This window comes from Aotus nancymaae, unplaced genomic scaffold (genome assembly GCF_030222135.1).
Source record: "Aotus nancymaae isolate 86718 unplaced genomic scaffold, 86718_ANA_hifiasm-v0.15.2.pri h1tg000022l_1, whole genome shotgun sequence".
Lineage (NCBI taxonomy): Eukaryota > Metazoa > Chordata > Mammalia > Primates > Aotidae > Aotus > Aotus nancymaae.
In genome coordinates this window covers 14,665,341-14,737,429 of record NW_026988435.1, presented here as the reverse complement: position 1 = coordinate 14,737,429, position 72,089 = coordinate 14,665,341, and positions in this window count along the sequence as shown.

The window sequence follows — 72,089 nt, the reverse complement described above, 5'->3', positions numbered from 1 at the left end:
ATTGGACATTTATATATCTTCTTTTGAGAATTGTGTATTCATGTCCTTAGCCCACTTTTTTATGGGATTGTTTGATTTTTTTCTTACTGATTTGTTTGAGTTTGTTGTAGTTTCTATATATTAGTCCTTTGTCAGATGCATAGATTGTGAAGATTTTCTCCCACTCTGTGGGTTCTCTGTTTACTCTCCTAGCTGTTACTTTTGCCAAGCTATAGCTCTTCAGTTTGATTAGGTCCCAGCTATTTATCTTTGTTTTTACTACATTTACTTTTGAATTCTTGGTAATGAAATCCTTGCCTAAGCCAATGTCTGGAAGGGATTTTTCTTCCCTTGCATTATCCTCTAGAATTTTTAAAATTACAGGGTTTAAGTTTAAGTCTTTAATCCATCTTTAGTTGATTTTTGGATAAGGTGAGAGATGAGGATCCAGTTTAATTTTCCTACATGTGGCTAGTCAATTATACCAGCACCATTTGTTGAAAAGGATGTCCTTTCCCCCACTTTATGGGTTTGCGTGTGTGTGTGTGTGTGTGCGCGCGCGCGCACGCATGCACGCGCTGTGTTGAAGATCAGTTGGCTATAAGTATTTAGGTTTATTTCTGGGCTCTCTATTGTGTTCAATTGGTCTATGTGCCTATTTTTATACCAATACCACACTGTTTTGGTGACTATGGACTTATGATATAGTTTGAAATCAGGTAGTGTGATGCCTCCAGATTTGTTCTTTCTGATTTGTCTTGCTTTGGTCCCATATGAACTTTTTGGTTCCATATGAATTTTAGGATTGATTTTACTAATTCTGTAAAGAATGATGGTGGTATTTTGATGGGGACTGTCTTGAATTTGTAGATTACTTTTGGCAGTATGGTCATTGTCACAATATTGGTTCTACCCATCAATGAGCATGGGATGTGTTTCCATTTGTTTGTATCATCTACAATTTCTTTCATCAGTGTTTTGCAGCTTTCCTAGTAGAGATCCTTTGATTCCTTGATTAGGTATATTCCTAAGTATATTTTCTTCTTTTTTTTTTTTTTTTTTTTTTTTTGCAGCTATTGTAAAATCGATTGAGTTCTTGATTTGATTCTCTGCATGGTCACTGTTGGTGTATAGAAGAGCTACTGATTTGTATATATTAATCATGTATCCAGAAACTTTGCTGAATTCTTTTATCAGTTCTAGGAGCTTTCTGGAGGAATCCTTAGGGTTTTCAATGTAAATGATTATATTGTCAGCAAACAGTGACAGTTTGACTTCCTCTGTACTCTGGTGGATGCCCTTTATTTCTTTCTCTTGTCTGATTGTTCTGGCTAGGATTCCAATACTATGTTGAAGAGGAATGGTGAGAGTGAGCATCGTTGTCTTGTTCCAGTTACCAGAAGGAATGCTTTCAACTTTTTCCCATTCAGTATTATGTTGGCTGTGGGTCTAACATAGACAGCTTTTATCACATTAAGGTATGTCCATTGTACGCCTATTTTGCTGAGAGTTTTAAACATAAAGCAATGCTAGATTTTGTTGAATTCTCTTTCTGCATCTATTGAGATGATCACATGATTTTTGTTTTAAATTCTGTTCATGTGGTGTATCACATTTATTGACTTATGTATGATAAACCATTCCTGCATCCCTGGTATGAAACCCACTTGATCAAGGTGGATTACCTTCTTGATATATTGTTGGATTCAGTTAGCTTGTATTTTGTTAAAGATTTTAGAATCTATGTTCATCAAGGATATTGATCTGTACTTTTCTTTTTTGATTATGTCCTTTCCTGGTTTTGGGATTAGGATGATTCTGGCCTCATAGAATCAGGGAGGGTTTCTTCTTTCTGGATCTTGTGGAATAATGTCAAAAGGATTGATACCAATTTTTCTTTGAATATCTGGTAGAATTCTGCTGTGAATCCATTATGGACTGTTTTTTATTTATTTATTTTTTTGGTAATTTTTAAATTACCATTTCAATCTTGCTGCTTGTTATTGGTCTGTTCAGGGCATCTCTTCTTCCTGATTTAAGCTAGGAGGGTTGCATTTTTTTCCAGGAATATATCCATCTCTCGTACATTTTCTTGAACAGGGGCTGGGTAAAATAAGGGTGAGATCTATTGGGATGCACTCCCAGTACGTGCATAAAGGTTTACATAGTAGCCTTGAATAATCTTTTGTATTTCAGTGGTGTCCGTTGTAATATCTTCTGTTTTATTTCTTAGTGAGGTTATTTGTATTTTAGCTCTTCTTTTCTTTGGTTAATCTTTCTAATGGTCTATCAATTTTATTCATCTTTTCAAAGAACCAGCTCATTATAACCAATTTATTTCCATGGAAGGCTTTATAAAAGAGTCTCAAGAATAATCTATGGCTAAACATACTACATTTCTATTTCTTACAATACAGGGTTAGGAATGTTTGGCTTTCACTATTAGATATGAATAAGATTTCAGTTAAAGTTCTTTTATTAATAAGCCTACAATGTCTTCTAAAGGTTCAAGTGATCTCATTTTAAATTGAAAAGCTAGAAATGATTAAGCCTAGTGAGGAAGGCACATCCAAAGCTGAGACAGGTCAATAACTAGACCTCTTGTACCATTAGTCAACTTGTGAATACAAAAGAAAACAAAGGAAAAGTTCTTCAACAAAACTAAAAATGCTACTCAAGTGAACACAAAAATGGTTAAGATAGTGAAACAGCCCTGTTGCTGACATAGAGAAACCTTTTGTGGTCTGGACAGAATATCAAACCAGCAACAACATTTTCTTAAGCAAAAGCATAATCCAGAGCAAAATCCTAAATAACTCTCTTCAGTTCTATAAGGACTGAGAAAGGGAAGAAGCTGCAAAAACAATGTGAAAGCTGGCAGTGGTTGGTTCATAAAGTTCAAGAAAAGAAGCTGCCTCCATAGCATAAAAGTGCAAGTTGAAGCAACACGTACTGATGCAGAAGATGCAGCTAGTTAGAAGATGTAGCTAAGATCATTGATGAAGTTGTCAGAGGCGTTTGAACCAGAGCAACTCTATCTTGAATAGGGGCTGGGTAAAATAAGGGTGAGATCTACTGGGCTGCATTCCCAGTCAGTGGATCTAAGTCACAAGATGAGACAGGAGGTTGGCACAAGATACAAGTCATAAAGGCCTTGCTGATAAAACAGGTTGCAGAAAGAATTCAGCTAAAACACATCAAGATGGCATTGAGAGTGACCTCTAGTCTTCCTCACTGCTATAGTCCCACTAGCACCATGATAGTTCACAAATGTCATGGTAACATCATGAAGTTACCCTGTATGGTCTAAAAAGGGGAAGGAATTTTCAGTTCCAGAAATTGCCCACTCCTTTCCTAGAAAACTCATGAATAACTTACCCATTTTTAGCACATAATCAATAAATAACCATAAAAATGGGCAACCAGCAGCTCTCAGGGCCACACAGCCTGTGTACTAGCCATATTTTTATTCCTTTACTTTCCAAATGAATTTGCTTTCACTTTATTCTATGGACTCCCCCTGAATACTTTCTTGCAGAAAATCCAAGAACCCTCTCTTGGGTCTGGATTGGGACCCCTTTTCTGTAACAAAAGTGGCTACATTAAACAACAGATTTTCATTGTAGATGAAGTAGCTCTCTATTGTACTTGTCAAAAGTTAGATCTACATTAGCCCCTAACAGAAAGTCAGCATGTCCTTTGAAGTTTTGAAGTCAGGAATTGACTTCTCCTCTCCAGCCATAAAATTCCTACATGAATTTTACCTATAGTGAATAAAAAAAAAAATGGTTTCTTGAGATGAATTCTACTTCTTCTGAAGATGCTGTGAGCATTGTTGAAATGAAAAAATATATATATTAGAATATTACATAAACTTAGCTAATAATGCAGTAATAGAATTTGAGAGGATTGACTTCAATTTTGAAAACAGATTTGTGGGTAAAACGAGAATGTAGATCTGACTTTAAGTTGAAGCTAATGCTCATTTATTATTCTGAAAATTCTAGGGCTCTAAAGAATTATGCTAAAGCTACACAGATCAGCCTGTGTTCTATAAATGGAACAACAAAGCTTGAATGAAAGCACATATGTTCACAGCATTGTTTTCTGAATATTTTAGCCCACTATTAAGATCTACTACTCAGGATAAAAAAATATTCATTTGAAAATATTACTGCACATGGACAACACACCTCATTAACTAAGAGCTCTGATATAGATATACAAGGAGATTAATTGTGTTTTCATGTCTGCTAACAAAACATCCATTCTTCAGTCCATGAGAGAATAAGTAATTTTGATTTTAAAATCTTATTATTTAAGAATGCATTTTATAAGATTACTGCAGCCACAGATACTGATTCTTCTGATGGATTTTGGCAAAGTCAATTGAAAACCTTCTGGAAAAAAACTGAGGACACTCATGATTCATGGGAGAAAGTCAAAATATCAACATTAACAAAGGTTTGAGAACCCCATGCCACAGAAAAATCTTTTATAATAAGGAGAGTCAACTAATGAGGCAAACTTTCTGGCCTCTTTCTTTCTTATTATAAAAAATTGCCATAGCCACCCAAATGTTTCACAACCACCAGTCTGATTAGTCCAATATAGTATTCTTAAGGAAGACATTTATATTATTTTCGAAACAACACTGAGTACACTTTGTAGACTGCAGTGTAGTGTTAACATAACTTTATATGCCCTGGGAAACCAAAAAACTGTGTGATTTGCTTTATTGCAGTATTCACTTTATTGGCATGATCTGGAGCCAATCCTGCAAGCTCTCCAAGATATGACTCTGCCGAGGTCAGAGAGAAGGGTTATTGCTGGAGCAATAACAGCAGGAACAGAAGATAAGAAGAAGGAGTAAGTCTCCTTTCACTATTCCAGCCTCCCAATCTTACTCTCTGCACTCTACTGGCAGATATTACAAGGTAGCCAGGTGACAAAGAAGAAATTTCATTTGCAGACTCCAATGCCAGAATGATAATGTAAAGTATATAAAGATGAATTTGGAGCTGGAAAACCAGACATCAATAATTCACATAAAATTGTAATTATACAATTATGCCTGGAGTGCTCAATTGATGTGAGCCTGATGGTAACTGGGATTGATAAAGGCAGTGAAAACGTGGAGAAATAAATTTAGAATATAAAAATATGAGTATATAATGATAGAGTATAAATTTTAAATCACCCAGGAATAATGTATCAATTTTCAATCTTATATAGTCTTTTATTTTTCTTAACGCTCCAACTCCATTGAAGATTTAATCTTAGATTTTAATTATACTTGTGAATTACAAAATCGTATCATACTAGTAGAGAGTAATGCTTACACAAATGAAAGTGACTGTAATTTATGTCTATAAACCTATAAAAATAATTCACTGCATCTTAAGACACATACCACACATGTGTTTGAGGTCATTGTATTAGTCTGTTCTACCCTGCTAATAAAGACATACCTGAGACTGGGTAATTTATAAAGAAAAATAGGTTTGATAGCCAGTCTCTTTGGTAAGGCATAACAACAGTTACCTTTATTCCAGTTTCCAACAAGTTCCTCATCTCCATCTGAGACCACTTCATCGTCCATCTCACTATCAGCATTCTAGTCAAAGCCATTCAAGAAGTCTTTAGAAAGTTTCAAACTTTCCCACATTTTCCTGTCTTCTGAGCTCTCCGAGTCTCTAGGAAGTTCTAAACTTTTCCACATTTTCTGGTCTTTTTTAGAACCCTCCAAACTTTTGCAACCTCTGATTGTTACCCAGTTCCAAAGTTGTTCCCATATTTTTGGGTATCCTTATAGTAGTATCCCACTCTCTGAGGTACCAATTTACTATATTAGTTCATTATCAGGCTGCTAATAAAGACATACCCAAGACTAGGTAACTTATATAGGAAATATAGTTTTTAATTGACTCACAGTTCAGCATGGCTGGGGAGACCTCAGGAAACTTAGTCATGCCTAAAGGGGAAGCAGGCACATCTTTCTTCACATGGCAGCAGGAAAGAGAAGTGCCAAACAAAGGGGGCAGAGCCCCTTATAAAACCATTAAATTTTATGAGAACTCACTGACTATCATGAGAACACCACGGCGGGTAAGTGCCTCCATGATTAAATTACCTCCAATGGAGTCCCTCCAGCCAGATGTTGGGATTAGAGGAACTACAATACAATTCAAGGTGACACCTGGATGGGGACACAGCCAAGCCATATCATATGGTCAAAGTAAGCTCTAGTATTGGGGACAATTTTTGACTTTGAGGACTGCTAATACAATTACAGGGAAGGGTTGAGTGGATAATTGGAAGCATAAAAGAGATAATTTTATTTCTATTTCAACCTCATAAAGTATGTGATACCAGTTAGTATATTATGTCCTTGATGGCAGTTTCAGTATTAGAAGTTTAAGTGGCAGTAGTGACTGAATACATAAAGACTCTTCAATTTCCAAGTTTGTAAGTAGATACATAGGCATTAAAAACCTGGCCAGGACTCAAATACCTCATCAGAGGCAGAGATGTACTTAAAAAAAAAAAAAAAGGAAAGTTGACATCACCTACTATCTGTTCCAAAATAGCTACCAAGAACACGATATAGTCAACAGAAGTACAAATCTTAAAACTGCGGTCCCGAGCCATTTCTCTTTGACTTCGAAAGCAAGTGTGATAAAGTAATACCAACTTAATCTTTTATATGCATTGAGATTACAGCATGTGTCTTATTCATCTTCTGATGTTAAAAATTTAGTATGTAGAAAGCAATCAATGAATATTTGGGGGAAAAAGGAATGAAAGGGAGAAGAAAAAATGGGCAAATTACAATTTCAGCACCATCAATTCAGGATCAGTTGGCAAATCAAAATAGGTCAATAATTGAGAATTGGATCCTGAGTTTACATGTAGGTAGAAGCTCTATGTTTAATACTCACGTACATCCAATTTCACTTAGCTACTTATATTACCTGTATTTAACATTCAGTGTCTGAAGAAATAGTACCAAAGGCCTATATCAGAAAAGGGCAAGTGAATGCACTTAAATAAGTACAAATTCAAATTTTCTGTACATAAACTTTTAAATACCAATAAATAAAAATAAACAGAAAAGTTACAAATTGATAAAAAAAAACTATTTGCAAGAAACATAACAGATAACATGATAAAAACTTTTAAAAAGAACTTTTGCAATGCAATTAGGTGCAAAGGAAACAAAAAGGGAAGACTATATATTGTCATTAAATCTTTAGAATTTCTAAAGCTGTCTATAATATTAAGCACAAAAATATATCATTAAGCAATATAAAAAGATATTATTAAGCAATATGCACAGCATCATATACAATAATCTTCTTGCAATAATCTTTGGAAAGTTTGTCATCATTAGGTAAGTAAATATAAGCCCTGCTTTATGGAATTACTATTATCAATTTTTCTTCTTTACTCTGTCTCTTAGCAAGTAGTATTTTATGAAAAATAAATAAATAAATAAAATAAAAATTTAGGGAAGAAAAATAACTAGATAATAAAGTAGTTCTAGAATGTGGCCACTTATTAGTATTGAATCAATACTTATAACTCCACTAGACAAAATAAGGCAAAGAATGAGAGCTATATTTAGAGAGGTATTGAGCTGTAATTGGAAAAAACAATAGCTATAGTGTCAATTAATGCTGGATTCAAAACGTATTTTCTTTCTGCCTAATTGTATGGTTATTAGAACATCATCTGCAGTCCCTGTTTGCTAAATATCATCTAGCCTCTAAGTTTCAGCATTTGTCTGGCATCAGTGTGGGTATAGGCAGAGATGGCCAAGTATATCTAATGTTTTGTTTTTGTTGTTCTTGTTCTTATTCTTTGCAGTTATTTTGCTTTCTTAAAGTTGTGTGTGTGTGTGTGTGTTTGCATGTTTGTGTGTGTGAGTCTACTTTCATACTGCTATAAAGAACTGCCTTAGGCTGAGTAATTTATAAAAGAAAGAAATTTAATTGACTCACACTTTAGCATGGCTGGGGAGGCCTCAAGAAATACAATCATGGTGGAAGGGAAAGCAAACATGTCCTTGTTCATATGGAGGCATGAAAGAGAGGTGCCGAGTGATGCCGGAAGAGCCCCTTATAAAATCATTATATCTCCTGATAACTCACTCACTATTACAAGAACAGCATTTGAGAAACTGCCCTTATGATTCAATTACCTCCATCTAGTCTCTTCTTTGACACATGGGAATTATGGGTATTATCATTCAAGATGAGATTTGGTGAGGACACAAAGCCTAACCATATCTGTGTGTGTGTGTGTCTGTGTGTGTGTGGCTGTGTATGTGTGTATCTATGTGTGTCTGTGTGTGTGTGTGTCTGTGTGTGTGTATGTGTTTAAACTATGTTTTGTTTGGTCACTGTAGTCTATAAGATTTTCCTTTTCTGGCAGCAAATGCTACATATATTTACCCTAATAATTTAATCATTCTTAATCTTGTATTTAAGTATTATTATTGTTTTAAAAGTCCTTGCCTGATGAAAGATAGAAAAATTGTTGCAAAGCATTGTCTGTTTTATTTTTTATTTATTTGTTTTTTTACATTTTCCTGTTACAAATGAAATATATTTTTCTCCATGATACTTCTTCTCTAATATGAAATTATTTCCCAGCAGTAACATTGGAATAATCTTAGTGATATCAAATGTCACTTAAAAAGGAAAAGTAAAGCATGTCTTTTTTAGGGTTATACATTTAGGTAAGATAATGTATGTAGAGTACAAATCCAAGTCCTGGTATATAATACAGCTCAGACAATTGCACTTGAATATGAGCGGCTTTGATAATTTTATATTAATTAATTAATTATCGCTACTAATTGAGAAGATGTGCTAAATTTGATGTGTACCTTTTGGGGGTAACATAGAAGACTTATTCTCTACTTATAAGACTATGTTTAAGTTCTTTAAAGATAATTAGGCATCAGTTGTCTCTTACTAAATGAACTCTAAGGTTCCTTTGAGCTTCAGAAGCTACAATTTTATTATTGGAACCACTAAGATTTTGACACATTATGAGATGTATTAGTGAGTTTATGCTAGTCAAAATATGCTGTCTATATTTTGCCAGTTGATATGACTAATGATAAGCATTTATAAGTGGCCAGAATAATATCAGAGGTACATTAATGCACTCTCTAATAAACACCCATGAAATAACTCTTTCCAATGATATTTTTGTTCACATTAAAGTAAAATAAGTGGCCAGGTGTGGTAGCATATGCCTGTAATCCCAGAACTTTGGGAGGCCAATGCAAGGGGATCAGGAGATCAAGATATCGAGACCATCCTGTCAACATGATGAAGCCTCGTCTCTACTAAAACTACAAAAATTAGTTGGGCATGGTGGCACGTGCCTGTAATCCCAAATACTCAGGAGGCTGAGATGATATAATCACTTGAACTCGGGAGGCAGAGGTTGCAGTGAGCTGAGATTGCACCACTGCACTCCAACCTGGAGACAGAGCAAGACTCTATCACAAAAAGAAAGAAAAAGAAAAAGCAGCAAAATCTTAATAAATGGGTTTAACTTTCTTTTCTGGACATATATATATATATATATATATATATATATATATATACACACACACATATATAAAACATAGAGTATGATAAACACTTTAAACTACATTTTATTAAATATATATTTCACCTGATTTCACTTAACAGAATTAATGCTATACTTTCTAACTTGAAATAAAAGTTTTTGAGATTCCCTGTTTAGGTATAGAAAAGACAGCCAGAAATTCTTTGTCACTGTGTCCATGGAGGAAAGTAATCTTCTTTCGCTCCTTTGAATTTGGGCAACATGTAACTGTTTTGTTCAACAATGTATTGAAACTGAAACCACGTTAATTCTAGCTAGTCCTTGAGGTGACTGTCAGCTTTTGCACTGGTATCTTAGATCCCTGATATATAATGTAACAGACAATATGGAGAGAACTTGAAATGACCATGAAAAGAGAGCATTCCAGCTGAGTCTAGCATTCTAGCTATAACCACCAAAGCCTAGATATGTAAGAAAACGTTGTGGAAATGGCACTCAAATTTATGACACATAAATTAGAGGAAAGCCATTCAGCTAAGCCTTCTCCAAATTTTTGACCCCAAAAAATTAAGAGAGAAAATAAATTGACTGTTTAAACCCTCAAGTTTTGGGAGTAGTTCTTATAGGGCAAGACATAACCAATTTGTTTAAAATAGCATTTTCCCCAAAAGTTACCAATAAATACCAATATTTCATGACAGTGTTATTAGAACTGACATTCCTGAAACCAAATTTCTAAAAGGTGCATGATTTTGAGGTAGTTTATTCTTTTAAAAACATACAGATTAAAATTTGGAAATAAATAAGTGAAAACATGGTTTTTGCTATAAAAGAATTTTTCAAGTGTTTGAAATGTTTTTAATTCAAAGCCTGGAACATATAGAATACCATGAACAACCAGGATGATTTACTCTTACAATAATTCAGTGCAAATATTTAGATATTTGAAACTAAATATAGCTAGTTTATCTAGTATAATTGGATACCTACTCTTACACAAGTAGTAAGCAGAAGCAAACATAAAAATTAATACAAATAAATCTCTAAAACATATACCAATCCAAGTAATTTAATACTATAATGTCCAAACTGTGTATGAACTATAACTTCAGAAACTCCATTTTGACTAATTTAGTCAATTTATAACATTAAATTATTGTTGTTGTGTAACACTTTTCCAGTATGCAGAATTTAAACTTTTATAATGCTAATTATAAAAACTGAAATGGACCCAGGCAGTGAACTATGCATATTAGACAAAATAGCCTATCAAAGGATTTCTTTTTTTTTCCTTCCAGTCATTGATAAGGTAGCTCTAATTGCTGAAAGCAGATGTTTATCAACATTTAAAATGCATACAATTTGACTGTCAAAAAGAAGCGCTAAAGAATTTGGTGCATAGATAAGCCCCTCTACTTAGGTGTAGAAGTAAATAGAGACTGATAAACATCTGATCACTCTGACAAGAACTGAGTGGGCTGGATGGCGGAGAAGCAATAAAAGAAAAATAGTAGGATAAACTTAAAGGCTGTCTCTATTATGGGAAGTGAATCGATATTTCTGTGTAGTTAAATTTCACATGAGTATTAACATCAAATAAGCATCACATTTTTAGAGCACTGCAAAATCAAAATCTAGAAATTGTGCCTAAAACATAACAATTATTTTATTTAATTAAAATGAACTCTCCTAAAAAGTAATGAAGTAGAATTGTTTTCATCTTTTTTTTTCATTTTTAAGTACTTTAAAGTTCATAATATAATTTTAACTATATTTTCAATGTGACTAAGGGTCATAATCACACAATTTCTCAATGTGTATAGGTACTTGATTAACTACTTTCCAATATGACATGATAAAAGTAAGGTAAATAGACTAAAATATTTTAATTACCTTGTATGCCCTCATTTGTTTTCATCACATGAGATTCCAATAGAAAGTGATGTAAATTATCAGTGAGTCTCCTAAATATGAACATTATTTTTAAAAAATAAATTATATTCGGTTTAATTAGCAAAATAAATAAATAAATAAATAAATAAATAAATAAATTATATTCAAAGTACTGTAGAATAAGTATTTCTCCCTTTGGGTGTCTTGGTAACAGCTAACAAAACACATTTAACCACAAATTATTTCTGGGAGCATTATATATCTATGCATATGATAAAGCAAGCTGCAGCAAAGAGATACATATTCTAATAAGGTGTTTAGATTATATTCCCATTGCATACATGCAAGTGTTTGCCAAAGTAAATTAAGCTGGAAAGCTATCATTTTCTTGTTACTGATAGAGTTCATCTATATTCAGTAGCATTTCCTTTTTAATATACATTTTACTATCAAATTTCTTCAATCTCTTTTCCTCCTTTAGAATAATCTTCCTTTACTTTTTCTCATTATAATGGTCGCAGAGTGTAAAGCATATCTTATGAGCTCTTACAAGAGCACTGAGCAAGATAGTAAATTTCTATTTTTTGCTCTCAAATGTTAATAGCTAATTTTAATAAACGTAAGCCAAACGTTTTGTATTTTCTTTAAATTATCTAACATGTTTTAGTCTTCTAGATGTCTAATTAACATCTAACATTAAAGGCTCTTCATTTTTAAATTCTAATAAAGCTCTATAAGCATTAAGGGAAAAAGAACTATGTGAAGTGCTTTTTATATAATTAAAACAATTAGCACATCACTTTCAAATTATTCATTAGTGTGTTTCACATCTCTATAACCTGTGACCTCTCCAATGACAAGATCGTGTCATCACAATTTATATCACCACAGCAAACCTCAATGTCTGTTATATAGAGAATTCTCCAAAAAGTTTGACTAAATAAATGGGTGGGTGAGTAGGTGGGTGTAAAGACTGATGGATGAATAGAATAATACATTGACTTTCTGAAGAGGAAAAATTATGATGGAAAGCTAGATAGCAGACATATAAATGCTTTATATCACTATATATTGTCAGAGAAAAATAGCGTCATGATACTTAGCATAAATTTGGCCCACTTTTGTTCAGCATAAGCAGAGCTAATTATATATAGGAAGGCATCTGAAAGAATTCTAAAAGACAATCTAAAATAAAATCTTTAAATTCATTGATGTCATCTCTCAAAAAGCAGTGCTTAGACATGCATGTAATTATGCAAGTCAATCATTTGCATAAGAAGCATAAAAGCATCCTACAGAGGCAGAAAATTAATAAGAATAACAATTTATTCAAACATCTGAAATATCAAAATATAAGTTATCATGCTACACAATACCATTTGTAAACTAGAGAAATGGCACCAAGGAAAAGAAATTATTATTCTCTCTATTCAAAGGTATTGAAAGCAAAAGTAGAAATCACAGAGTTAAATATAGTTTTAAAGCATGTCGCCATATCAGTGCAGCTTGGCTGAGTGGTCAGACCGCCTTCCTTATGCCATGTTGTGTAGTGGTCTTGTTCACTTCCATTTGTATTTTCTTGCTGCTCACAGTCTAATCCTCAGCAATCACACTGCAATTAACTCCAAGTATGACTTCTCCAAATTTACCAGCAAAGCAACCATTAATGTGCCCACCTTATCAAATTGTTTAACTTAGACTCAAGAAGAATGCCTAATCCTATTTTTATATCGAATTAAGCACCAAGTTATTGTCATTTGCCTGTGTATCTCAAAGATTACAATTAGCTCTTGCTCCCAAAAAAGAAAAAAAATAAAGATTTATTCATTTTCTCCAGGTAGCTTCCCTCCCTCTAAAGATTATATGCTAGTTCTATGAGGCTTGGCTAGAAAACTAATTATTACTGAGAAAATTTGTGGGACCCTTTATCCCTACAACTGACAGTTGGGTACTCATGGACAAAATAACTTGCTGATCCTCTTTCAGCTGTACAATTCTTTTCCTTTAATTAAAAAGAAATATCTAAATTGACATATGAATTTTATGCACTTATTGTGTACAACATTATTTTTAAAGTATATACACATTTTGTAATGGTTAAATTTAAATGGTTACTATGTGTATTATCTCATATAATTATTTTTGTGGTGAGAACAATTAACGTCCACTCTCAGCATTTTTCAGGAATGCAATATAATATCCTTAAATACAGCCACCATACTTATTCCCTGTTTTTAAAAAATAATTTCAACTTTTATTTTAGATTCAAGGGGTACACATGCAGTTTTGTTACATGGGTATATTGCATGGCATTGAGGTTTGGGTGTGAATGGTCCTGTCACCCAGGTAATGAGCATAATACTCATTAGGTAGCTTTTTAGCCCTTGTTCCCCAGTAGACCCAGGTTTCAATTGTTGCCATGTTTATATTCATATATTTCCATTGTTAAGCTTCTGCTTCTAAGTGAGAACATGCAGTATTTGGGTTTCTGTTCCTGTATTAATTCACTCAGGATAATGGCCTCCAGCTGCATCCATGTTGGTGCAAAAGATGTGATATTGTTCTTTTTATGGTTGCCTAATATTTTAAGGTGAATATGCAATTTTTTTTTTTTATCCAACCCACCGTTGATGGGCATCTATGTTAATTCCATGTGTTTGCTATTGTGCATAGTGCTGCAATGAACATATAATTGCAAGTGTCTTTTTGGTAGAATAATTTATTTTTCTTTGGGAATATAGGCAGTAACAGGATTGCTGGGTTGAAGTTCCTTGAGAAATTTTCAAACTGTTTTCTACAGTGGCTGAACTAATTTAAATCCCCACCAACACTGTATAGGTGTTGTCTTTTCTCCACAGTCTTGCTAGCATCTAGAATTTTTGACCTTTTAATAACAGCCATTCTGACTAGAGTGAGATGGTATCTCGCTGTAGTTTTCATTTGCATTTCTCTGATGATTAGTGATGCTGAACTTTTTTTTCGTATGTCAGTTGGCATCTTGAAGGTCTTCTTTTGAGAAGTGTCTTTTCATGTATTTTGCTCACTTTTTAATGGGGCTGTTTGTGTTTTGCTTGTAGAGTTGTTAAATTCCTTATCGATTGTGGATATTAGACCTTTGTCAGATGCATAATTTGTGAATATTTCCTCCAATTCTGTAGGGTGTCTTTTTAGTCTGTTGATAGTTTCTTTTGCTGTGCAGAAGCTCTTTAGTTTTTGCTGCAATTGCTTTTGAGGATTTAGTCATAAAGTATTTTCCAAAGTTGATGTCCACAATGGTATTTCCTAGGTTTCCTTGTAGGACTTTTTTTATAGTTTAAGGTCTTACATTTAAATATTTATTCCATGTTGAGTTAATTTCTGTATATGATTAAAGGTAGGGGTCCAGGTTCATTCTTCTGCATATTGATGCCAGTTATCCCAGTATCATCCATTGAATAGGGAGAAGATTTGGCCCTGGAATGAGTCATGGGGTAGGTAGTATAATATTAGGCATTGCATAAGTTTCAACAAGTCAACACAAACTTAATGGCTTAAAACAATGAAAACGTCTTACCTTAGAATGTTGAAGCTTACAAATCTAAAATGGATCAGAGGAAGCTGAAGAAAAGAATCCATTTACTTGCCTGTGCAGCTTCCAGAAGCTTCCCCCATCCCTTGGCTCTTGACTCTGCATCTCCCTACAACTGATTACGTCATCACATCGCCTTCCCCAACTCTGACTCTTCTGCCTCCTTCTTTCTCTTATAAGGTTCTTTGTGATTATGTTAGGCTTAGCTGGATAAACCAGGATAATCTCCTCATTTCAAGATCCTTAATAACATATGCAAAGTCATTTTCCTGCCACATAACGTATTAACAGGCTCCAGGAATTAAAACGTGGACATCTTTGGGGGGCCATTATTCTGCCAACCATAGGCAAGAAGTAGAACCTGGGTTCAATTGCACAGACTGTGACTTCAGAGCCTACATACCAGAGTCTTTCTGGATATCAGTTACCCTTTCCAATTACTGTGGAGGGAGGTTCAATTTTGGAGAAAAAATAATTACTGGCCTGGTGCAGTAAATTTATGGGATTTTAAGACAAAAAGTAGTAAAGATCACTTAGTATCCGTCAATTCTTATACAGAGGAGAGAAGTAATAGAAAGAATAATTCCATGGGTTTTAGGGTCACTAATTTGTGATAAACGTAGGACTTAAGTCCAGGTCATTTTACATGCAGCTCCCTACACTCTCCTCTCTATAACATAGCATGGTTTTTAATAAACTCATGTTGGATTGCAGACTACCATTTGCTGGACAGCTTGGGATTGAATCATGGCTCCATCACTTATAAGATATAGGACCTTGGTTATCTCTGTTCCAAGATCCTCTATCTGCAAGACTAAGACAATAATAGCACCTACCTATGAATGAATGTGTTTATCAGGGAGTCCAGGTTCCATCAGGAAAAATGTATCAATAGCATGGAATTTATGATATATGTTAGACCTACAAAACTGAAACTGTGGTGCTCCCCTGCCTACATTTCCTGAATTCACTTGCAATTTTAATGAGACAACGGCACCAGTTTTGGCTAAGCTATGCAGAAATAACATGTTCTATTTATTTCTAAGCTGATTAACCTAAGAGCTATTTTACTACTTATGCCTCACCTTTTCCATTGCTGTGTTGACAATAATGGTCTGGTGTTGAGAATACAAACTTGCAAGAGCCTGCAAGAGAAATCCCAGTGTTCTTTGTCAGTCTTCATGTAAGGAAAAAAAATTGTCTTACACCAATAATATCTTAATTGTTACTAAAACATATAGTAACATATATGAAGTTGGCATATTTGTAATTCAAAATGGTCAAGTCAAATATCAGCAAATCTACATGTTGCAACTTGTTAGTTAAGTTTGATAAATGTAATATGTTATTAAAATGTGTTTTAAGAAGGCATTTAATATAATATAATGCTAATTGTTATACTATGAATTGTGAAAGTGGTTACATTTAGTTGATAACATTGTGGATCCATAAAGATAATCTTAAAATTTTTATTTGCTTATTTGGGTACTTTTGAAAAGAAATGCAAAAGAAGAGAAGGAAGAGAAATCATAATTAAGTAAAAATGAAGATGATGTTGAATGATTATTGCAAAAATCATCCAAAAGGCCCAAATTCATAGATGCTTTTCCAGTGATTTTTGTTCCAAAGGACTTTTAATAGAACTTATAGAGAGGAAACTAAATATTCCCAATTACAGTGTGGGAAATTCTATGTTGCACTTTACTCTGTCATAACATTTCAATTTACCTCTCCTCATATAATAAAGCTAGAATTAGCCTGGAGACATTTTCTGTGCAGAAAAATGATAGAAACTAAAAGGTTGAAAACACCTTTATTGAATTATCCTGGCAGAGTATTCCTACTATTTGAAGCCTACAATGTCGGTATACCGTTGCTGCCAAGTAGCTATCCAGCATCTATTTATTCCAGAGATAAGAAACTTACTAACTATGGGAAAACAAACAAGCAAAAACAAAACAAAGCAAGACAAAACCCTCTCTTCAGCCAGCTATACCATTAGAAAATTCTCTATTATTCAAAATAAGTTATTTCAGTCTGTATTCATAGGTCCTATTTTTGTCCTTTGTGGATATATAGAGCAACCTAATTATTTCTCATAATGATTTGGAGCAGAAATAAAATATGTGTCTATGTGTACCACAACACTAATACATATATATATACACACACACACACACACACACACACACACACACACATATATATGGTTTCCTATAATCTCACGTAGTCTTAATAAAAAATTCCAAGCCAAATTTTAACTAGTCTTTTCACGTACCAGCTAATTGGAAGAGCAGATTTGTTATGGTGATTTTTGGCTAACAGTCTGTAATAGCAATTCCCTTTTTATGAAGAAAAAATTAGAGCACTCTGCCTATTCCGTTGTTATATACACCAACCAAAATGAATATAAGAAATAAATAAATAAAAATTGTGAAAGACAGAACTGAGATAGAGAACAGTAAGTAGGGCAAATTCATGAATTCATTTATGCCTTTGGCTAAAATACATCCCTCAAATCAGTTTGAAGCTGTTTGCACGGTGGGGTGTTTCACCTACTAATGATTTCACAGCTGGTATGCGCATGGCATCAATGTTTATTGGCATCCTCAATGTCAGTTATTTTTAAAAAGCTTTCTTTCAGGACTCTGAATAAATTATCTATCAAGTGCAGCAGTGCATGGCAACACCCAAGACACAATTTGCAGTCTTGCACGAGCTCTCATTATTTGGTGTAAATGAAATCCCAAGTCATTAAACTCTTTAAAAAATGAAGGCAACTTGTATTAAAAATACAAGCGATTGAAAGTTTTCCTAGGTCATTCTTTCAGTCCTTAATATGCATAGTAATGAGACTGGAAACAGGTTCAATCCCTCAGCAATTGTTTACTTTGCTTTGAAAGACAAAAGTTGTTTTCTGTCAAACACATCACAGAAAAAGTTCAAGCAGGCTAGTTTCATTCTATTCTCCTGGGAATACCCCTGGAAAATTGGCCAGGAAAAAAGACAGCCCAAGCAATGATGATAAGAAATAACATACTCTGAAATTTACAAAGTTATATGTTATAAGTCAACAAACTAAGTAGGGCGTCTGCTGAATAACTCCATGATTCATAATTCTACGTCTGAAGGTATTTTTTCTTTCCTCACATATTGTAAGCTTTAAAAAAATATTAAGGAGATGGAAAGAGCTTTTCCTTGATCTGGTTATACAAGCCTTATCAATTTCAGACAAAATGGCAATACTTTCTTGACAATGAGTTTCAACATATCTGTGGTCTCTCCTGCTGTGTTTACTATGAATTTTGATGATGCTTTATGTAAGCTTCAGAGCTATTTGATGTTGCCATAACTTTAATCTGTGAACTGAGATTCATAGCCCATCACAAACATTTAGTCACAAACCAATACGAAAGAAATGTTATCTAGCACAGCTTGTTTTGCTGTTGGTTTATCAATGCAATAAATACGTATGATGATACAGTGTAACATCTTTATAATGTGAATGTTGAGGAAAGCCTTAAACACTTATAAGTTAACCAAGCATATGTGTGATTCCACTCTGCATTACAGAGGAATCTGTGGAGTTAAAAAAAAAAAAGTGTTCTGTTGGCATTATCCAGCAAAGTTTAAGTGCAGTTAAACATTTTATTAATGTGGTTATAACATTGTTATTCTCCACTGTAGTTAAGTTCCATGAGTACAGACACTTTTTTCTTCTTCGGTATATTTGCATTATTTAACATGTTCCTGGCATGGTAGATACGTAGCCAGCATTTGTTAAGTGAATGAATGTATAACTGAAAGTGACTGGCATATTTGGATTCTTGAATCTTACTGCATTCAAATGACTCTACTAGAGCAGGAATTGCTTTTAAAATGTGTCTCACAAATAATCACCATATTTCGTTGGTGTTCCAGGTATTGTGATTATAAATTTAATAGAAAAATATCAGCATTGAAAGAAATTTAGAGTTAATCCATGGTAAGCTGCTAATCAACATCAGAATACTCTTTACAAAATACTCTTGATTGTGGAAGGCAGTTTTAAAGATGATCCTAGCCTCCTGATCTTGATGCCTTTCTGTAATATCTTTCCCTTGAACGTGCAAGGGACCTAGTACTAGCTTCTAATTTGGTGAATCTGAAAGAATGTCAGTTCTGAGATTAGGTTATAGAAAGGCTCTCCCTCTCTCTCTGTCTCTCTGTCTCTCTGTCTCTCTCTCTCTCTCTCTCTCTCTCTCTCTCTCTGTAATCAACTGTTGGTTTAATTTCACTGTGCATTACAAAGATGTTTTAGACACAATTTAATCTTTGGTATATCTGAACCTGTGGAATTAAAAAAAAAAAAAAGAGGCAAGGACTGTTCTCACTGTTTTCATTGTCAGAGTTCTCTGTCTCACTGTCTTTGTGTCCCATTCCTCATACTGGGAAAAACAAATTGCCACGTGTGAATAGCCCTATGGAGAGCTTCACATATCCCTGTGAAGAGGTCCAGGAGCCCTTGAAGAACTGAAATCTGACAACAATCATGTAAGTGAGCTTGGATGTGGATTATTCAATGCCAATCCAGTCCTAAGAAAACTAACAATCTGACTGAAAGCTTGGCTACAAATGACAGACTGAGAGTCAGGGTGACCCAAGCTGCCTCAAGATTTCTTACCCACAGCAACCCTGACATAACAAATGTTTGTTGTTCTCAGCCACTAAATTCTGGGGTGACTTGTTACATGGACTGCTAATATGCTGAGAGTGTGATTCTTGCTTTCATTGTATATATAAGTCATTGACTGCAATTTAACATGGGCATCAATGAGGAATCTGTGGATGTAGGAGAGCCTCATTAAAAGAAATATCTTCTTTCTTAAGAAGTTGAAGTATGCCGTCTTATGGTATCCACCTATCAGTTATCAATAAATAAGACAAATCATTCTTCTTAGATTGTATTTTAATAAGGGAGACACTCAGTAAGCACATTTAAAAATAATCAAAATAATTGCCTATTTTATTATACACTAGTAGGGAATGGACAGGTAAGAGGCAAGGTGTAGACTAACCTGTGACTCATGCCTGTAATTCCAGCACTTTGGGAGGCTGAGGAGGGAGGATAACTTGAGCTCAGGAGGTTAAGGCTGCAGTGAGCCACACGCCACTGCATTCCAGCCTGGGCCACGGGATGAGACCCTCTCTCAAAACTAACCAAATAAAAATAAAGAGAAATGTTTAAAAATTCAGGACAAAGTTGGAGAAAGTATCATTAGATGGTGTAGCAAGGAAGACATCTCTTAGAATATGATATTTGAACTGGCTTTAAAGAATAAGAATCAGCTGGTCATTACTTTCTGTCCAGCCTTCTATTTTTCTGGTACTTCCGCATTTCTCATTGAAATTTGTTGTAAGTATGCTGAAAAGTTGTTCTACCTCTCTCACTCATTTCTCTTTCCCTCTTTCTCTGAAACACACACACACACACACACACCTTTGTCATCACCAAATCTATGTTTGTTAATAACCCCACCAGCTTTCTTATTAGACTTAAAATCTTCTGACCACTTTAACGGTGACTCTCTATTATTCAACACATTTCTCAATTGCTCATTTCTTAAGAATAGCTTTCCTTTCAATCCCTATAATTACTACATTAATTTAGAAATTGAGTAACTTGCCATTCTGTTTGCTACAATATATTTAAAAATATCTCTTTTTCTGTAGCTTCTCCTGCCTCTGGAATATCTTAACACGCTAGTCTTTTTTGAAGCATATCTGTGAACATATTCATTTCTTGCTTAACAGCCTTCCTTTGTTCTCTATGGACTGTGGAATTCAGACTCAATAGGATACTTAGAAAATTTCCCCCCATTTGATCAGAATTGATCATGCCAACAATTTTCCATTTCTAACCTTCTATCTTTGCTCTATAGGTGATGTAAACTATGTCTGATTTTACCTCCACTGTATCTAAATTTACTGCTTTTGCTCATTCAAGTATATCTGCCACAATTCTTTATTAATTTCCATCTGCCCAATTCTTCATATGTTAATGCTCAGCTAACATGACACTTCTTTTACTTATGCACTCCATGGTGCTGCTCTGCAATTTATTGTAATACATTTATTAAGTTATGCATTGCCTATTATTTCTCATTAGGTCATATGCTATTTTAGGTTTTCATCTTGGAGAATGTCTAATATATTAAAATACAGTTTTTCAATGAGTGAGTGAATTAATAACATTTTCAAACACACAGTTCAAAATGAGTGAGATGCATTTCAATGTAAATTAAATAAAATAATATTCTGAAAGGATTTTTTATAAAATAAAAAGCTGTTTATCAATATGTTACTATATTATCTTGCTCTTATAATTTTTAAAATGTATTGTTATTCTCTGTAGGATTATAATTATACTTCCCTGTCACTTTTGTTTTTTCACATATAAAGAGGGACTATGTGATTCAACTGAAATTGTCCATCAGAGAAAATAAGTTCCTCCATGTTCTCATACCTGCAAGCTCTGAATCTGTCTTCCTGAGAAAGCATGACTGCTTCTTACAAACATTTTTGGTAACAATACCATATAATCTTATCTTTATTTTTAAAAAGTATTATTGGAATATAATTCACAAAACATAAATATTTAGCATATTCACACATATGGGCAACCATCACAATGGTCAATTTTAGAAAATTTTCATCAATTTAAGAATAAATGCTGTATCATTTGGCTATTATCCTATATTACCCTCCTGTCCTGCCACAAGCAATCACTAACCTACTTTTTTCTTTATAGATGTGCATATTCAAGCCATTTTATAAAAGTGCAGTTGTGTTATATAATCCTTTGCAGGTGGCATCTTTGACTTAGCATATTATTTTTAAGATCTATACATGGCATAGCATATATCAATACTTCATATCTTTTTATCACCAAATAAGATTTCTTTGTATAGATACAATTTTTTTATTTATTCACTTATCACTTGATGGACACCAATTTTTATTTTTATTTTTATTAGGGATCCAAAGAAAAAGGGAGAGTAAGGAGGGAGAATGATTTGTAAATGTATGAATATTAGTATTTTTTATGTTTTATTTGCTTTCAAATTTTATATGCATGTTTTAAGAGTCTTTGACACCAGGAAGAGAAGAACAAAGAGACATGCCAGTTTCACCTTCAATTCCTGATAGTTGTTGAAATAATTTTACATGGTTGAAGAGAGACGGGAGCTGAATATATTTGATGTTTCTGAAAAGTGGAGAAGAGTAGAGAGATTCAGAATAAAGAGGCATTAATTATTCATGTACCAATGCCTCTTCATTTTACAAAAAGGAAAGTTGTCATGCCAGGCATAACGGCTCACATATGTAATCCCAATATTTTGGGAGGCCAAGGCAGAAGGAGCACCTGAGTCCAGGTGTTCAAGACCAGCCTTGGCAACACAGCAAGACCCCCGTCTCTACAAAAATAAAAAGTCACCTGGGTGCGGTGGTGTATATCTGCAGTCCCAGCTACTAGGCAGGCTTATGTGGGAAGATGGCCTAAGCCCTCAAGGTGAAGGCTGCAGTGAGCCATGATTGTTCCACTGCATTCAACCTGCATGACTGAGTGAGACTCTGTCTCAAAAAAAAAAAAAAAAAGTCAGTAGCTAACCACTTGTTAAAGAGTTCCTTTATAGCTTGATAAGAATAATGTGTAAATACCAATAGAGCACTCTCTCTATTAAAGGATTACCTTGACTCATTGTATTAGACTGAGCCATATGAAATTGCTCTTTTTACAGGTGAAAAATATTGTCTAACATGGTTAAACCTACTAGAAATGTCTAGAATGCATTGTTAGAAAGAATTTTTTCTTCATTTACTTTCTAAAATGTGTTAGATAGTAAAGAAAAGGGAAAGGTAAATAATAAAGGAATATATCAGTACTACTGTCATAATAAACAAATATCACATCAAGCCACATTAGAAATATTTTAAGTATCTTTTTTAATACTATTTTTTGAAAGAATTTATCACCGTAACATTTTTAGTGGGCATTCACCCTTCATAGCACACTAAATTATGCACACCTCTCCAAAATCCTTGAATGCATAAACCAAAATTTGTTTGTTTATATGCTGGCTAGTAACTTATGACTTGGTTCAAATCAGGTAACACTGAATAAACAAATTCACTAATAAGAATTTGAAATAATAAAAAAAATAAAAGCAAGGGGGGAAGAACAGGCAAGAAAAATGTAGCCCATACGTAGATCCACTGCTGTTGCTGTTAGATAAAGCCTATTTCACCATCTTCTGGATTCCCATGCAAGGTTTACGTATCCAAAAGTTAAACCTACATTTTCCTGATTGGTTTATCTTTAGATGTGTCTGAAAGTACCCTCACCACAAGATGGCATATAAAGTAGGAGAAAATCTTACCCATTTTTATAGCTTGCAAAACTTAAAACTAAAGTTCAAAACCTTAAGACATTCTCTGCTTTCAGTTGTGCGTGTCCCAACCAAGTGAATTCACTCACTCTTATTTAGATGTTTATTGTAAAAACTTAGCATCATTTTCTTAGAAAGATGCCTTACCCAGAAAGGTTATAATTTCATCATTTTTTCTCTCTGTGGATGGCATTTTGTAAATGATAATATTAGCACAATAGAGGAGTCAAACTTAAAGGAAATTCATTAAATGTGAGGTTTACAAACTGTCACTTTTATCAGATGAACAAATAATAGTGTCATGTATTAAAAAAGTTAGTTTTATTTCACACTTAACATATAGATTGACAGCTGCATGTACATCTATAAAAAAAATCACTAGGGTGGAATGCTGTTTGAGATATATCAGGCACACATGATACTCCATATGAGCAAATGAAGGAAAAAAACAGATACGCATATTACAGGTATTGCCATTAATTTTTTCTGGTAAGAATGCACAGACAAGAGTTTCCAGACTACTAATATAGAGCATACAGTATATATTTTTCATTACAAAGTTATTTGAAAAATAAAACACATACAGTTCTAGTAGCAAAGATAAAAATTCTTTGAAATGGTAAACAAATAAGATTTATTGTCAGTGTGTGTTAAATCTTAAAAGAAAAAACTTCAATTATTTTTTTGTTTAGAGACGCTTTGTCTCTAAACTATAAATGCTAGGAAGTGAAAAACACTCAGAAGTTTTCACTGTAATAGCAATCAATGAGAAAATAAAAGAATGTAAACTGTATTTGATTTAGAAACAGATCATTATTCTTAATGTTCTGTTGTATCACACAAGCTTTCTGTATAATTCATAGCCAAAATTATTATGTTGTAGGGTTATTGGTGCTTTTCAATTTACTATGCTTCAATGCTTACTTTATAAACATGAAATTTAAAAGTTACATATCAATTTTTTGCCATTTTTTTCTGTTCAAAATCATTTGGTTTGTCAGCAGATATAAAATCGATTACTTTGTAAAAGTACTAAAAGGTGGACCTACTGCTGGAAAACAACAGCAAAGGGGATGGATATTAAATATTTTTAAAAAAACTACTTTTTTTCAAAAAAAGGTAATTTTACAAAATTTTAGAAATATCAATAAAAAAACATTTAAAAAATCAACTCAGTGAAAGATATTGTCAACCTTTTGATATGTAATTTAAAAATATTTTAGTGTATACAGAATTATGTATGGGTATATACACAAATACACACACACATAAAAAGTGTGGCATTATCATGTACATTTGACTTCATGACTAGCTTTAAAAAGCATTTCTGCCAATTACCCAATATTCTAACATATAATTTGTGGCATGCTTCTGATTAATATATATTTAAATACTAATTATTTGTAACCAATGTTTGAAGTGTTTTATATTAATCACTGTTGTAGCAATATGTAAATAACAATACTTGGAATAATTTCTTATAAAATCTTTATTATTTTCTTATAGAAATCCTAAAAGAAATTTTATGAATTCAAAAAAAGACACTAAGTGTTTACTAAGATATTATTGTGTGGCTTCTGTAATTTAGCAAGAAGGAGAGAATGGCATTCTGTGTATTTTTCTCCCCTGTTGCTCCCCGAACAGAAGGGAGGGTTATAGTGTTACAGGAGTCCTCTGGTACCATTTCACCAACTTGAAATCTCTACAGCTCCCATGACCTCTTTGGGCCTGCCAGGCTCACCCTGCCCACTTGGACTAGCAGGCTGTGCTTGGCTTGTAACTTGGCCCAAATCCCTCACCTGCGCAGGTTCCATTTTCAGCCTGTGACTTAACGGGCTGTACCACAACCTGCTTCTACCTTGGTTGCCAGCATCTGGAAGAGGGGAACTGGGTGGTGCCTGAAAACTCAGAAATGCCAACAACAGTGGAGCCCCAAGCTCTCACCAGGGGTGTCCCAAAGTCTGAGCCCCCCAGAAGTGTTACAGCTTGTTTGGTCCCACCACCTGCAGCTTGGTGAATGGGGGCATGTTATTGCTTGTCTGGTTTTGCTGTTCACAGTTGTTCTGTGTTCTTGTCCCCTGACCAAGAAGAATAAGGTATGTGGGCACCCAAGAATGAGTAGGGTGGAGAAGAATTTCACTGGGTGACACAAGGTGGCCTACAAGTGAGTAGCGTTTGTGTGGCTGTGTCCAGGATTTTAATGTGTTCAGAGTGGGGAAGTGTGTGCTGATTGGTCCATAGGCAGGCCTGGGAAAAGAACCATTTGATTGGCTAAAAGACATTGAGGAAGTTCTCACTTCAGTCATGAAATCCACTCGCAGCTCAGTTTTCCGGCTTTGAATTGCCTTTGGCTTGAAGGTTGGTTTTCCCTGGGAACCTGTTCCTGTCTGCCTAGTAATCTGTGTCTCTTGTCAATGTCATCATCACCCATTTTATATGTACAGATTTCAATTCCAAACAAGAATATATGAGAATGTTGATTTCTGCATACAAAACAGTTTTTTGTTTTTCAATGGCAAAACAAGCATTGCTTTTATATTAACTTTCAAATATGAGTGAGATCATATATTTCACCCCATTATTTATGGTGCAATTTTGCTCAGTTTTATTTTATTGTTAATTTTTTTTTTTTTTTTTTTTGAGACGGAGTTTCACTCTTGATACCCAGGCTGGAGCGCAATGGCGCGATCTCGGCTCACCGCAATCTCCGCCTCCTGGGTTCAGGCAATTCTCCTGCCTCAGCCTCCTGAGTAGCTGGGATTACAGGCACACGCCACCGTGTCCAGCTAATTTTTTGTATTAGTAGAGATGGGGTTTCACCATGTTGACCAGGATGGTCTCGATCTCTTGACCTCGTGATCCACCCGCCTCGGCCTCCCAAAGTGCTGGGATTACAGGCTTGAGCCACCGTGCCCTGCCTATTGTTAATTTTATATATTTTATTCTTATTGTTTTAAGAAATTGAAAATATCAGTAATTTACCTATCATGTATATATTCAAAAATTTTAGCCTATTTTTCTCTCTCTTTTCTACTATACAAAAGTTTTGAAATTCATATAATCAAATATGCCACATTATTTTTTTGGGGGCTTACATATGGAATAATGTTTACAAAATCTTTTATTTTAGAATCATATAACTAATTATCCATAAATCTTTAAGCAATTTTACTGCTTCATATGTTATAGTGAAATATTAATGCTTTGGAAACTTATTTTGATTCATTTGTTAAACTCAGGAGCTAATTTCATCTGCATTCAAAAACATCATATTCAATACTGTTTTGTTTCTCACTCAAATAAATTTTATTATTTTTCCTGATTCATTTGAAATTTCAATTCTGTGGTCTCAACTATATAAGAATATATATTGTTTCTGGTATTAATACACTGTTGCACATATCTTATGATATTTTCCTGTATCTACAGTATATTTTAATTTATACAGTTACAATTTAGGATATTTTTGAATTATTACCTAACATGGAACATAAGAAGGATTTAATTTTCATCTAGTTTTCTCATCTTTCCTTTTTCTGTCACGATTGTGAAAGTGAGAGACTGAAGTTAAAAAGACCCAGGGGGATTAGAATAAACTCTGTGTGTGTGTGTGTGTGTGTGTGTGTGTGTGTGTGTGTCTGTGTTTGTATGTATTAGAAATAGTGGTGGTAGTAGTAATTTTACTGAACCAACTATGATAAAGCATCTGAATACTTCACCATTCCATAACCTTGCACTAAATATGTCCCAGGTGCTCTTACTCATTTACAGACTTTTTTATTTGGAATTACAAAGTTCATGCATAGTGCAGGTCAGGTAAATTTTCATAATACGAGATTCAAATGAATTTCAGAGGCCATTTTTTCTTTATAAACTAAACTAAAACAAAAACACTAGAGCCTTCAAGGAGACAAAATTTTGCTTTCTGTTTATAGTTTCCAACATTACTTGGCTAAAAATTACTACATCAGATGCTATTGAATTTTGGACATAATTTTAAAAGCATTTAAAATTCATTAACGGCAATAAATGAATATATATATAATATATATTCATACTTCCTTTTCTATATTCAAATCAGTTGTCACAGAGATAGAGAAGAAAAAATATAAATTAATTAAATTATTAATTTAATGATAAATTATTGTTATAATAAATTGCATTATTTAATCATAAATTATTAGTAAATTATAAATACATTATAAAAGTTGTATTATTGGACAATTTACTTTGGTAAAAACATACCTAGATTTATAAACAGAATCTACAGTCAAATTAGTAGCCAGGACTGTTAATAAATTGCTATTTTGAGAGTAAAAATAATTAAGAAATCTCTAAGTAAAATACACAGTACAGCCTACAGATATGCTGACCAAGTAAATGATTAGATTCATAACTATTTGCAAAATCACTGGAAAATCAGGGTTAAAATTTTAAATTCTTATACCAGTAAATATAGACAGAGAGCTAGCTTTGTAATCTCATACATAAATAAAAAGAAAACACTTCAGATAATTTGTATTTGGATTTTAATTGTGGTTTTTGTTTTGGCATACTTAAAATGAAAATTTCTAGTACTCTGAATAGGCACTTCAAATACAATAAAGAAGGACCAAAAGGAACAGATGATTCATATGACATTAGAAATGTACCTGTTCTGTCCTGACTCCTACTCACCATCTCAATTTGCCTCACTGCATTATGAGAAAGTTTGTTTATCTAATACAGCTAAATAGTATTATCTCTAAATTTTCATTAAAATGTTTAAGAGCTGCCAAATAGGATAAAACAGGAGACAAATTTAAAAAGAAAAAGAAGATTGGGGGTGAGGGAATAAAATGCAGATAAAATAAGTAATTTTGCACAGGCTGTATTAGTTCATTATGTGAAAATCAAGATACATTTTATCTGCAAGGTTTATCCTTAGAAAATTGATTCCGCTTTATTTACATAGCTAATTGTAGACTAAATAGGACACCCATTTAAAACAATTAATGAAATGCTATTGTATAAATGAAATAAAAATTTTCAGACCCAGATTTTTCAAAGCATGCAATCTTGCGAAAATAAAAAGCCAAAAATGAGTAATGATCAGAATAAACGTGGTATCAGAATAAAGTGTCCAGGAATAACTTCTTTCCGTATATGATAACATCATTTCAAAGTATCACTTTGAAAGATGTAGGTAGTGTTTGATTATTCTGCAAGCTGCAAACACTGACTAGAATTTCCCCAGCTATTTATTCAACAATCTATTGTTTGTGCGCTAATCTGTGAAATTTCATAATGAGTTTTCTGTTTTGCTAACTTCCTGTGTCTCTTTTATTTTTAAAAGTCCATTCAGCCAAAAAAAACTACAGCTGATAAAGGGAAAGTCGGTGTAATAGTAACACCTTTGCACATACTCACTTTTTAAGGGGTGAAAAAGTACATCATGCAAATAGTAAAACTTGATTCCTGTTATCTCTGAGGAAAATTATTTCTGTGACATTAAAAAAATTGTGCTGCTTTCTTTTCCTGAAATGATCTGAAAAATTGAAAACATCAACAGAGGGCACTATCAGTCTGTTCTGGAAAGCCTTTCATTTCATTGCCTGTGACAAGGAAACCCAGCTGGAAAGGCAGTGTCTTTTAGCTGCATATGGTTGCAGACGTGGCATTGGGATAAAAAATTAAAAAGCATCTGTACTATCCTTAGGCAGAAAGATAAATTCACAAACTTAATTTATTATTATCATTTGCTTTCTCTATATCAAACTATCTCTAACTCTACATATTTTCTAACACATCTAATTTTTCTGTCTGTTGTTTCAAATATAACTTATTTCTAGCTCTACACCTCATTGCATATAACTAAACTCAATCCAAGAGACTATTTAGTCATACGGTCAACTCTGGGTGATGTCCATTGTTGGAGGTATATAGGAATATTCCCCAAAAAAGAACTCTACAAATAATAATTGTTCTTGGCATCTTTTTTCCTATATTTTGCTTTTGGGGTCATTTTTCATATTCAGCCAAATATGATTATAGGAAAAAAAACTATGGTAATATTCAAACTTTAAAACAAACAATTAGTAAAGGCAATACAGAAATAATTGTTTAAACATTTTGGAATATGAGCAAGTTAATAAGTTTACATTGCTCTACAGGTTATAATTTTAGGAACTTTGAGTAAAATTCACTTGTTTTTAACAAAAGCAACCATCAGACAACTCAGTCATGTCCTGTATTTTATCAGCATAGTTTTCTCCTGTTACCTGAACATTATATATTTAAGAAGCAAAGATTAATGGAAGAAACAATGTATTTCGTCATTTGCTTTCACCCATCTCTACTGTTTATCTCATTCCTTCTAAAGAGCAGTGACCAATATTAAGGAAAGAAGAATGTATATAAAATTATTAAGTGCCTCATGAAGTAAGGGGTAGAGGTGAAAAGGAAATATTATTTATGAAGAAAATATTTGGTGCAACAAGGTACACGAAGCTGTATGCAATCTTTTACTTTATTAAAATTAATCTCTCTGTTCATAGGAACCAGGGACCAAGAAGTCTCAAAAATTATCTGTATATGAATATATTCCAGACATAATTATGTCATATTTTTAAAGTAGTATAAGAAAACAAAACATATTTTTTTTTAATTATAATCTGAAAATGTCAAAATTATTTAAAGGGATTAAATTAATATTTGTTACAGATAGTCTTATAAAAAATAGTCTCTGAGAATTGGTATTAAATGTTCTATGTTAGAAGAATACCAGTTAAATAATCAAGTGTGAATAATTAATAACTTATAAAGCTTGGTAAAAGTCTCTGCATTTCTGTTTCAGAAAGACTCACTATTAATCTGGAGAAATAATATATGCCCCAAAATTAACACATAGTGTGTCATAAACTATAAGAAAAACAAAATTACACATATTCTATGGTTCAAATATTTTCTTCAAAATACAAAAGCAATTTAGAAATCTTCCGAAGAATTTTCAGAGAAGATATATTGTCAAAATGCACACCTGTTGTAATCCTACTCAGGAGGTTGAGGTAGGAGAATTGCTTGAACCCGGGAGGCAGAGGTTGCAGTGAGCTGAGATTGCACCATTGCACTCCAGTCTGGGTGACAGAGAGAGACTCAGTCTCAAAAAAAAAAAAAAAAAAAAATTACTCATTGTGTTTTTGTGAGTATATTCTACTTTAAATACATCTTAATAAAGATGGAGCTATTATACAGACACTCAGAGGAAATAGAGTCATAAAATCCATGAATTTCGAAACCAAGGCATAAAGCCACAAGAATAATCATTGTATTTTGAATCACAAATGTTTCAAATCTTTGAAAAATAAATTTAAATTATGAATTTTATTGAAGAGTCACCATATATGAACTATTAATCATATAAAACATGATTCATAAAAAAACCAGCATAATCTCGAACTATAGACATTAAATACCATGAATATAAGACAAGATACTTTGTTTTCCAGAAAGCATAAATTAGAGCACAATTTAGCAGTTTGTTGAGACATTAATAGGGGTACCAAGATTTTACCATCAGGAACACATTATGAAAAATGATGACAAATCTTTGAAAACTGTGAGGGAATCTACAGTAAATTTTAATATCCAATGTGAGAAAAATATCTGAAACATTTTTTAAAAATTCCACATTCTTGAGAAATTTTGTAGTAGTGTTGTACAAAACAAATCAAAGAACTGTACTGGGTTTCTATTTTGTAGCCTCTTTCTTGAAAATCCAAAACAAATGGTATTTTTAAGAAGATACATCCACCATTGTGCTAATAATTTTGCAATCAGTCTAGTGATAGGATTCCCAAAAAGCCTATTTTTATAATGACTCTTTAGTCCAGAGCTACCCATAGAAATTTCAGGAATGAAATTTCCATATTAAAAATGCTGCTTAGATTGTCTTTTGTAACACCATGACTGATTTCCTTGAACAAATGATCTACAGTCTTACTCTTCAGATTGATGACTTCTCTATTTGGAATTGTTCAGCTTTAAATATGTTTAATAAATCCCTCATGAATTAGAGTTTTCAAGCTTATAATAAGTTTCAATATTTTCATTTTAATGCTGTCATTAAATCAATATGTTAAATATCACTTTAATGACCCTGGAAAGTAATGATCTTCCTATTTAGGAATAAGGAGGAGAATATTCCCTCCTATTTTTACTTTTTTCTAACTTGCATTTTTAATAACTTAAATTTTTAATATTTCCTTCATGTTTTCAGGAAGAAAAAAATCACTCTAAAAATAGGGAGCACAAATTTATGACTCCTATTTCTATATTCTATGTTCTCTACCTTCCTTCACTCCTCTGAAGTAAATATTGTTAAATGTTTTTTATATATCTTTCTAACTTTTCTCTACCATTTTATATTTATATAGTTCCTTCTTAACATAAATCATAGTAGATAAGTCATAGTAGAGATACTGTTATGTAATTTTTTCCCCACAAGATAATATCTCTTTTTTTTTTTTTTTTTTTTTTTTGAGACTGAGTCTCCCTCTGTAGCCCAGGCTAGAATGCAGTGGCTTGATCTTGGCTCACTGCAACCCGAATAGCTGGGACTACAGTGGCACACCGCTGTTTATGATTTCACAGTTTTGGAGGCCAGAAGTCAGAAGCCAAGCTGCTGGCAGCATTGGTTTCTGATCCGGGCTGTGAGAAAGACTCTGTTCCATGTCTCTCACCCACCTTTTGATGAGTTTCTGGCAATATTTGTTATTCCTTGGCTTGTAGAAGCATAGCGCTAATCTTTGACTTCTTCTCTACATTCTCCTTGTGTGTGTGTGTCTGTGTCCAAATTTCATCTTTTTTATGAGAACATCAGTCATATTGAATTAAGGGCCCATCTTCTTCCAGTGTGATCTCATCAAAACCTAACTAATTAAATCTTCAACAACTTGATTCCAAGTAAGGACACATTCTGAGGTACTGGGGGTTAGGACTTCAACATATGAATTTGTAAGGGAACATAATTCTACTCATAACAGTTGCATTATCAAATAAATAAATATTTATTACTTAGACAATACTTAGTAAAATACTGAAATATGTATCACTCTTAACTATTTGCAAGGTTTTGTTCCCCACAATCTGTTCCCACTTATTTTTTTCTCATGACCATCTAGTTTGATGAGCAATACTTATGCTTTATTTCTAATTTTTTTTTTGAGATAAACTTTCACTCTTGTCACCCAGGCTGGAGTGTAATGGTGTCATCTTGGCTCACTGCAACCTCTCCCTCTTTTATTCAAGGGATTCTCCTGTCTCAGCCTCCTGAGTAGGATTACAGGCACCCACTACCAAGCCCAGCTAATTTTTGTGTTTTTAGTAGAGACAGGGTTTCTACATGTTGACCAGGCTGGTCTCGAACTCCTGACCTCAGGTGATTCGCCTGCCTGGCCCTCCCAAAGTGCTGGGATTGCCGGTGTGAGCCACTGCACCCATCTGCTTTATCTTTATTTTATAAATGAAGCAAGTGGCCTCCAGAGAGATGATCAGTTTATTAATTGCCTCAGTTTATTAAGTTTCTGTGTAACAAAAACACAGAAGTACGGTCTTCTAGCATATGTTCTCTCTATAGCTTTTTACATCCCTTAGGGTAATACTTATATCTATCTATTTAAAGGAAAGGTAACCTCAATATAAGTAACAATGCTTATAGGCTTCTATGATTATGTGAAAAATAAGCGTTCTAGAAAAATGGCATAACATTTTATCCTACAAAACTCATGCCTACATTATGTGAGTACTACTCAGCTAGATAACCTAGGAAATACCAAGTAAATAAAGCAAACTATTCCTGATTTCAATGTGCTTATAGTATATTAGGGATGATAGAAATAATATGGAATACGGTGCATAAGAAAACAAGATTAGAGAGACTACAATGAATTGCTCATTTTGTGATTCAGACAGCAAACAGGGAATTACATGTGAATAACTGGAGTATTCTGGGATGGGTTTATTATGAAAATTGAACTGTAATTAGGGGCCAGTGTAAGAGTATGGAGCCTGATGCCATAGAAAGGAGAAAATATTCCAGCTGAGGCCAAAATGTGAACCAAGGTAATAAATTGGAGTTGTCAATCCTCTCTCAGAGGAAAAATTACTGTTGAAATTATGGTAGCTGGTGAAAAAATAACAATTGTATACTTAATAATAAATTTTACAAATAAAACTTATTTTTCTCATTTCAGTATTATATATTTGTTGATTTTTTAAAATTATTTTACTAATAGTTATAAATTTTTATGTTGATTCCAAAGCATTCATCCAGCACTAAGAAAACAACCCTGGAAAATAACATCAAATGTTCAATTCACAGTCATAAGGAATATTCAAGTGTATTAATGTATGGTACTCCTTAGCATGTTAAGTGCTTCATTGGTACCTAACAAGTAAGTATGAAGTGGGGGCCAGGAAAGAGCAAAACTCCCCTCCAAGGAAAGTCAGTCCTAATCTAGTGGGTCAGTAGTTTAACCTGAAAGCCTACTCAATCCTTCTCTATTTTTCTGAAACTACCAACAAGGATGCCAAATGTGATCCATGCACTTGTCCACTAGAAACTGAATGGGAACCATCAACTCATTTCACACAGGTCAGCAAACAGCAATCAGAGGCTAATGGCTTTCTGTCACCACTAACCCAGGCCAGGTGCAAAGGCCGACCTGGAGGTTAGAGGCTCTGCATCCAATTACCTATCCCAGGAGCTATCTGGTCCCAGTCTAAAAAGTAATTTCCTCAGTGAAAAATTGAAAGTACTACCTGATTTGCTATTTTTTTCAGTGCTGCTTTTGAAATACCTAAGTTTCTAAAGTGGCAGATCAGATGGGCTGGCCCCTTTGCTCAATATTCAGGAGGTTTGAGGGAACAGTGATAAGAGAACTAATAAAAAGTAAAGTCAAGTTATGTTACACCATGAAGAGAATCAAGATTCAATACATGGCAAAGACTCTTGGACTAAAACACTCATACAATTGTTGCTAAATGCAGAATATATTACAACCACATCAAGGTGTTTTTAAGGAAAGATTTTGTTTCACAAAGTAACCATTAATTAACAGTGATTAGAGAGATGGATTTGTTGAAAATAATTACTTTTCTGGTGACATCATTAGAAAACTGAAATTGCATGAAAAGCAGCCAACTTAAAACAGCATTTAATGTTAGCATACTGTGACTCTAGAAATGTTTGTTTCCAAAGCAGTTTACCCCAAACTGTTAAGTGAGCAAGTTCCCTATGTGTTGTATTAGATTTTAGGATAGCTTAACCTTAAGGTTAACAGAAAAGCTGTCAAAAATGCAAAGTCAGGAATCATGGAAGAATATACTCTGAAATGAATTAAGATTAAACTTCAATCATCCTCAAAATCATATGTTATACATAAAGACCTTGTAATTTTTATTCATTTATTTGATCATTTTCTTCAAGAAAATCCAAGTAATTTGGATGAATCTTTATCACTAATGATATTACTAATCTATAAAAACCTATAAACACTGTGTCTATCTGTGCTTATTATTCTAACCAAAAATCACCAGAAACAATGTTCAAACAGATTCCTCTCTGTGGGCCTCTGGGGGGAGACACAGCCCAAAAAGTGGTTGCAGCATTTTCTAATGCTGATTTATAGCATAACTACACACAGACACACACACACACAAAACTAAAAACAAATGCAAACATAAAGGTGAAGTAAAAACAGACACTAAGTTCTTAACATTGCTCAACACATCTACTTAGGAAGAAATCTAAGTTATCTTACTTACTTAGATGTCTATGCATTTAGTAAAGCTTAAAATTATATTTAGTTATTTAGAAATTACATGATTTTCATTTTTTTTAAAGTCCTGGTTTGTGACCCTACAAAGTATTTTGAAGGGTGAAATAATTCTAAGAGGTCATAGATCTTATAAGACATCAGATTATTTATTTTAGAGTTTAGCTCAAATTATAAGCATAATGATTAATAGTAGCCACAGAATTGCCCATAAAATGCATGTGTAGCTCTGTATATACCATGTAATTAAAGGAGTTATGTATTAGGAGGAGTACACCTGTTACTTTTTCAACACATTTTAGAAATCTGTTACAGAATGTCTGTACAATATTGATACAGTAAACCTATATTAGAGTGAGGTCAAAGTTTAGAAATATCTTGAACCACGTTCTTTTAACAAACAGATATTGTTTAAATTCTAAAATAACTTTCCTTTAATGCTATGGATTTTTTAGTTTTTTGCTAATATATTTTGAAATAGTTTATTTTAAACTAGCTTTAGGATCAGAGAAAAGTTTTTCAAAGTACAGAATATTCTTGTGTATTATTCACCACTTTTTCATTAATCTTAACACCTTATATAATCATAGTACATTTATCAAAACCAGGAAATTAACATAGGTCAAAACTACTAAATAAGCTACAGAGGTTATTTGAATTTCAGTAATTTCCTCTGTAGCATTCTTTTAAGGAAACCAGTATCCACATTGTATTTAGTTTCTGTTCAATAATTCAATGTATAATTCCATATTGTATTATTTTAGTTGTTTTTCTCCTTAGGCTCTTCTAATCTGTGAGTTTTACAGTCTTTCCTAATCTTTTATTCTGCTGCTCTTAACAGGAATTTCATTTATTTTATGAAGCAAAAGACAGATGCCAGTTTCATTGCTTATCTATTGTCACAGTGATTTTATTTTTATGCCAACCATTAAAAGCTAAAAGTAAAATGAATAATTATGTGAAAATATGCAAAACCACAAAAATATTTAGGATTATATAGGGATGAAATAATATGAACACATATAATGTATAGGCATCATATCATCTATCTTTCCATTATCTGATTCTCATAATACCTGTTAGAAATAAATACTGTTAAATCCTATTTTATATGTAATGAAATTGAAGCTCAGAAAAGTCATTTGCCCTAAATCACTTAGCTGATTAGTAGCAGATCAAAATTTTAAAACAAGGATTTTTTTTTAATTATAATTCATGTGCTCTACACAATATCTAAAGCATGAGTTTTGCTGAAAGTTATGTTTGTAAGATTTGAATCCTGAAACATTCAGACCTTTTCCTTTTTATTTTGTCTTGCACAGCTTCAATTGCCCATTAACAATAAAATGAGACACAATTCACAGAACTGGTAGTTTCCTAGCCCTGACATAATCAACAGACCCTTAACTTTGTCCTTAAGATTTCCATTTTAATTAAGCAGTGTCAAATATCACATATATGTAAACAAGTCCTAGTAATACCTTTCACATAAATTTCAGTGAGTTAAATACTCTTTATCAGAATATTGGTTTTACATTGCATCCTTCGTATTGCCTCCCAGGTTTTAGAGGAGTCACGTTCAGAGAGGTGTATTCATTTATATCTTTTCCAAATTTTCTTGTCACCAAGTCACCATGTAACTTGAGCCACCCATCATGAAGTGGGCACTCTTTTACCTATCAAGCCATAAAGTTAGGTGTGTATAGCAACACTACATCATTAAACGGAAGTAGTATATATTTATAATTTTTTTAGGGTATATCATAGTATTACCATTACCGATTAAGGTCAATGGCAAATTCAACGACTCAATTCAGTAGGTCCACTAATGTCTGAGACCTTTTAGAAATAAAAGTTTGGGTCTTACCACCAGGTGAAAAACCACAATCAGTTGAGGCAATTGATACAGGTAAGGGAATGTAGAATGGGTAGTGGAAGAAGGTAGTTTTAAATACTAGTGTAACAATGTGACCAGTTAGAGAAGGAAGGACTGTAGAAACTATGTGTGTTCATTTTTCTTTTTTGCACACACACACCAACACATACACAGAGAAATATCATCAATTTCCTTCCTCTCTTATTCCCTTGTCATGTAACATAAAATGTATTGACTTATACTCAAAATATTTAAATGATGCTAATATTACATCATAGTACTTAAGGAATATAAAGAGAAGAAAAACAGTAAACATTACTCAAAGACTGTATCTTATCTTCTGGGAAAGGAGTTAGTGCATTTTAAGTTGCACACAGGATAGTTTTCTCATGTTAGGCAGAATTATAACCTTGCTAATTGTCTTATTTGTAGATTAAGTATAGCTTAAGGAGTATGTATGAGTGCCAAGGTGACAAAGTCTGAACTTGCGATGCTTAATTTTATGTGTCAACCTGACTGGGATACTGAGGGCCCATATATTTGGTTACACATTATTTCTGGGATTGTCTGTGAGAACATTTCTGGATGATATTAGCACTTATATCAGTGAACTGAGTAAAACACATTGTCCTCCTGGATGTAAGTGGGTATCATCCAATCCACTGGGGACCTAAATAGAACAAAAGGTGGGATAAGGGAGAACTCAGATTCTCTTCCTGTTTTTTTGAACTGGGTCATTTTGGTCTTATCCTGCACACAACTAAAACTTACACCATCTGTTCACACCAGCAATTCTTGCTGGTTCTCATGCTTTTGCACTTACACTGGCACTATACCACTGGTTCTCCTTAGTCTCCAGTGTGCAGATGGGAGATCATAAATCCTCTTAGCCTCCATATTTGTGTAAGCCAATTTATATATATTAACCAACTACTATATGATATATTAATAATTACTTAACTGTATTAATTAGTGTGTGTGTGTATATATATATGCTTCTCTCTCTCTCTCTCTCTCTCTCTCTCTCTATATATATATATATATATATATATATATTCCTTCTTGTTGGTTCTCTTTTTCTGGAGAATCCTACTACTGACAACTCTGAGGACACAGAGAGGAAGCAGCTTTCGGCAAGCCAAAAAGAGACACCTCAGAAAAACAACAAATCTGCCAACATCTTGAGTTTGACTTCTTGTCTCCAGAATTGTAAGGAAATAAATATCTGTTATGTAAGTATCCTAGTCTCTGGTATTATGTTATGGAAGCCCTAATAAACTAATATAGGTGCTTACAACCATAGGAATAAACAAGGAAGCCAGACCTGGCTAGCACACGAACTACTTGAAAGAATGTGGAGTGAGAAGTAAGTGACTTTCCCAGGCCATGAGAGGGCTCTTCTTCTCTTTCAGTCATATAACTAGTTTTTCAGGCACTGTTAGAGAGCTACTTGAATAAGTAGACCCAGCAGACATTCATTCTTGAGGCTGTATTCCTCCAAAAGACTGAATATATGGCAGCACATCTCAATGAAGAGAATATCTAAATAAGGCTACTCCTATCTGTTGCACAGATCACATGTATTGTGTTAGTTTTCTATTGCTAACCAATTAGATAAAACTTTATGGGTTAAGGCAATGTTTATTTATGATATCAAAGTTTCTGTAGATGAGAAACTCTGGCACTGGGCTGGGCACGGTGGCTCACTACTATAATCCCAGCACTTTGGGAGGCTGAGGTGGGCGGATCATGAAGTCAGGAGTTTGAGACCAGCCTGGCCAACATAGTGAAACCCCATCTCTACAAAAAATACAAAAATTAGCTGGACACGGTGGCATGTGCCTATAATTCCAGGTACTCAGGAGGCTGAGGCAGGAGAATCACTTAAACCCAGGAAGCAGAGATGCAGTGAGCTGAGATCACCCCACTGCACTCCCTTCTGGGCAAAAGAGCTAGACTCAAGAAGGAAGGAAGGTAGGAAGGAAGGAAGGAGAGAGAGAAAGAAAGAGAGAAAGAGAAAGAGGAAAAGAAAGAGAGAAAGAAAGAGAGAGAGAAAGAAAAGAAAGAAGAAATAAAAAGAAAAGAAAGAAAGAAGAAAGAAAAAGAGAAAGAACTAAAGAAAAAGAAAGAAAGAAAGAAAAAGACAAGCACTGGTTAACAGTGTCTTCAGCTAAGTGTCTACCAATTTTGAAAAAGAGGATGCTTTCTGGGCCACATTTTTTTCTGGAGCTTGAGGTCTTCTTCCAAAAGTATTCAGATTATTGACAGAATTCAGTTCTTTGAATTTGTAGGATAGAGGTCTTGCTTTTTATTTGTTTGTTTGTTGTTTGCTTTTCTACTAGCTGACGACAAAGGGTTGCTTTTAGACCCTAGAGACTGCTTTCTAGTCTTTAGTACATGGACTCATCATCTTCAAAGCCATCAATGGAAAATGTTCCTACTGTGGAATCTGGTTTCAGTAAGGGGTCAGTCCCATTTAAGGGCTCACCTTATTAGATTAGTCACACATACCTAATTTGTCTTTTGATTGACTCAAAGTCAACTTATTAGTAGTCTAATAATGAGACAGATATTCCACCACATTGACCAGGAGAAAGAATTTTCCAAGGCATACATAAGAAAGGGAAGAAATATCCAGGGCAGAAATATCCAGTAACCTTAGAATTCTGTCTAATTCTGCCTACCACATATTATACATAATGCAAATAAACTGTATTCTAGTTGTTGATAATACAAATTTTAGAGTTATACTTCCTGATTTCAACACCTGGTTGTGCCATATACTAACCACGCAATCTTTAGCAAGCTACTTAAATTTAATGTACTTCTGTTTCCTCATCAGTAACATATACATTTAATAGTATACTGCCTTCCAGTTGCTATAAAAGTTTTTATCTATCTATCATCTATCTATCTATCTATCTATCTATCTATCTATCTATCTATCTGTAGACATGGAGATAGAAAGAGCAAGAGAAAGAGAGAGAGAGAGAAGAGAGCTTAGAGCAATGTGTAGCACATAGCACTATATACATTTTGGTTATTTTATTATTAGTTAGAATAGAAGTATGCGAAGCAAGTGATACATTTTATTTAATTAAGCTTTCCAGCCCTGCTCTTGGTCCCAGAGCTCTTCCATAGTTTCCTATTTATCCATTTCTTCTCCAGTCTTCTGAGTGCCTTACCTAATTGCCAATTAATATTTTCTAACATGTGTGCCAATTAAGTAATTGTTTCTCAACTTACATTAAGACCCATTCACATTGTGCTGAGGTGGGAGGTGGCATTTAAAGATCAACAAAACTGCAATGATTTCAAGGATTAATTTCTCATACATGAATACAACACCTGATAATTGATCTGTACAATATTTTGAAGTAAGATTTTCTTAATTTACATACTCATGATATTTATTTGATTTTTATTACTCACAAGAAAATTATAATGATAAGTAATTACCTTTAGTAGACTATGATTGCTTAAAATAATTTGATATATACTGATTCATCTTTAAAAATCTGGTCCCATCAATAGAAAAAGGGGCTTGACAATAAAGTTTATAGGACGATCAAACTGATTTACAATTTATGTGGAAAATTTATTAGTTATTTGATGAGGAATAACTAATAATTTGATGAGGAATAACTAATAACTAATAATTCATGCTGAGGAATGCCTCATGAAATCTTTCATTTGAAATTATTACTAATTAAAAAATAAAAATATAACAATGATAAAAAGAACATAGGTAGTGACAAACATGTAGTCAAACAATAGAGAAATTGGGAATTATGACATCCAGAATCTAAAATAGTTCCCCAAATAACTTTCTCTGTGACCTTGTGAAAATTCTCAAAATTATTGTAGGATTCTTCACACTTAACAACAAAGGTTGAAAACTCTTCAGATATTAATTCTCTATGACTAAAAACTATCATTAGCTTCACTGATAAATTTGTAATAAATACCAGTTTCAATTTGTTCCATAAACCAGATAAGCCTGAGTTAACTATTTTTATAATAGCTAACATTATAATATGAATTTATAATTTAAAAATGTTTTCATAAAATATATTATTTAGTTTTCACATACACACAATGAGATACAGTACTGATTTTTATTCCCACATTATCAATGGAATAAGGGTAATCCAGGGAAGTTAAGTCACTTGCAAAGAGGCACATAGTTAATGAGTCTTAGCACCATGACTTAACTTTAGACTTCTGTGTTTTCTTTTTCAGCACATAATGCTACCATTTTTGTGTTATTTGCACTATAACATACACTAAAACTTCTATAATTTTAAACATTTAGAGCAAATAAGACAGGAATTACAAAAAAAAAAAAATGTTGTTTTCAACCTGGATTGGTTCAGCCCTCCTTAGGCAAGCTGGCTGTGTTCACTCCCTGGATGTCACGATATTGTTTCGGAACTTAGTGCAAACACCAACAGGCTTAGCACAAAATAGCCAAGAACTCCTGGACTCAAGTGATCCTCCTGCTTCAGCCTCCTGAGTAGCTGGGACAGATATTGTTCAAAATAAAACATAGAAATGGGCAAAAAGCATATTAATAAATTTTCAACATTACTAATCATCAGAGAAATGCAAATTAAAACCACTATGAAATACCTTCTGATTCCCATTAAGACTGGCCAATACTAAAAGCCAAAAATAAAATAAAAGTTGTTGGCAAGGATGAAAAGGAAAATAGAACATTTCTGCATTGTGGATGGGAATGTAAATTAGTACAATCTCTATGGGAAACAGTATGGAAATTTCTCAGAGAACTAACAGTAGAATTAACATTCAATCCAGCAGTTTCACTCACTGAATACCGTGTATCAACTCAAAGGAAAAGAGATCGTTATATCAAAAAGACACCTGCACTTGTATACTTACTGCAGCACTATTCACAACTGCAGCACTATTCACAGTGGCAAAAACATGGAATTAATCTAAGTGTCCATTAATAGTTGATTAGATTTTAAAATGTAATATAAAATGTTATATATATATATGCAATGGAATAAATATATATTAAATATAATGTATATGCAATGGAATAAATATATATTACATATAATATGTATATGCAATGGAATAAATATAAAAAATATATATTATATGTATGCAATGGAATACTATTCAGCCATTAAAAATAACGAAATAATATTTTTGCAGCAACGTGGATGATACTGGTGCCATTATCTTAAGTGCAACAGTCAGACACAGAAAGAATTGTTCTCACTCATAAGTAGGAGCTAAATTTTGTGTATACATAGATGTAGAGTGTGAAGTGATAGACAGTGGAGACTTGGAAGGATGAGGAGCTGAGAGGGGATTAGGTGATGAGAAATTACTTAATGGATACAATGTGTGTTATTCAGGTAATGGAAACCCTACCAGCCCTGACTTCACCTCTCTGCGATATAGGCATGTAACAAAATTATATTCCACAAATTTATACAAATAAAAATTTGTCAGACCTGAGTAACACAATAGTGTACACTGTCCTTCCCATTTGCGTGGTACTTAGAATAATAAATTTAGTAGTCACAGTGAGTCAAGGAGAACTTTAATAATTAGATTAATTAGCTACTCATGAAAATTCAATAGTTACTTGGAAAATTTTGGTTCTTACAACTTAAATTAATTCCAAATATTCTAAATTATTTTTGTTTTTTCTTTGAGTAATCTAAAACATCTAGGTCCAAGAGGTGTCTCCATGTGGACTTTGCAACAATAATAAAGGTAATAACTTCAAAATTGTAATTAGGTGATCAGTAGAGTACTTGAATAGCATATTTCTTCTTGTATCATCTTTAATTTCTCATTATTTATATCTGGGTCATAATTTACACAATTGCAAGCTAAGGTTTAGAGTTGCCAATAGAACCCATGCCATTTTCTTATCTAACTACTATAAAAACTTTTGCTTTCAGTGGGACAAGTTGTCATGAAATCTTTTGACTTCATTGATCGGAGTTCAAAAGAGAGACAAAAGATCTGCAGCACAGTAACAATTGGCAAAATATAACTTCAGCATTAACTGTATGCATTAAGGGTAACATTCCTAAACACAAGCAAAAAAAAAAAACATACAGCATTTATCAAGCTTTACTTTTAATTATTTATGTGATTTAGTGCAAATAATTTCTTCTGTTGTCTCTATTAATTTATATTCTATGAAGCACTTTTGTGCCTTACCATATTTCCAAGGTGATGTTATGTTAAGGAAAAAAAGAAAGAGTCAACTGGAAAAGGAGGATGATGATATAGTAATTGTCAAACAGTTTGAATTTTTTGGAAGGAAAAATATGAAGCAATTTGAAGCATTATTATTTAATGAAAGCAGATATATCTCTATCTCATATCCACATGAGCATAACTGTATAAATTATAAATGAATCTTTTGCTTTGAATAGAAAAAGGGAGGTAAAATTATCATTCATCAACAACTTGATATGTCAAAATATAAAAAAATTAGCTTTATCTACTAGTTTAAAAAGCAAATCAACCTAATGGTAAAATATCTTTCTTTCATGAAGAAAAAAGTTTATTTTACTGATTATTTGGCTCCACGTCTTTTTATTTTTAGTATAAATATTAATTTAAAGCAGTTCATCAATATTTTTTATCTTTCCTGTCTCAAAATAATATCTTTTTCCACATCCAAACTTGAATAGAAATATTTTATTGTAGATATGATAGCCATTACTTTTCATATTTCTCATTAGGTCTTTCCATTGATGGTATTCACTATCTGATAAAGACTTATTAGGCACCTGTTAAATGCAGTGTACTAGAAGGTTTGAGGTTTTTAGGGATACCACGGCTTGCTATGATACATGATAGATGCTTGTATCTGGCTTATAATGACAGAGCAGCAGTTGTGAACTACCTAAACTAGGGTATGGGAGAAGGGTAGTCTATAAGAACATTTAGTGTGTGCCTCTCAGGCCAGTCTTATTCTTGCTTACATGAAAAGAACATAGTCCAGGGAATCATGCCAAAGTCTTTCTATTGTCTCAACTGTCATTTCTAGCTTAAAGTCTTTTGTTGAGATTAGGCATTCAGGAAGCATCTACCATCTCTCTTCAAGGATTCAGAGCTATTCTATGTCTTTTTAGAGAAAAATTAAATAAAGATTTGGTCTGCCATTTCAGAAAGTGTACTTTTCCTTGTTCCACATGTTTCTATAGACATTTTGTTGGTTGAAAAAAAAATCAGTTTCAATTTTTGTTTACAGAAACTTTCACTAAATGTTGACTTAATGATATCTTGACATTTTATGAAAAAATATTTAATATTTATTGACTTTCTGTTTAATAAGAATAATTTGCAATGCCGCTCTTAAAGGGGCTAAGCTAATAATTTTGGAAATACGCTATTTTAACAACTATTTTTATAACATCCCATTATATAAAGAGCATTGTGTATATTGCTGTGAATTACAATAAAAAATGGTTTATAGCCCCAAAAAGCTAATAGTCAAGTGAGAGAATCTGACATGCACAGTATGTTACAATAGCATAAAAATATATTAAATGCTTATTAGCCATGGAAAGTATAAAACAAGCACTAAAGACAAAAGGAAAAAAAAGGATAATTTTACATACACATAAGGAAGAGATTAATGGAGGAAATGACATTGAAAATGAGTGAGGTTTCTAATGGAGAAAATATTGAATATGAGTAAGGTTTTTGTTAGTGGAAAAATGTCAGCATATATTCTCACAATGAGAATTTTGTTAGAATAATGATTTTAAGGTAAGAAAATGCAGTTTTTTAGAGTAAGTCTTACATAGGTTGTACATACAACATCAGAGGTTTGAAACAGAGAATATGATCAAAATGTAGAAAAATCAATACTGGCTTTAAATCTATTTTAAAAGATGCAGTGCTGAGATAATACTGATTATCTCAGAGACTAACCGATATTGATTTTGATAAAGCAGTCCATCAACACATGTAACAGCAGATACTATACTCTTCAAAATTCCTGGACAAATTGAGGACACATATGCTAAATAGGATTTTTTTTTTTTTTTCATAAGTGGATATTTAAGCCTGGGGTAAATTCAGAGAACCATAAAAATGCTAGTTGATGAGAAATATGAAGATTAGAAATATAAAGTACCCTATGACTTAAACTAAATTGGTATCTGGAAGATTTTTGCATCATTTGAAAGAGAAGCTGGGAAATTCTTCTAAGACTATAATAATTAAATTAAAATATGCTGAGCCACTTAATTGATCCTTTTAAATAGCATATTGTTATGTGTTTGGAAAAAAAAGATATATTTTTCTAAAGCTGACTTGGATCTTAAGAGCCATTAATAATTGGCACATAACATCAGTCATCTCCTTGAAATTAGAAACACAAAAAATATTCTGGAAAATCACGTTTTCTTATAACTCCATCACATTATTCTTAGAGAAGATGGTAGTTATATTATATATAGCTTTATCATTAGAAAAACAAATTGTCTTAAGTGTTCAGATGTCCACAGTAAAACATGGTGCTAAAGTTATATAAATATTTGCAGCCTACTCTCCAATAGTAGAAGAGAGAATATATCGATGTGAAAAAAGTTTAATTAAACCTTATTTATGTTTTTTACAATTTATCATCTATTTAAAATTGAAATTGTGATGGTGACTTTATTTTATATGATGAAGGTTATGATAAGAAAATTATTTTGATATTTTAAAGTTAAAGTTCATATTATTTTAAGAAGTATCTAATTGAGATTTTCCTCTGAAAAATTAAAATTACATAATCTCTGCTTTTGTTAATCAATCACCAACAAATGAAATGCATCATCATCAAATAGTAAGGTGTCTTTATCACTGGAACTTAGAATGAGCATAACCTAAAAGAGTACAAACTATTGCAGCTTCTAAAGCTTCTCATTAAACAGCATGAAAAATGCAAATGAAAATAATAAAATCTTAACTTACAATAAACACTGTCATAGGGATACTCTATCAGAACCCTGCTTTAAGTTTATTTTAGTTTGGTAAACTTTAATCATAATAAAAATAATTATGAAAACAAATAACATATACTGAACCATTGAACATATATTTATCTTTTTAAGCCTGTTTACTAAGCTTCCATAAAAACATGTTAATAGTCTATTTACTTTAACATTTTTATCCCTGTTAACCCTTTGGACATAACGTTTAGTATGGATAAATGGAAAATATAAGGGTTTTAATATAACATTCTAAGGGCCTCATATTATCAGTAACATTGTAGATTTACTCTGATTTGACATAATATCTATGAAGTAAATGTTAACTATAAAATGCTATATCATGCAGGGGTAGGGATCAATCCACTCTTGCCTATCACAACCAGAGCTTACAAGTATCCCTGGGGAGCCTAAGGACAGGGCTGCTATCTCTGGTTCTTCTCACCCCCAGTGCCCAAGCATAGTTTCTGGGGGCATGGAAGATAAAGGAAGCCTTATTTTGTTTTATCTGTATGTTTACAATGCAGATATAATGTGAAGTTTTCTGCAAAGCATTTTATAGTCAAACTATCAAAAGTCAAAGACAGAGAATTCTAAAAACAGCAAGATAAAAGTGTCTAGTCACTTATAATAGAACACTCATCAGACTACAGCAGATTTCTCAGCAGAAACCTTACAGGCTAAAAGAGAATGGGATGATATATTCAAAGTGTTGAGATAAAACAAAACAAAAATAGCTTTCAAGAGATAGTATGCCCAGCAAACTTATCTTTTACAAATAAAGCAGAAATAAAGTCTTTTCTAGACAAGCAACAGCTGACAGACTTTATCATCACTAGATTGAACCTACATGAAAGGCTTAAAAGAGTTTGACTACAGCTACAAGCAAAAGAATGTTAATGTCCAAATTCATGAAAATGCACAAAAGTATAAAACCATTGATAAAAGCAAATGCATAAATAAGGAAAAGATTCAAATGCTACCACTATGAAAACCATCAAACCACAAAGATAAACAATACAGAAAGAAAGGAACAAAAGTCATATAAAACAATCAGAAGTTAATTAGTGAAATGACAGAAATATGCCATCATATAACAATAATGACCTTAAATGTAAACAGATTAAATTTTCCACTTAAGATACAGACTGGCTGAATGAATTTTTAAAATGACCCAACTATATGCTACTTACATAAGACTCATCTCAATTGTAAAGATACACATAGACTGAAAGTAAAGGGAGAAAAAAGTTATTTCATGAAAACGGAAACAAAATATGAGTAGGAGCAGTTGTATGTATATCAGATAAAACAAATCTCAAGTTAAAAACAGTAAAAAGAGACAAAGTCATCAGAATAAAGAGATCATTTCGGCAAGAGGTTGTGCTACTTCTGAACATATATATACCCAATACTGGAGCACTCAGATATATTAGATATATACATATATAAACATATATGTACCCAATACTGGAGCACTCAGATATATCAAATATTATTAGATCTAAAGAGAAATAGACACTCTAATACAAAATAGTTAGAGATTTCAATACCCACTCTCAGCATTAATCAGATTATCTAGATGGAAAATTAACAAACATTGAATTTAAACTGAAAATTACACCAAATGGAATGAACAGACATTAACAGAACATTTCACCCCATATCTACACAGCATACATTCTTCCCATCAGCACATGAAACATTCTCTAGACTAAATCATACGTTTAAATAAAAAATAACTAGTCTCAACAAATTTTTAAAACATTGAGATCATATAAAATATCTTCTCAGAACATAAAGGAATAAAACCAGAAATCAATAACAAGAGAAACCTGGGAAAATGTACAAATACAAACTTGGAAAACCTGAATAATCACTGGAAAAATGAAGAAATTAAAGAGAAAATAAAAATATTCCTCTCTCAAAAAGACACTGAAATGCAAAATAATAAAACCTATGGAATATAGTAGAAGTAGTGCTAAAAGTACACAATAATGAACCTCTAAATCAAAAGAAAGTATAAAGATTCCAAATTAGAAGTCTAACAGTGAACCTCAAGAAAATATAAAAAAATTGGTACACCATTAGCTAGACTAAAATAAAAAGATAAAAGACCTAAATAAAATTATAAATGAAAAAGACATTACAACTGATAGCACAAAAATACAAAAGATAACTTAAGACAACTATAAGCTAACAAACTGGAAAATCTAGAGAATATAGTGAAATGTCTAGACACATACCACCTATTAAGATTGAATCGGAAAGAAGTAGTAAACCTAAACTAATGAATATGGAAAACTGAAACAATTACTATAACAAAGCAAAAAAGAATCTAAGACCATATGGCTTTACTGCTAGATTCTACTCAGTATTCAAAGATCCAACATAATTTCTTCTCAAATTATTTCTACAAAGTTGGAGAGGAGGGAATTCTTTTAAACTTATTCTTTGAGGTCAGCATTACTGATACCAAAATGAGACAAATATGTAAGAAAAATTGCAAACTACACACATAAATATTCCTGTTGAACATAGATGCAAAAATGCTCAACAAAATATTAGAAAACAAAATTTAATAGAACATAAAAAGATAATGCAACATGATCAAGTGGGATTTATCCTAAATATGTTAAGGATGGTTCAACATACATAAATCAATAAATGCTATATATCGTATCAACATAATTAAGTACAAAAATTATATAATCATCTTAATAGATCCAAAAATGCAGTTGATAAAATTCAAAATCCCCTCATGAAAAAATGGAAAAAATTGGCATTGAAATAACATACCTGAACATAAGAAAAGCCATATAACAAACCCATAGCTAACATCATAATGAATGTTGAAAAGCTGTCTTTCCTTTAAGAATGGAACCAACCCAATGCCCATCGATGATAGACTGGACAGGAAAAATGTGGCACATATACACCATGGAATATTATGCAACCATCAAAAACGATGAGTTCGCATCCTTTGTAGCGACATGGATGAACCTGGAAACCATCATTCTCAGCAAACTGACACAAGAACACAAAATCAAACACCTCATGTTCTCTCTCATAGATGGGTGTTGAACAATGAGAACACATGGACACAGGGAGGGGAGCATTATACACTGGGGTCTGTTGGGGGGAAGTGGGGGGGACAGCAGGGGGTGGGGAGTTGGGGAGAGATAGCATGGGGAGAAATGCCAGATATAGGTGAAGGGGAGGAAGGCAGCAAATCACACTGCCACGTATGCACCTATGCAACAATCTTGCATGTTTTTCACATGTACCCCAAAACCTAAAATGCAATTAAAAAAAAACTAGAAGTAGATAAATATGCCCTTTTTTACTACTTCTATCTAATGGAGTACTGGAAGTCCTAGCCAGAGCAATCAGGCAATTGATATAAACTTTGAAGATGATATCTTCTATTTCTCTTTGCAGATGATATAATCTTATATTCAGAAAATCTTACTTTACCAAAAATACTTTTAGTTTTGATAAATAAATTTAATAAACTACAGGATTTACAATCAACATACAAAATCTGGTAGCATTTCTATATATCAATAATAAACTCGCTGACAATAAAATCAAGAAGATAATCTCATTTACAATACCTATCTCCTAAAAAAAATACCAGGAAATGAATTTAACTAAAGAGGTGAAAGACTTCTTCAAGGAAAACTACAAAACACTGATAACAAAGAGTATAAAAACAAATAGAAAAACATACCATACTCATATATAGGAAGAATCAGTTACTGACTAAGGTAATTCACAGAGTCAATTCAATCCTTATCGAAGTACCAAAATTATTTTACACAGATTTTCTTAACAAGATTCAAAAATTCATGTCAAATCAGAACAGAGCCCAAATAACCAAAACAGTCCGAGCACTAAGAACAGGCATCACACTACCTGACTTCAGGATATATGATAAAGCTATAGTAAACCAAAGAGAAAGGTACTGTTGCAAATATAGACACAGAAACCAGTGGAACGAATAGAAAATCCAGTAATAAATACACATATTTTCAGGCAACTGATTTATGAAGAAGCATGAGTGAAACAACACGTTCTTTAAAATTGGATATCTACATGTAGAAGAATAAAACCATATGAAAAATCAAGTCAAGATATAATATCTGAAACTGTGAAACAACTAGAAGAAAACAGAGAAAACACTTCTGAATCTGGGCAAAGATTTTATGAAGACAACCTGTTGAATTGAAGAAAAGTATTTCTAAACTATTCATCTGACAAAAAACAAATATTGAGAATATACAAGGAACTCAAACAAGTCAATAGTAAAAACAAAGCAAAACAAATAATTCCATTAAAAAATGGTAAAAGACATGAATAGCCATTTCTTAAAAGAAGACGTAGAAATGACCAACAGATATATGAAAAAGTGCTCAATATCACTAGCCATCAGAGAAGCTCAAATCAAAACTATAATGAGATATCATCTGACCTCAATTAAAAAGATGATTATGAAAAAGACGAAAATAATAGATGTTGGTGAGGATGCAGAGAAAAGAAAACTTTTCTACACTGTTAGTGGGAATGTAAATTATTACAGCCATTACAAAAAGCAGTATAAAGATTTCTCAATATAACTAAATGAATATATATATATAACTGCACTCTCATGTTTATGGTAGCACCATTTACAACAGCAAAGATATGAAATCAATCTAAGTGTTTATCAATTAACAAATGTATAAAGCATTTGTGATATATTTACACAATGGACTGCTCCTTAGCCAGAAAAAGGAATAAGATTATCCCATTTGCAGTAACATAGATAAAACTACAGGTCATTATGTTAAGTTCAATAATAAATGTGTTCTCATTTGAATGTGGGAGCTGAAAATTTGATCTCATGGAGACAGAGAATGGAGTGATATACAGCAAAGGCTATGCAAGGTGTGTAAGGGAAGCAAGGGTAAGAGAGTTTGGTTAATTAGTACAAACCCGAGGTTAGAGAGAAGAAATAAGCTCTAATTTTGATAGCAGAGTATGATGACTGTAGTTAACTCTCATGTATCGTACATTTAAAAATAGCTAGAAGAATGGACTTAAATTGTCATCAACACATAGAAATGATAAATACTCAAGGTGATAGATATCCCACATACTCTGACTTGATCATTACAGTCTATGTATGCAATGTAATATCACTTACACCCTATAAATATGTACAAATATTTGTATAAATTAATTTTTAAAAGCACTATTGTTATGTATTTTTATACCACATATCAATTATTTCTGATTGTAAATAAAATCATTTAGAAAATATGGTAAAATATAAAGTAAAAATACATAACCTAATTTTGAAAGTGGAAATAATAAAATTAATTATCTACCCATAACCTCTCATTCCTCTGTAGAAAATAAAACATGTGACATACATTTAGAAACCATTATCTCAAGTTCCTACATAAATAATTATGAAATTTATACCATACCTCTTGTTAAATGACTATTATTCTATAAAATATGCTTTCATATTTAAGACATATTTTGATTTGTTCATTGTTTATCATAATGTTAATATATTATGGAGACTTTACACTTTTGTGAAACTCTAGCTTAACATCAGATTTTGTGTTTGGTTCTAAGGTGGTCCCACTGATCTCCACCTGCTGGTGTTCATACCCTCATGTCCTTCCTTCATGCATGAGGGCTAGGCTTAATGATTTGGTTCTGACTAACAAAATACAGACAAATTTATGCCATTCATTTCTTTGGTTAGGTTATAAAAACTTTGTCCTCCATCAGGTTAGCAGATCTTACCTGTTGCCATTTTGGCTCTCCTACTTTGATGAAGCAAGCTGTCATGCTGGAAAAGCCATATGGCAAGAAACTGAGGGTAAACTCCTGCCAGAAGTCAAAAAGGAAATGAAGTCCTCAGCATAATAACCCATTAAGAACTGAATGTTGTCAACAACAAAGTGAGCTTGGAAATAAATATTTGCTCATCTGAGCCCTTTAGAGGTACAATCCAGCTGATACCATGAATGCAGGCTGTAAAAGATCATAAAATACAGAACCTATCTAAAACATGCCCAGATTCTTAACTCATAGGAAGTGTGAGAGAATACATGTGTCTCTTTTTAAGTCACTAAGTTTTGGGATAATTTTATGCAGTTATATATTGCCAATATAGTGTTTATACCCTTTCTTATTATTATATTATTTCTACAGTGTCTCATTTATGAATGTTCCCCTAGTGTATCATTCTCCAAGTTACTAGAGTTTATTAGTGAATAATACAATTTTTCAAACTGAGAACATTGGTTAGTCATTTTAAAAATAACTTGAAAAACTTAATATATGTCTTTCATTTGCATGTCTCTCTCTATATATACATAAACATGTTTTGCTGTCAGAGTTCTCAATTCCTAATGTGTTATCTTCAAAGTATAGATTCTTCTCGATTATTGCCTAGTATTTATTGTTATGGTATGCAAGGCTATTTTAAAATTATTCCCATATTTATAATTTTGTATGATTAAAAATGAATGTAGCTTTCAATAATAATATTAGAAAAATAATGCAAAAAGCACCAAAGCAAGAGAAAATGGGCCAGAAACACAAAATGATCAGAAAACAAGTGAGTGCACATTTCATAAAGTCCTACATAATTATTAAGGATTTGTCACAAATTTAGCCTGAAGTTTTCATGCAGCCAAATAAAAGTGATATATAAGATAAATTTCATATGATTACATTTATATCTTAAAAATAGCAATATACTGGATTCAGTATGATTTTGTCCTTTAGAAGTATTATATGCTAGTTCTATTCCATTCCAAACCCTTTTCTAAGATATTTATAGAATTTTTATCATTAAAAATCAATGAATTCATCAGAATATTCATGCTGTTTATTGCCTGGCTTGTCTTTTGGAATTCCAGAATCACATCTTCCTTTAGCTTAAAAACGTTTGTTATTTTTTATTATATTTTGATCCTATGCATTGCTTTGTCCATTGAATTTTCCTCATTTGTCCAGAAACTTTATAGAATTTAGATCTTTGTGTCTCTGGACACTCTTATTATTTTATTTAGTTGCTCATTTTCTTGGATCTTATGGAATGTCTCATTAGACTTTTTTATCCAAATCTTGTTTCTATAATGTCCACAGTAAGACAAAGGCCACTGATGTATTTTTAGTTCAGATTTTTTTACTTTATTGCATTTTCCTGATAGAATATTATTGCTTGTTAGTTCTAGGTTCATATATATAATAAAATCAAAATATTATTCTATCATAAAGAGAGATTTGTATGAATATGTACAGAAGGAGATGGTTTCCTTTGTTCAAGGTTGACTCTTCCTTTGAAGTATTTTCATAAAGCTGGTAATATTTCACTGATTTTTTTTATATGGTAGTTTAGATTTACCTTTTTATAGTTAAAAATATAAAAGAATCTGAGATGGTGTTTATTGAGCATTGTGGATAATATGATAAACCTACTTTGTCCATATCAAAAAGCATAAATATAATTTAGATTGGCCAAAAATTCAGATAACCAGTTCATTGATTCTAAATCCTTGTCTTATATATCTAGAATATTTCATCTCTATAAGATATTTCATGCATTTTTTTTTTTTTTTTTTTTTTTTTTTTTTTTTTTTTTGTCCTCTGAATTGGTAGAATAATGCATACTGGAAAGGAGTATTGGTAGTTGGCAGTTCCTCTTCTATTCTGTTTCATTTTAAATTGGTTCAAGTACAAGACACACAGATAGCCATGTCTCTGGGAAGACGTCTAGAACTAATGTAAATGTTAAAGGGTCAGGAGATATGCTTCTGTCTAGGAGAAAATCTACTTTTTTCTAGAACATAGAAAGCTGAAAAGAGCCTTTATCTCATCCTAATAACAAGAAAAAAAAGAGTTGCTTGGAATCTAGGGAAAGACAGAGACTTGTGAGAAGAGGCAGGATACTAGAATTGGCTCACATGTGATAGAAAAATGGGAGATAGAGATTCTAGGTGCGGTAACAGCAGGTAAGAAATTCAGCTAAATTTGAACAAATTACTAAAAGCTATATGTAGTCAACTGTGAGATTACATAACACCATAGGAACTGCAGACAAAAGGGAAGTTGGAATTATTCTTATCTTCTCTATAAACTTTTTTGGATGTTCTTGGGAAAGCTTCTACACAGGGTGGGGTATGAGAGGAAGCCTCACTTAGTGGAGAAGTTGTAGGGAAGGTGCATAGTATCCCTTTGGGAAAGGCAAAATGCCCCACCTGGCCAAGTCCCTCTCAAACAGGTGAAGAAAGGGCAGCATCCCCTATCTACTGAAGGATGCAAATAGCGGTGCATTGGAGCTTAGGAATGAACGTGAAACTGCCAAGGGCCTAGACCATGAAAAGGGTCCTACTAGAGGGGTAGGAACAAAAATCTCTCCCCAAAAAGAACCATCAAAGAAACTACGTAGTTTGATCATGAGAGGCATCACAGAGGATGTAATCTCAAGATGCAGAGGCAGAGACAGTCTAAGACTGATGTTGGACCAGGAACAGAGAGAACACCCTACGCTAGTCCCTACCATGCACGCATGTGTACACACACATACCTGCACTGATTAACAAGCAGCAATAGTCAACTACTGAAAGAGGGGCAAGAGTGTGGACAGAGATCACACGTGAATCATAAGCATACAGGGAGGGTGGAAATTTGAAAGACAAAGCGGAGCACTGAGAAAGACCATTTGGCAAGCAAAATCCCACCCAAAACATAACTGATTTTTATCAAGCTCAAAAGAAATATCAATAAATAAAGGGCAGCCTTTTAAGTAAGTGGTGGTAGAACAGTTAGATATCTGCATGTTAAATAAATTAATAAATTACATACGTCTGATCTTTGAAAGACCCACATCAAAAAATAAAAAGACAAGCCACAAACTGGGAGAAAAGATTTGCAAACACGTATGGGAAAAGCTGTAAAATTTAATAAGCAAATAAACAACCCAATTAAAATGGGAAAATTATTTCAAGATACTTTAACGATGATATGATGGCAAATATGACATTGACAAAAATGCTATACACAATTGATCATTAGTAAAATAGAGGTTGAAACCACAATGAAATCCCACTACACCTGTTGGGATGACCAATATATGAGTGGTTCTTTTATAATTTATTTTCCTTCAAATGATTGTGATTAGATTGTTTTCCTTCAAGAGTCTCTATCTATTGGTCCAAGATTAGCAAGGTATATATTGAGGTTTTCTAGTGCAGATGTTGTAGTCTGAACTCAAGTTTTAAGTAATGATTTGAAAAGTATTAGGTTTTAGGATTGACTTCCACTGAAGTTCAGGAGATATACTTTATGTCTTATTGATGCAGAATATATATATATTTTTGTTTCATGCATTGATTTTAAATACACAAACATGATTTTCAAGATTTTAATATATTCACTCAACTGTTTCCAAATGATGTTTATATGAGTTTTCTTTTTTTAATTTCAAATTTTATTTTGAAATTAAAACTGTTGCATGCACAGGTGCTACATGAGCAGGTTTGTTACCTAGGTGTAATTCGTGATGCTGAGGTTTGGGGTATTATTGATTCCATCACCCAGGTACTAGGCATAGTACACAGTCATTAGTTTTTTAACGTTTTCCCTGCTCCTTCCCTCCTTCCCCCAGTAGTTCCCATGTCTATTGTTGCCATCTTATATCCATGAGTACCCATTGTGTAACTCACACTTACAAGTGAGAACATGCGGTATTTGGCTTTCTGTCCAATGCAGAATATTTTTAAACAGTATAAATTATTTCAATTTGAGGCAAGGAATCAAAGAATTATAACTTGGTAAGGGTTATATTATTGTATTTGCTTCATGGAAAGCCCAGAAACCAGCAATTTTTCCAAAGTGATTCCACATTATAAATTCACGTATTCCATTATAGATGTGAATTAAACTGATTATTGAAGAATATGTTTGGGTAAAGAGGAAACTAGTTTGAAGAAGGCATTGAAAACATTATCAAGGAGTAAAATTGAAGCTCTATACTATTTTTTCTTTCTGCCTGCATTCATCTAAAAAAATTAATACTTTATTCACTTCTGATAATCTAAATGCAAAGTGGTATGATCAGCGAACCTTTTAGTAACATTGGCCACTTCTTGGTATAGACTTATCAGTGCTGAGATTTTACAGGTAAAGCCTCACCAGCAATCCGTTAGGATATGATATACTATCATACATTTACAGAGTAGTGTGAAATTAAGTACAAATTTGTCTTTGCTGAGAGTGCTTGCACTTGATATCTTTTAACTTTTTGAAAAATAAAAAGTTTGATTCTCAATTTAAAATGTTGGACATGAATGCACAGGGTGGGAAGGATGAAGGCAGATAAAAAAACATCTTAGAGACTCTAAATGTATGCTATGCAAGCTGTCTGTGCTCTACCTGTGCCAATTGTATTTATCTTCATTGGCACATTTATTGAATCTAGGTTAAAACATTTTCTATAACTGTTTAAAAGAACATCAGTCAGAATTTTGTATAAATTATTTATCACCCTACCCCATCCACACCTTGACAAGAACCCCACTGAGTTTTCTATAACATCTTTCAGTTGAAAGGACATTTACGGAAAAATACATTCATGCCATAAATTTCAGCATATACCAAGAAACAATCTGCCTTCATAATTTAGTGTGTAGTCTAAGTTAAAAACAGAACTTTCAGTGAATTATTGCTCCCTGTAGTCGTAATGTGCCTTGTTTCACTGCCCATAAAACAATGTGGAAAGTGGCATTATGATGGATCCAGTAGTTAGACCATATGCCAGGATATTTTTCTGAAAATATCTTCCCTTATATATTTAGCAAAACAGGTAGCTCATCTTGGGTTGACACAAATCTGATGCACATGCATCTCTAAAACACTTTCTGCATACTTGAAAAGGTCCTAGAATATAATGAAAGGATAGTAAGTTGTTAGCATTATTTCACTGATTAAATAATCAGGAAGTTAGATGGTAGCACTTGTAAGGTCCAAGTGTCTGTTTTGTAGTGACATGATCATATCCTTTAAAGGATATATACTCACAACTTTATTAGGTCTAAATGCTATCATGCCATCTGTGACAATAATTCTAGAGTGTGTCAATTGCTTAACATTTAAATGGTGCTACTCTGGAGCAGTAATATTTTCTAAACTAATACAATATTTGAGGAAGAAATCCTCTGTTCTTTTTTTTGGAGACAGAGTTTCACTCTTGTTATCCAGGCTGGAGTGCAATGGTGCAATCTCGGCTCACTGCAACCTCCGCCTCCTGGGTTCAGGCAATTCTCCTGTCTCAGCCTCCTGAGTAGCTGGGATTACAGGCACGCGCCACCATGCCCAGCTAATTTTTTGTATTTTTAGTAGAGACGGGGTTTCACCATGTTGACCAGGATGGTCTCGATCTCTTGACCTCGTGATCCACCCGCCTCAGCCTCCCAAAGTGCTGGGATTACAGGCGTGAGCCACCACGCCCAGCCCCATATGTTTCATTTTTTAAAAAGCTACATAGCCAAAAAATAATTTTCTGACTGGGCATAATTAGTCCCAGGTTTGATCATGGTAGAAAAAAAGAAAAAATAAAAGTAACAAATTTGCTGTGTATATGCTACTTAGTTTCTTTTTGTAAACATTATAAAACTATGACAATAATCTCAAATGTCTTAATTTGAAAGTTTTGTTTTGTTTGTAATGTCATAGAAATTAACATGAGGGGCTTGGCATGATGGCTTATGCTTATAATTCCAGTACTTTGGGAAGCTGAGGTGTGTGGATCACCTGAGTTCAGGAGTTTGAGACCAAACTGGCCAATCTAGTGAATCCCATCTCTACTAAAAATATAAAAATTAGCTGGCTGTAGTGGTGTGTGCCTATAGTCCCAGCTACTTGGGAGGCTGAGGCAGGAGAATCACGTGAACTGGGGAGGTGGAGGTTGCAGTGAGCCTAGATTGTGCCACTGCACTACAGCGGAGAGTGAGACTCAGTCTCAAAAAAAAAAAAATACAAAAATTAGCTGGGTGTGATGTCAGGCACCTGTAATCCCAGCTACTTGGGAGTCTGAGGCAGGAGAATTACTGGAACCCAGGAGGCAGAGGTGGCAGTGAGCCTAGATTGGGTCATTGCACTCCAGCCTGGGTAACAGAGCATGACTCCATCTCAAAAAAAAAAAAAAAAGAAAAAGAATAAAAGAAAAAAGAAAAGAAATTAACATTAACATAATGTATGCTGTGTAATAAGCAGTTGATACTTTTTTTTTCATAATGGATATATATGATACTCCATGTTATTAAAAATAAAAGATGAGTAATATCCATCTTCACACACTATTAAGTTGTGACAAATAGTGTACAGATATTAGTTTATTGTGAATAGAATATGAGACATAGAGACTTAAGATGAGACATTATTTACTGGGTATAATGAACATTATTTCAGTGATGGATATATTAAAAGACCTGACGTCACTGCTACACAATATAGCAATGTAACCACATTATAATTGGACCCTGTAAACTTATACAAATTAAAAAAAAAATTTTAAAGTTATTTGCCTATTGGTTGCATGCTCTTGGGAGATTCATTTAAGACTCAGAGGTTTACTCATATGCAGAATAGGGACATCATAAAAATCTTATATCAGAACAATTGTAATTATTAAGAAGACAATGATAAAGTACTGTGTAGACTTTAGTAAAATAAATAAATATTTGCTGAGAACAGACTGATTTTTCTTTGTCTGGGAAACTAGGACATTGGTATCTCAGGTGTATGAAGCTCTTGGCTGTTTTCCATGAGATGATCTTACATAAATTCAGCCAAGAAGGAAATATAAACTGCAACTTAAAGGATATAGTGCCAAAAAGCTTGGGTTAGTCCATCCCCATGAGATAATTAATACGACATATTAGAAAGCATAACATATCTGTAAAGTCCAAATAGCCAAAGTAAACCTAATAAAAAAGAACAAAGCTAGAGGCATCATGTTACCCAATTTCAAACTATACTGTAATACAAAGCCACAATAACCAAAACAGCAGAGTACTGGTACAAAAACAGACATGTAGTCCACTGGAACAGAACGGAGAGCCAAGAAATAATGCCACAAGCCTACAGCTATCTGATCTTCAACTAGCTGACAAAATCAAGTGTTGGAGAAAGGACACCCTATTCAATAAATTGGGCTGGAATAATTGGCTAGTGATAGGCAAAAGATTGAAACTGGACCCCTTCCTTATTCCATGTACAAAAATCAACCAAAGATGGATGAAAGACTTAAATAGAAATCCTAGAACTCTGAAAACCTTGGAAGATAATGTAGGAAATATCATTCTGGACAGAGGACCAGACAAAGATTTCATGACAAAGGCACCAAAAGCAGTTGCAACAAAAACAAAAAAATTGACATATGTGACCTAATTAAACTAACGAACTTCTGCACAGTAAAAGAAACTAGCAACACAATAAACAGACAACCTACAGAATAGGACAAAATATTTACAAACCTGCATTAGACAAAGGTGTAATATTCAGAATCTATAAGGACCTTAAAGAAATTTACAAAGAGAAAACAACCCCATTAAAAAGTGGGCAAAGGACACGAACAGACACTTGTCAAAAGAAGGCATACATAGGGCCAACAAGCATGTGAAAGAATGCTCAACATCACTAATCATTAGAGAAATCCATAGCAAGCCACAATGAGATAGTTTCTCACTCCAGTCAGACTGACTATTAGTAAAAAAATTAAAAAGAAAAAAAAAAAACGCAGATGCTGGTGAGGTTGCAGAGGAAAGAGGAAACCTTATAAACTGGTGGTGGGAATGTAAATCAGTTTAGTCATTGTGGAAAGTGGTTTGACAATTACACTATATAGTGATGAATGGCTACACCATGCAGCCGTGTAAATAATGAGATCATGTTCTTTCCAGCAACGTAGATGGAGCTGGAGGTCATTATCCTAAGCAAACTAACACAGCAACAGAAAAACAAATAATGCAGGTTCTCACTTACAAGCGGGAGCTAAACATTGAGTAAGTATGAACATGAAGGAGGAAATAACACATACCAGAGCCTACTTGAAGGTGAGTGAGGAAGGAGAGTGAGGATCAAAAACTACCTAATGGTACTATGCTTATTAATTGGTTGATGAAATAATCTGTACACCAAAGCCCCAAGACACAAAATTTAGCTATACATGAACCTATACATATACCTCTGAACCTAAAATAAAAATTAATATAAACAAAAAAGTACAATAAGAAAAGATTTATATACATTTACATTGTATCATGTGTCATGAAGAACCTAAAGATTATTTAACTATAGAAGATGTACATAGGTTATATGTAAATACTATGCCATTTTACACTGGGGACTTGAGCATATTTAAATTTTGTTTTCTGTGGGGATCCTGACACAAATCCCTCATTGATTTTGAGGCATGATTGTATACAATATCACAAGGATATGATGCAAAAATGTTCAATGATATTAGTCTTAAGGAAAATACAAGTCAAAACTATAATGAAATACTACTTCACACCCACTATGATACTAACATAAAAACGAAAGGCAATAAATATCAATGAGAATTTTGACAACTTAGAGCCCCATACACTGCTCTTGGGAGTATAAAATGCTGTAGCCACTTAAGAAAATGATTTGACAGTTTTTAAGATGTTTAAAAATATGTTTATCATATGACAAGGCAATTCCACTCCTAAGTACCTAAATGAAAAATAAATATCCACATGTGTAATTGTTCATGAATGTCTATGACAACCTATTTATTTATGTATTTATTTTTTATTTTTTTGAGATAAAGTCTCACACTATCACCCAGGCTGGAGTGCAGTGGCATCATCTCAGCTCACTGCAACTTTGGCCTTCCAGGTTTAAATGATTCTTCTGCCTCAATCTCCCGAGTAACTGGCAGTACAGGCACGCATCACCACACCTGGCTAATTTTTATTTTATTTTTGTATTTTTAGTAGAGGCAGGGTTTTCACCATGTTGGCCAGGTGGTTCTTGAACTCCTGACCTCAAGTGATTCACCTGCCTTGACCTCCCAAAGTGTGCCCGACCCTATAGCAACCATTTCGTAATAGACAAAAAGTGAAGACTATCCAGAAGTCCATAAACTGACGAATGGCTACACAAAACCTGGCATATTTATATAATGGGATATCACTCAACAATCGGAGGAAAGTACTAATACATGCTACAATATGTAGACACATCAAAAAATGTTATGCTAAGTGTAAAAGCCAGGCATTTAAAATATTACAAAATTTCATTTATATAAAATATCCAGAAGAGGAAAACCTATGGAGACACAAAGTAGATTGTTCTTTGGTGCTAGAGCTGACAGTGGGAAGTGACTACAAATGTGAATGAGGGATCTTTTGAGTGTGAAAGAAATGGCCTAAATTTGGATTGTGGTAATAGTTTCACAACCCTGTTAATTTCACTAAAAAAATTAAATTGTACATATAAAAATACACATTTTATCGTATGAAAGTTATACCTCAATAAGATTTCCTAAAATATGACAAAAGAGCAGCAATGAGTTCTGAATCAACATAGAAATGCCACAGACACAGTAACTGGATGACAGTATGAAGTGTAAAAGAAAAAAAATTCATAAAATAAAAGCTGAAAATGTTTCAAATTTGATGAAAATTAATAACCTACACCTCTAATAAGTCCAAGGAATTCCAATCATAAGAAATATGAAGAGAGCTACATAATACTTATAATCAAACATCTTAAAATGAATGAAAATCAGAAAAATGTAAGAACAACTCAAATCGATATAAATATTCACATACAAAGAATGTCAGAAAGATTATCTGTGGGGACAATATGACTGGAAGACAGTGGAGCAACATATTTAAAATACTGAAAGAAGGGAGAAAAATTGTCAATCTAGAAATCTCTTCTCATCAAAAAATATCTTCAAAAATGAAGAAAAAAATAAACACATTTTACAGACATACAAAAGTTGAAATAGGCTGGGTGCAGTGGCTCACACCTGTAATCCCAACACTTTGGAAGGCTGAGGTGAGTGGGTTACTTGCGCCCAAGAGCTCAAGACCAGATTAGGCAACATAGTGAAACCCTAACTCAAAATTAGCCAGATGTGGTGACTGTTTTCACAACTACTTGGGAGGCTGAAATGGGAGGATAGCTTGAATACAGGAGGTCAAGGCTAAGTGAGCTGAGATCAGACCACTGCACTCCAGCCTGGATGACAAAGTAAGACCCTGTCTCAAAAAATAAAACAAAAGTTGAAATAATCTATCACTAGCACTCCTGCAGTATTTGACATTTTAAAGTAAGTCACTCACAAAAAGAAAAATAATATCAAATGGGAATCTGGTTTTCCTCTAAAGGAATAAAAGGCACTAATAATGGTGACTATATAAACATATATAAAAATTAGACTTTTATTTCAGTATCTTTTAAATTTTGAGGTTTATAGACAAAGCAGTAATAATGTAATTGGGATTTATATCTTATGTACCTGTTACATGAAGATATACAAATCTATAAACACTAAAGAAATCACTAAAATAAAACAAAAAATGAAGGGTAAATGTAATAAGTCAAAGAAAAAAATGGAATGAAAATCTGTAATTATGTCAAAAGAAAGAAGGTAAAAAATAAAGGGAAACAATGGATGAGACAAAGAAAATACAGCTTTCGGGATGGAGAGTTTAAACCTAAGCTGATCAACAATAATATCAAATAAAAATAATCTGGATAGTCCAATTATAAGGCAGAAATTATCTTATTATCAGAAAACAATAACTACTGGGTACTAGGCTTAATACTGGGGTTATGAAATAATCAGTACAACAAACCTTCATAAATAATCTGTACAACGAATCCCCAAGTTTATCTATGTAACAAACCTGCACATGTACCCCTGAATTTAAAAGCTAAACCAAAGTAAACTTCAACTGTATGCTATGTATGAAAAACCTACCTTAAATATAAAAATGCCAATAGATTAAAAGGAAAAAGATGGAAAAGCTCTTCTTTGCTATTCCTAAAAAGTACACTTGATTGTTTATATTAAGATCACACAAAGTAAATCTTAGAACAACAAATATTACCTGAGATAAAGATGTCATGTAAGAATCATAACAGTATCAATTCAATAAGAGAACTATTATGGACTGAATGGTTGTGTTCCACCAAAATCATTTGTTGAAATACTCTCAATATGATGGTATCAGGAGTTGGGATGTTTGGGAGGTAATTAGGTCATGAGGCTTTCTCCACCTGAGTTTCAAAAGGTAGCATCAGTGCCACTCAGATCTGCAGGGGCAGGATGCTTACCCTTTAAAGAGAAGAAGACAGGACCACTGCCCCAGTAGGTCTAGAAGGCAGAGCATCAGGAGAAATAAAACTATTCTCAGATAAGACTTCATAGAGTTTGACTGTGTAGGTTTGGGACTTGCTTGAGACCCATCATCCCTTTCTTCTTTTTTATTTCTCCCTTTTAGAATGGGAATGTCTCTCTTATGCCTTTTAAACTACTATAGTTTGGAAGCATATAACTTGTTTGGTTTCACAGATTTACAGCTAGAGAGCAATTTAACTTTTAGATGAATTTTACCTCAAATCTTACCTATATCTGATTTACATAATATTTAGATGAGACTTTAGCCTTCATATTTTAGAGTGGTTGATGGAAAGAGTTAAGTCTTTTAGGACTACTTGGATAAAAAGAATGTATTTTGCATTTGAGAAAAACATATATTTGGTGGGCTAGGAGAAGAATTTCATTAACTTCATGTTTGTATTCTCCTAAAATTAATATGTTGAAAACTGCTCTCCCTCTCTTTCTCTCTGCTCTCAGCCACTGGGAAGGCAAAAAGGAAACAGCAAAATGCAAATCAGGAGGTGAGATTTCACCAGACAGCAGGTATCCGGGGACTTGATACTGAGCATCCCAGTCTTCAAAATTATGAGAAATGAATACTTGTTATTTGAGATACACAGTCTATAATATATATTTATAGGCTATACAATATCCATTATTTTCAAGTGCACTAAGCTAGTTCATACTCTGGGCTACAAACAAGTGTAAATTTATTCTAAAGGTGTATATTATACAAAGCATGTTCTTTGACAACAATGTAATTAAAATGGAAATAAAAAAAATAAAGATAGCTAGAAATACTCTAATCTCTTGAAACTAAACCTTGATATCTTATTTCCCAGTCTCCAGAATTATGATAAATAAATACTTGTTTTTAAGCCACATAGTCTATGGCATATTTGTTATAGCATCCCAAACTGACAGAAAGAAGGATAAACAAAATTTCTAAATATTCAGGTACCTAATAAAAGTATTTCAAAATAAATGGAACAAAAACTGCCATGTGAATAAAAAATTAGGCAAATTCTTATAGATTTGAGGTTTTAACGCTACACTCTCAGTAACTGGAAGAATGTTGGACAGAAACTCTATATATGGAACACCTGAACTTGACCTAAATAAGATTTATAAAATATTTTACTGAAAAGTAGTACAATATTCAGTTTTTTCCAGGTGAACTAATATACTAAGGTAGTTCACACTGTGAGCTACAAACAAGTGTAAATTCATTTTAAGGGATGAATATTATACAAAGTATATTCTTTGATAACAATATTATTAAAATGGAAATCAAATAATATAAAAAATCTAGAAAGACTCTAATCCCTTGAAACATACTTTCAAATAACTGATGGGCCAAAGGAGAAATCAAGAGAAAAATTAGAGAGCATTTTGAAAGTAACAAAAGAAATACAGAATGTCAAAACTTGTATTTTAAGATATGTAAGGCGGTTCTTAAAAGAAAATTGATAATACTAAATGTTTGTATTCAAAAAGAAAGAAGACCTTGAATCAATGTAATCTTCCACTGTAATAATTTTTTAAAAAGAACAAGTTACAGAAAAGCAGAGGAAAGGGAAACAATAGAGAAATTAATAATACCATAAGCCATTTTTTTAAATAAAGTTAATAAAATTAATAAACCTCTAGTGGCAATGATCAGGTAAAAAAAGCCACAGAAGATATAAACTACAAATGTCAAGAATGAAAGCGGGACATCAGTACTGATCCTACAGATATTGGGAAAAAAATAAGTGAATATTATAAACAACTTCATGCTAATATATTTTATTTTAAAAGAAATGAACACTTTCAAAAGATATAAACTTCCAACACTTACTTGATAAGAGATAGACTACTCAAATGTCCATATACCTATTAAGTAAATTAAATTTGAGGTTAAAAACTTTTCTAAAAAGTAAAGTTCAGACTCAGATGGCATCACTGATGATTTCTATCAAAGATTTAAAGAAGAAATAATATTTTACAGAGAATTCTCTAAAGTTGAGTTATACGAGGCCAAATTACCCTGAAATATCAACAATATATATATGAAATAAATATTATAAATTAATATCCCACATTAATATGACGATAAATATAGAGAATGTGTGGGTGGTTAGAAGAGTGTATGTTCATTGAGATACCTAAGCATAGAGAAATTGCAGCCCTGTCAACTGCTGTGCCATAAATTATAAGAATTTTAGAAATCTGTAGTTGACAAGAGGATCAATAATTTGATAAGAACATGGAAAACAGTTTAAAATACATAAAAGTAAAATTTGCAGACATATATTTCTTGTTCTTAAGTCAGTGTTGTTTTTTTTTTTTTTAAATAAAAGAAGGGTAATCTAGCATGCACTTAACATCTGCTAATAATAATAATTACTGTCTTAATCCAGGTCCTCTGGTTAGCAGATGTTAAGACTTAATTAATATGCATTACTTTGTATTATGAGATGACATGTGAAAGAAATGGGTAGGAAAGAGGATAAGGCTTGAAGTGTAGGCATCTCTCCAGCCAAGTCTGACCCTGAGTGAAGAATAGAGGGAAGGAGGTGGGTGGGTGGAAGAGAGTTAGATATTCATACTGTCTACGGAAATTTTGACAAGATAATCAGAGATTTCTCAACCAGAGGTCACTCAGCAGATGAAACCTAAGCCTCCAAGGAATGCACCTGCCCTAGGACACAAGCTATAACCAGTCATCTGCTAGGAGCAGCTGAAGAGGAAATATATGAAAGAGTGAACATAGATTTCAGAATATAGAAACTGAAGCTGTTGATAAATTATGATCCTGTAGTAGCAAATCTATGACATGCATTCTTATAACTACCATAGATCACCATTTGTGCTGTGCAAATATGAATTTGTTATAGATTTTGGGAGCAAATTCTCCATCGTTCCTCTGGGTCTTTTCTTCCAATGTGAAACTCAGGAGAAGGAGGTGATAGGATGAACTTCAACCTCTGTTGCTACACTTGATCATCAGACCATAACCAATACTCTTCTTTTTCTATGTTAAATTTCCCTATTGATTTTACATTTGCCTCATACTCTCTTCGGTAAGTCTTGGTCTTACCTGTTTTGTGATCTGTATCTTTATTCCTGAATTATTTGAATCATTGATAATGATATCCTTCTCATCTTGAGTTGCTACCTGTCCTTTTTTCACAATTACAATGGTAGAAAAATACTAGCAGGTGTGTACTTAAATCACCTGAGTTCCATGTACATTCTTCCTGCCTCCTGCTGATTAGGGGCAAATACCTCTATTGATGTAGTATTCTTTTTGGTTCTGTATGCATAAGAAATTCTGTTAGACTATGGAAGCATCTCTATCTCATATTCCATGGTACCCTTAGTTTTCTTCCCTGGTAAAAATGTATCCTCTTTGGAGACCAAAACTTCTAAACCCTGAGCATTCTAGAGTTTTGTGTACAAGAAATATAACCTTCTTCATTGGATCAATGGAAGTACGATAAGTGGAACTATTCATGTTGAATCCTTTGGTTCCCAGATTCATAAACTTGCTACGACATAGCACAATATAGAGTTGCCTTATTCAATACATACACTACACCCTAAAAGGTAACCTCATTGGTTTATCCTGTTTCTTTTGAGTTGTGTTTCCTCTACACATTTAAAAGGCTATTAGTTTCAATGAAGTTCTTTGCCTCTAGATGGTACAGTACAATAATATGACCAGTAAATATTATGGCCATATGTTTACTACCACTTTATTTGATGTAAAGTAGTTTCCTTGCTCGGTATTTTGTAGTGTGGAATTTCATACCTAGAGATCAGGCATTTGGTAAGCCCATGGAGAGTGATGATGATTGAGGGCCTTCAGGCAGAACGGGTAAACCAACTTGCACCTAAAAATAAAATCCTGGTGGACGGAAGTAGTCAATTTCATCAACTTGCTTGCAAGTGGATTATTCTTCTTGAGGAATAGTACTGGACCAGGGCCTCAATGCTAATCTTTATTGATGAAGAGTTGGGCATTAAGAGCTAACAATGGCTAAATCAGTCTTCTGTTGGGTAAATGGAAGTCCATTTAGTTGGGCATCTTTCTCTGCCACAATGGTTATCACATCCATCTGCTCACCATGCCAGTTCAAAGGAAGTCAATGATGAAGGTTGAATAACCTCCACTGGCCGCATCATTTTTTCTGTTTAGCTATCTACTTGCCTATTCTGTGATGAATCCTTTCTGTTGGGCACTAATACATGAAACATCTTACTTTCTTTCCATTCCTATATGTCTATTGACATGAGCACTTTAGACCTTGTGATGGTTAATATTAAGTGTTAACTTGATGATCTTTAACAAGATCAACAGAGATTTCTCAACCAGAGGTCACTCAGCAGAGGGATGCCAAGATGGCTGATGAACTATTGTTTCTGGATGTGCCTCCACAGAAGATTGATGTGTGTGAGTCAGTAGACTGGAAGAGGAGGACCCACTCTCAGTGTGTGTGGCCACCATCCGATCAGCTGTCAACATGCACAACTAGAACAAAGCAAGTGTAAGAAGATGAACATTCATTCAGCTTGTGTTTCCTATCTTTCTCCTGACTTTTCTCATTCCCCATCTTGCAGACGGCCTATTGTCAGACTTCACTTTTGTAATTATGTACACACACACACACACACACACACACATACACAAAACCTTCTCCTATTGGTTATGTCCGTCTGGAGATCCCTAATATAGACCTCCTTATTTCCAATATTCCAATCCCTTCCTTACCAGACTCCTGAGTAAAGATTCAGCCATTAGTCACTGCCAAGCGAACTATCTGTATTCTCACTCTTATACATCTTTCTAAACCAAGAGGAAGATCAGGTAGACTGTGCACAGCTACACCCACTTGAAAGATTTTTTTGTTTCCCACTAATTTTCAGAGTCATCTCTGAAGGGGACTGTAATGTTAATTACCATTCATTTTAAGTTTGCATGTACTTCCTGGGCTTATTCATTCATAGACCAAGTTTTGGCTTTCTCCGCCTGTTTCAGCTGGTTGTAGAGGATTTCCTCCTATTGCCTTAGATACGTTTGCAAGATCCTATTTCCAAATAAGGTTGTGAAGACAACCTTATCTGGACTTAATGTATCTTCTTGAGGAAACAATGCATTCTGCAACACTAGGTGCCCCATGTTCAACTGTGTTGCTTCTACAAGGTTACTAAGAGCTGTTCCTTCTTCCTTTTCCTTTCATTCTTCATTTTTTGTAAAAGTTTTATTGAGAAATGTCACATAATATATATTTCACCCACTTAAATAATAAAATTCAATGATTTTTAGTGCATTTATTGACTTGTGCGACCATCGCCACAATCAATTAATTTTCATCACCTCCAAAAAGAAACCCAAACTGCTTGGTAGTCACTCCTCATCATTTCTCCATATTCCACAAACCTATTCAACCACTGTCTCTATAGATTTCTGTGTTCTAGACATTTCATATGAATTGAATCATATAATATGTGCTTATTTATGACTGGCTTCTTCTACTTAGCATGACGTTATCAAGGTTCATCCATGTTGAAGAATGAATGCTAAGAGTCTTGTATGTAGTTATTAGCTATTGTTTATCTTCTTTGGAGAAATGTTTATTAAGATTTTTGGTGTAATCACTCACATTCTCTTTTAAAATTTTATTCTTGTTTCTTTTGTTATTTTTAAATTTAGAGGTTACTCAGCACTTTTGTTGGCTGTCTATCTAACACTTGGGATGTACACTCTGGAGTGGTTTCAAAATAGGAGGTCAGATAAGAATTTGGGCCTGGTTCATCAATTTTCTCACTTGAAAATTTAAAGAAAATGTTAATGTCGTCTTCATAACAGTTTATATACAATTGATACTAGTATGTGGCATTTATGAAAGAATCAATATATTATAATTATCATTACCTGTTTACCTATATAAAAACTGAAAGTAGTAAGTTACTTAAGAAAATTCTTTCAGGCACAATCCTAGGTGTCACCAGCTCCAAAACTGTGAGATAACTGAAAGAATAACATATTTTATGTCATGCAAAAATTACTCAGCACATTAAGGTTGGTAAATAACTATCGATGCTCTCTTTTTTATATAGTATATATACACATTAAAAAAAATTTAAGAGAATGTGAGAACTTTATGTTATGGGAAAAAAGCAGAATGAACTTAGTCAAAGCTCGATGAATACACAATAAATGCACAGTAACAGCTTGTATTTTTAATATTTTGAATAATTATCATCAGAAAAAAGATTAATCAACATTTTTATTAAGATCCAATTGACCTATTATTTTATGAACAGAGCTCTAATTCTGAGATTAAATAGCAGTTAAAATTTAAAAATATCTTGTCAAATTTAACTTACTAATATAAATATGACTAGATATATGGGTGACGATGGGAAATTGACTTAATGATGGAAAATTGACTTTCATTTTATTTCTGCTATCATTCAAATATAAACTGCATTATTCATATATAAAGACATTAGGGTTTCATTAAGGATAACACACTTGATTAAAAAAAAGAAGTAAAGAAAAGCAGAGAGATATATTAACTAGTAGACATTCAGTGCATTCTTCCATCTATGTTTTCATTTTACTTTTTTCTCAACATTATTGATTTTGGCCCAGAGATAAACCCAGTCACCATGAGTGATAAATGATCACCAAATCCCATTGACTTTTTCTTTTTTGCTGTAGTTTTTGTCAGGTCAATGAATTACCCCTTGCTTATACTTTGTTCTCTAAGGCATAAATCAAGATTTTTAAAAAAATGTTGAATCCTTATAAGTTTGTAGGGATAAAGCCAAATACAGCCTAAAGAGAGTATCTAAGCTTTTGTTTACTTGAAATGTCTTACTTTAATTCTTATGATGTCAGTTTAATTGATATTTATTAATGATTAAAAGTGGGCCATATTTATAAAATTTCAACTTATCAATGAACTGACAGAAAAGATTTGCTTTTATTTTCTTTATGCACTTTGACTTCTGCAGCTGTAATGTATTGATAAAAATGATTGCTTTAATAGCAACTAGTGAAAATTGACAACGCATTAATAATCACAAACTTTTATTAAATGTTCAGTTTTTGCCAGGTGCATATTAAGCATTATCTATGTGTCTATGTATCTATCCATTTCTGCATCCATCCAAAATTATTTTCTCTAACTCTATGAAGTAGTACTATTATTATGTCTATTTCATAAAGTTGAAAACCATCATAATGAAGCCATGTAACTTTATCAATTCAACAGATCTAGTATGTGCTGAGGTAAAAAGCTGAATCTGGGTAGTCTTATTTGGTGTCAATAATACACTACTATATTACATATACTGTCTTTTTAATGGAACAACAGAACTGTATGTAATGGTTATTAAATGTGGTATGTATAATTTTAAAATTAATGATACCTAGGTGAAGCTCTATCAGTCTAGCATACCGTTAAAAACATTCAAAAATAAGAAAAGACACAATACATAAGCAACTTAATCCAAAATAATGAATGTATAATTATGATATATTCAAATGGACAGTTTCAAGAAACAGGTATGACAATGGCTTGAGATTCATTAGACAGCCAATATAGGATTTAACTTCATGTAAAGTTACAATTTTGGCCCTTCTCCCACCCAATAATTGCTTCCCCAATACACCAGTGCATTCGTACTTTTTTTGCACTGTCATGGTAATGTTGTGTGTTCTCATTATAAGCAATATATTTGACATTGTATAATTTTAGCAATTAAAAGAAGTAACTCATTGAGAAAAAGAGCATAAGAGCATACACTAACTTCTTTTTAATTAAAAATATATTGAATTCAATATTTTGACTTTCTTGAAAACAAATTTCTTCTTTCTTTATCATTTCTATTAATAGGATCAAAAATACTCCTAACACTACCTATACTATACAAAAGTTTTGTTAAATACCAGTATTTTATTAAATACTGTAAATTAAAGATAATCATATAATTATCTTTCAATATTCTGACAACCAGTGTAACACACATAATTTAGGTCTTAATCAAAAGCGTGGTTGCTCATGATTATAATCCCAGCACTTGGGAGGCCGAGGTGGGTTGATCACCTGAGGTTGGGAGTATGAGACCAGTGTGGCTAATATGGCAAAACCCCCTCTATACTAAAAATACAAATACTAGCCAGCATTGTGGTAGGTGCCTGTGATTCCAGCTACTCAGGAGACTGAGGTAGGAGAATCACTTGAACCTGGGAGGCAGAGTTTGCATTGAGCTGAGATTCTACCACTCACTCCTGCCTGGGACACAGAGCAAGACTCTGTTTTAAAAAAAAGGAAAAATAATTAAATACAATTTTAAAAACGTTATATAGATAGAACATTTTATATGTTCTCAAAACTTTACAAATAGATCCTAAGTTTCTATTTGCATGCTTTCAAGCCTTATATTTGAGGGATATCAGGCAAAGAAACAGCGACACAGCTACAATAAGAGTGTGACTAAAAAGAAAAACAAAGAATTAAACA